Raw genomic sequence first — 72,089 nt, 5'->3', positions numbered from 1 at the left:
AGTAACATTTTAATTCTTACCCTACCCAAGCATACCTTGACAGTTATGAAAAAAATGTTTGTGTAAGTCTCCTTCGGGATTAAACTTTAAATTAACCTTAAATTAAAGGTTACTTTAATACTTGAAGAGATGGTATTTGCCCTGTTATTTGTGGAAAGTCAAATACTAACCACTCAGATCTTCTAGGGAATATTTAAATATTCTTTCTTTATAGCCAGCCTAAGATCTTTAAAAAGTCAGAATGTGTATATATTATTCATAATATACTATTATATATAATTATATGTATATTATATAATTATAAATTATTATATTGTATATATAAGTATTATTATAATTATATACATAATATTCCCTAGTTTTATGTTCATAAGATGTTTTTATGAAAATGGTTTTCATTCATAACTTTAAAGATTCAAAACATTTCATATCCTGGGATCCCCCAAAGTGATATGGAGTCTTTAGTCTTTCTAGCAAACTCAAGAAACATGGATCCTTCCATTACTAATGATGCATTTTTCTGATTTTTATCTGAAAATGATTTCCTTGAGCATACTTGTCACAGACCCCCATATTGGATGCAGTTTTCTTCAGTTTATATTATTAGTTTGTAAAGTTACCTTAAAATGCTATCTTTAGGGGTGCCTGGGTGGCTCAGTGGGTTAAGCACCCAACTCTTGATTTCAGCTCAGGTCATGATCCCAGGATTGTGGGATCGAGCCCCACGTCAGTGTCTGTGCAGAGGAGGGAGCCTGCTTAAGATTCTTTCCCTCTCTCTCTGCCCTTCCCCTGCTGTGCTCTCTTTCTCTCTCTAAAAGTAAAAAATAAAATAAATTTTTTAAAATGCTACATTTATAAAATTATCTTGTCGACAGCATTTGAAGACCCAGAACCAGAAGTAGTGTATGCTTGATTTGTACATTGGATGGAAAAAGTAGATGATAGAATCCCATTACAGGAAAACAAGTAAACTGGATTGTCACTTTAAGAGATTTCTTATGGAGGATTTATTCTTTAGCTTGTTATGATTTCTTTATTATAGAAGCAGCTGTACTTGTTATCGCACTCTGCCACATCATCAGTCATCTAGCTACTGCAGAGAATTCCCCCGGCAGAACAGGACATTCATGGGTTTATATTACTGCCATAAATTCTTTGGCTGTAAGTTTTTATACAAATAATCCCATGTCTCTTGTATATATTGCACCAATTGGTTAATAACATGATCTCTACCCAGGGATTTCTGGAATGTTCTATCTTTTAAAAATAATTGCCGGAGTACATTTTTTACATACACTAAAAAATATTCTAAATGAGATTGGGCATTCTGAGGACATCTATATGATGAGAAAATATGATTTTCCTTAATTTTCCATTTTAACCTGGCGAGCTTTCATTTAGCTGCATGACATGAAAACAACTATTTACAAAAGGGGTATATAATAAGGTTAGTTAGGTTTAAAAAAATAAAAATATGAAGTAGCTTTTCAAATGAGAGTGGTGAGTTCCTGGCTGTGAAACTCTTTTCACAGTTTCTGCATCACTTTTCAGAGCTCAATAATCTCTATAAAGAAGCCCAGCATTTTCATCATGCCAACCATTAAGTACTCGCCAGATTATATGGCTATTAACAAATTATCCTCACAATAGAAGTGAAAAGAGTGCTAAAGCACACCATTTGGTCCATGTACTAAAGCCTAATGGTACTAATCTGATTTTCTTTTACCTCCTTTTTTTCCCTGACAAATATACTAAGGTAAAATATTTCCCACAACTCTGAAAGATGGAAGTATTCTTCACTGGATTTTCTTTTATCAGTGTCTCCTATGTTTTTGTGAGCTACATTTCTTTCTTTTTTTTTAATTTTATTTGTTGAGAGAGAGAGAGAGAGAGAGAGAGAGAGAGTGCAACCAAGTGGGGGAGGGGCAGGGAGAGAGAGAATCCTAAGCAGGCTCTGTGCTATCAGCACAGAGCTTGATACAGGGCTCAATCCCATGAACCATGAGATCATGACCTGAGGCAAAATCAAGGGCTGGAGGCTCAATTGACTGAGCCATCCAGGTGGCCCTGTGAGCTCCATTTCTGATTGTAGTAAACCATTGACTGGGTCTCAGATTTTAGTGATGAAGTTAATATTATCTGAAGAACCACAGGAAATTTTTCAAAAGGGAACACAGTTAAAACATAAAATACATCAATTTATATTTGGGAAAGAGATAGTTTGGGATTAGTGTTTATGATGTAAAGTGATCTTTTTAACCATCATTATTCCAAATCCAGTCAGTTTTCCAAAATGGAAAGTATGGTCAACTAAAGTGAAACTTCTAATTGCTCATATACTAGCCTCAGTACCATGTTCTTCTCATACAAGTATATTCAACAGCTTACATTTAGCTGCAGTTGAATTCAAGTTTAAAGTACACCTGCTGTTGAAATAAAAAAATGAGGTCACTCCAATAAATATGTCCTCAAAGTAGATATAAGTGGATTATCAAGTTATAGATTCATGTATAGTAGGATCCCATTTGTAGGGAAGAGTCATACATGTTTGCTTATGATTACAATATTTAAGTATACCTACAAAAATATTAATTGTGGTTGTTTATAGGCAGGAAATTTGGAAAGTGAGAATAGTGTAAATTGTAATGTTCACTTTATTTACTTTTTGAATTTAAGTGAATCAGGTATGAATGAAAAAAAATTAAAAATAAGAAAAAAAGAGAAAAGGAAAATGATGTAAACTCAAAATTAATCTTTATCAAGAAAGGTATATTTATTGTTTTTAATTCTAAGCTATAAAAATAATATGGTCAATTCTAAAATAGAAATGAATTAAAGAAACATTTTAAGATTTGGTTAAGAAAAGCAAATAAAACCATGATGAACCATAGATCATTTCATTCATGCAATATTTTAATAACATAAATTGTCCAGCTTAATAATTTACCTTAAAATAGAGAATAATATTTTAGCGGTGTTGTAAATTTTAAACTTTAGTCAGGATTTTAAAAGTAAGTATTCTCCATCAAAATAGCATTTTTATTTTTTTTTTTTAGTGGTCGCAAGTATGCCAAATAAACATGATCTTTATGAGTGGAATGATAATTGTTTTTAAAGCTGAAAGAATCTGTCTTTTTAGATTTCAAACTCATGAGGTTTATGCTACATATATAAAACATCTGTTAAAAGAAGTGATAAAAATCAAGAGAAAATACATATGAACTGTAACCAACTACTGCTGTCTAACTATATGCCTGGACCCAGGGATGATAGAATTACTTGCTGTGTTTTGGGAATAAGCGTGATAAAGATAACCGTAAGTGATGCCATTTGAGAATTATAATTAGTAGAATTTTCTGTCCAACAGTTGGAACATTTCAGGGAGATGTTGAGTTTTATAATTTAGAACAAAGTGGGAGGCATAGATGGCACAGGTCAAGAGCATATCACCTCTCAATTACTGAGCATTCTTTTCAAACTCAGTGGGCTTTATCACACTTTTTGTTATCTGACCGCTGTAGAAGATTTTTTTTTTTTCTGGAATATTCCATGTCTGGTTTTCAGACATGAATAATTTAGACCAGAAGTTTAATCAAAACATATTTGCTATGGGACAAATTCAGAAAATGAAGGGGAAAAAAGTTGAACAACAGGTCTAGATTCTAGTTTCACTTCAGCCTCCATGTGAAATTTTGGCTTTAATTACTTAATCATTCTGGGCCTCAAAACATGAGATATATATATTTTTTACCAAATGCGTCCTAGGGCCATTTATGGTTGCCATATTCTCTGTTTCCAAATTCCTTGAAATGTTTCGATCATGATAAATGGGTTCATTTAGATACCATATCCTTTATACAGCAGGCATCATCGACCTTTCCCTGAGAGTCCAGGTGCTTCCTTTTCTTTTTTCTTTATTTTAGCCTGTCCAATGAGTATGCAGAATAATAAACTACTCAATTTTCAAATTAAGGATGGTACTTAACAGTCATCCTTTGATCACAAGGAAGAAGTGATCAATCTAAAACATTACACAATGGGAAATTAATTTATCTCAGCCAGTAAGGGTAACATTTTAGACATATATGTTATTATGTGTGTATTTGATGGGGTAAGAATTCACTTTGAACAGAATAATACAGCCACATTGTGAAGATCTGACACAGGACGAACTGGAAAGGAGCCTGCTTCCACAATCTAATTTCTTTTTTTTTTTTTTTAATGTTTATTTATTTTTGAGACAGAGAGAGACAGAGTGCAAGTGGGGGAGGGGCAGAGAGAGAGGGAGACACAGAATCTGAAACAGGCTCCAGGCTCTGAGCGGTCAGCACAGAGCCCGACGCGGGGCTCGAACCCATGGACTGTGAGATCATGACCTGAGCCGAAGTCCGACGCTCAACTGAGCCACCCACGCGCCCCTACAGTCTAATTTCAAAGTCAATCTTATTCTATGATTGTCTCCAGGAAGAAAATAGAGTACTCCAATAAAGTACCTCTCTTAATTCTTCTCTGACACATACTATTTATCCAGTTGTTTGGGAATCTCTGTATTCAGAGAAGAGAGGAGGTCATATATCAATAAAGCAAATATTTCACTGACATACTTTTGAATTTTCACACAAGCTAACTCCAAGACATATAGATAACCTGTCTATAGATATGTGAGAATTTTCTATTAATCAAAGAAAAATCATTTTTAATCAACTCATGTGTTCATGTATTTGTGAACTCATTCAACAAATATTTACTGATCAGCATTAGTACCACTTTTCCTTAGTGCTAGGGGGTCAATATGATAATGAAGAACACACAGTCACTGCAGTACATGAGCATACAATTGAGAGAAGATAAAATGTCTGTATGTGACAATTTTCCAAGTCATCGTGTGGTAAATTCCAGAAGATGAATTATGTTGAAAAAAAACTTACTTTGGCTGTGATAATCACATAAGTCTTCATTGGGAAAAGTTCCTTTTTGTTATATAAAGGTCCATTTTGGCAATTTAGCCTATGTTTCCCTTAATAACAGTATTTATTGTTACTTATGATCTTCTAGGTTAATTATTATATGGTTATTAAGTAGGAACATGTGTTATTATCTCAGCTTTGTATGTAAGTCTAAGGGTACTGGACAGATGGCATGGTGGTGGAAATGGCAGAAGAGATTTTGTATCTTTCCAGATCACCATGTAAAAACAGACAGAGCAATGACAATGCAAACTCCCCAATCCGTGTACATTCATAACAAAACTGGGTAAGAAGTTTTCCTACAAACTCTAAAGACCCCAATTACAAGCAGGTGGTGATAACCCACCAAAAGCCACAAGACCTTCAGGATATCAGCATCTGTATGGGAGAAAGCAGAAAGAAGAAACAAGACATGAGATAATGCTGAGAAGAGGAGAACCATCTAAGAACCAAACTCGGGGATTTCTTGATGAGTTTGAATCTGAGTGAAAAAAAAAAATTATGAATTGTGCTATCATGGAGAAAAATGTGCTGAAGTTGGGTTAAGAACTAATTGACCGTTTTCTACACTAGGGGAAATCAAGTTATAGCTAAAATGAAAAAAAAAAAAATAACAACATTATGTGGTTTAGAAATATAGAAGTAGGGGCGCCTGGGTGGCGCAGTCGGTTAAGCGTCCGACTTCAGCCAGGTCACGATCTTCCGGTGCGTGAGTTTGAGCCCCGCGTCAGGCTCTGGGCTGATGGCTCGGAGCCTGGAGCCTGTTTCCGATTCTGTGTCTCCCTCTCTCTCTGCCCCTCCCCCGTTCATGCTCTGTCTCTCTCTGTCCCAAAAATAAATAAAAAACGTTGAAAAAAAATTAAAAAAAAAAAAAAAGAAATATAGAAATAAATGCTAGGGGCACCTGAGTGGCTCAGTCAGTGGAACGTCTGACTTCGGCTTAGGTCATGATCTCCCGGTTTGTGGGTTTGAGCCCCACGTCAGGCTCTGTGCTGACAGGTCAGAGCCTGGAGCCTGCGTCAGATTCTGTGTTTCCCTCTCTCTGTCCCTCCCCTGCTCATGCTCTCTGTTTGTCTGTCTCTCTCAAAATAAATAAACATTAAAAAAAAAAAATCTGGTAAGAAATAAATGCTGGCTAAAAGAGTTGAAAGCAGGAACTGGGGTAATGTACAATGAGACAGGAGGCTTCTATTTCCCTCTATAGCCTCTGTAATACTATTTGATTTTTTGAACTATGTATGTATATTGCTTTGAGGGAAAAAATGTCTATATTAAAAGTATTGGCAAGAAAATAAAAAAAAAATTGCACTGGTCTAAATGAAAACTGAATATAAATTTTTGAAAGTAACATTTGACTGCATTTTAATGTTAATATTGAAATATAGCAGGGGTGCCCGGGTGGCTCAGTCAGTTACGCATCCAACTTCAGCTCAGGTCATGATCTCATGGTTCGTGGGTTCAAGCCCCACATTGGGCTCTGTGCTGACAGCTCAGAGCCTGGAGCCTGCTTCAGACTCTGTGTCTCCCTCTCTCCCTCTCTGCCCCTTCCTAGCTTGACTATGTCGCTCTTTCTCTGTCAAAAATAAGTAAAACATTAAAAAAAAAGAAATACAGGAAAACATCAGGGAGAATTTCGGTTAAATCCCAACTCCGTCCAGAGAAAACAACACATGCTGCCTTCACGCTGAGCAATTTTGGCTGTAGTATGTGTTCTGAAAATAGTAGGATTCTCTTCTTTTCTTAACAAACACTGAATTTATTTTGATGAAGATTTCTGCCTGTGGAATATTTCTGAAATATATGGCAATTTTAAAAATTCATTAGAAAAAGTAATCAAGATAATGATGAATATCAGTTCACAAAGATGTCACATTCACCTCTTGTTAGATCATCAAAAAATACTGACAAACCTGTCTTCATATGGCCAGCAAATGATTTGTCATAAAATTTAAAAAGTCAAGCCTTGATTCCAAGTGTTTTGACACAGATTGAGTGATATTAGAGTTTCTCCAAAAGGGAATTCTAAGAATCAACCTAAGTGATAAAACTTACTTAACTAGAACATTGGTTAATTGTTTAACATGGTAACATTAATATCTTCCTTGATATTTTTCCTTAAAATTATTAAAGTTGAAATAGAAAAAAAAATTTATAAACCTTTCCATCTTTCAGCACATCTAATATTTTACTCCTCCTTTCATAACCTAACAAACTGATTTGTCAATACTTCTGACACTTTGATATTACTGTTAGAGATTGATTGATAATTTTGTGAGTAAGTAAGGATAACTTCAAGTATACATAAAGTATAAAGTAAACTCAGTGAAGTGAACCCTGGTGTAGTGAATCCAGCCACTTTACAAGCACTCTGATGAAGAAAGAGAATATTACCATACTTCAGAAGCCCACACAACGCAATAGATTATTTTTATCTGGTTTTGAACTTTATAGAAATGACATAATACAGCTTATACTTTGATGTCTGGCAGGCTTCTTTTGGCTGCCATTGTGTTTGTGGGATGTATAGTTGTCGTATGTGGCAACAAGTTGTTCTTTTTCATTTCCGTATAGAACTCTGTTCAATTAGTATGCCACAATTTACTTAATCATTTGATAGAAATGTAAGTTGTTTGAAGTTTTGAGGTGTTAAAAGTAGTGCTGCTATGAGCTTTCTTTTGCGTGTTCTTTGGTGACAGGTGGGTACATACCTGTTAGATATATACAAAGGGGTAAATGACAGGGTTGTGAAATATGCAGTTTTCCATGCTGTACCAATGAACACTAACAGTGACAGTGTATGAGAGTTTTAATTTCTGCACCAACTTACCAACACTCCTCAATTTCAATATTTAATTTGGCCATTTTTATTTATTTTATTAATTATTATTTTAGATGTTCTATTTATTTATGTTGACAGACAGAGAGAGAGAGAGAAAGAGAGAGAGAGCGCACGCGCAAGTGGAGAAGAGTCAGTGAGAGAGGGAGACAGAGAATCCCAAGCAGGCTCTGTGCTGGCAGTGCATAGCCCAATGCATGAACTGTGAGATCCTGACCTGAGCTGAAATCAAGAGTGGGACGCTTAACCAACTGAACTACCCAGGCTTCCCTTAATTTGGCCATCTTAAAAGATGCATTGGCATCTTTCTCATCACTACTAAGCATGTATACTTTTGCATGTATTTATCAGTTATTTGAATATGATCTTTTGTTGTTGACATATCAATTTAAATTTCAAGACACTTTTGAGTTGCGTTTTTTCATTGATTTGTGTGAATTCTTTGAATATTCTAGGCATGATAAGTAATACATTGTTTTTCTTCAGCCTATTTTAAGTTTACTTTTTTGTTTTTAATTTTTGGAAGTTTTCATGTGTCTGGCAGTGGCTATTATTATTATTATTATCATCATCATTATTTTTCCTCTTTGGGGTTCACTCACCCTCTTGAATTTAGAGTTTTATGTCTTCTGCTAAATTTGATATTAATTGATATTTTGGTATTTTGGTATTTGATATTTTTTTCAGGTCCATACTTCCACCTTTTGGGATTCTGCTGACCTAGAGGTAAGATTGTTGTTTTTTTTTTTTTTTTTCTTAAACACATCCTTGAGATTCTATCCATTTGTTTTAATCTATCTTCTCTCTGTTGTTCAGATTGAATAATTTTTATTGATGTATCTTCAAGTTTACTAATTTTTTCCTTTCCTCTTGATTCCTCCAAGTGAGTTCTAAAAAACTTTGTGGTTATAATGTTTTTAATTCTTAAATTTTTATTTGCTTGCTCTTTATATCTGTTCTTTCTTTTGTGAGAATTTCTATTTTTTCCTATGTTTCAAGAGTGTTCATAAATTTTCATTGAATTATTTTTCTGGTAGCATTTAAAAATCTTTGTCAGATCATCTGTGCCATCTCAATGTTGGTATCTGTTGATTGTCCTTCTTTATTTGAATTGATGTTTGATGTATGATGAACTATTTTCTTTTTATTGTATCCTGGATATTTTCAGTATTTTATGAGACTTAGGTTTCTATTTAAAGCTCATCACTGACAAACCAGGATGGTAATCTGGGCTGTATTCACACAAATAATCTCTGCAGATAACCCCTGGCCAGCAAGATATAGAACCCCAGCTATCCTTAATGCTTATATGTGATTGTAGTCAGGGTCTGCCCTTTACAGCCTCTCTGCATGCCCATTGGTTGAGAAGGAAACTGTCTCCTTACTGCCATCTTGGAATGGTGGTAAGTCTGTTTACACATAAAGCCTCTATACATGCCCATCAACCAGGAGACAAAACTATCTCTTCACTGTACAGGTGAAGTGGAAGTCAGAGTTCTGCTCACTTTGGACAGTGAAGAGCAGGTGTAGTCAAAACTTAGTCCTTCCAGGGCTGAACGTCTACCAGCCTTACAGGTAGAACTTTAAAAAAGCATAGTGTGTGTGTGTGTGTGTGTGTGTGTGTGTGTGTGTGTGTGTGTGTATTTTTGGTTAGTGCCTATGGTATAGCTAGGCTGCAAAAAACCTCTTTATCAACTAAACTGGGATATGTAGGAGGAAAAAAACCAAAGAAATTAACAAACAATAACAAACCAGCACAAAATAGGAAACTCACTCCTGAGTCCTGGGGTCTCAAAAGAGCCCAACCTTCTTTTTCATCATATTTCTAAGTCCTCTAATGTTTGTTTCATATATTTTTCCAAAGTTTATATATATATATATATATATATATATATATATATATATATATATATATATACCTAAGCAGGATAAAATAGGGTAAAATATATCTACTCTGTTCTTCCAGAACTAGAAGCAAAATGGTATCATTTCTAAGTTTCATTTTCAAATTATTGCTAGTAAACAGAACACAGTTGACTTTATGTAGACCCTTTCACTGGGGATTTGCTAAGTTTAGGTATAAATTCTAACACTATTTCCTTTTGCATTTTCTACATTAAAAATATGTTATTGAGGTGCCTGGGTGGCTCAGTTGATTAAGGGTTTGACTCTTGATTTTGGCTCAGGTCATGATCTCACTTGGTGAGTCTGAGTCCTATGTGTCAGATTCTATGCTGACATCACAGAGTCTGCTTGGAATCCTGTCTCTCTCTCTCTCTCTCTCTGTCTCTCTCTCTCTCTGTCTGCTCTCACTCTCTCTCTCTCAGAATAAATAAATAAACATTTAAAAAGGATATTATCCATCAATATTTGATTTTTTTGGAATATTTTAAACTTAATTGCCATAGTATACAGGGTTTAGTAAAAGCTTTATGTTTAGATTTGTCAGGTAACTTTTAATATGTGATTATTAAACATAATATTTGCTATAAACTTTTGCTTAATACTCAACCACAGTAAAAAAAAACTTTTTAAATTTCCTCTTTTGCTATGAATTTTTATCATGAAAGAGTAATTTTATCAAATGTTTATTCTGCAACTAATAAAACAGTTATTTGTTTTTTCCCATTATAGTGAAGCTGGTGAGTTTTACTGATAATTTTTCACATATTAAAGTAATCTTTAATCACCGACCAAACCTAACTTCATCATGATTTCTTACCGTTTTTATATTTTCCTGGGATCTCTTCACTATATTTATGACTTCTCATCTATATTCAGGAACAGCTTAGCCTTTAATATTCATTTCTTTTAAAAAATTAGTTAACATTTATTCATTTTTGAGAGACAGAGACAGAGCATGAGTGAGGGAGGGGCAGAGAGAGAGGGAGACACAGAATCCGAAGCAGGCTCCAGGCTCCGAGTTATCAGCACAAAGCCCCACTTGGGGCTCAAGCTGATAGACCATGAGATCATGACCTGAGCTAAAATAGGACACTTAATTGACTGAACCAGGCACCCCGAATATTCATTTCTTATAGTGTCCTTGTCAACTTTTTTGTATATAGATTTAAGTTGGCCTCATAAACATGTTAGAAAGTGTTTCCTCTGGGGCGCCTGGGTGGCGCAGTCGGTTAAGCGTCCGACTTCAGCCAGGTCACGATCTCGCAGTCCGTGAGTTCGAGCCCCGCGTAAGGCTCTGGGCTGATGGCTCAGAGCCTGGAGCCTGTTTCTGATTCTGTGTCTCTCTCTCTCTCTGCCCCTCCCCCGTTCATGCTCTGTCTCTCTCTGTCCCAAAAATAAGTAAAAAAAAAAAAAAAAAAAAAAAAAAAAAAAAGTTGAAAAAAAGAAAGTGTTTCCTCTATTTCTATCTTTGCATGATTGATTTTATTCTTTTTAAATGTTTGAAAGGATTCACCAAAAGTCATTACTTTGTGGGAAAATTTTAATCACAAATCTAATTATACAAATACATATAGGACTCTTCAGATTTTCTTTTTCTTGTTGTGTTAATTCTGGTGATTGTATTTTCTGTAAATTTATTCATTTTAAGTAAGGGCATCAGCAAGTTTGCAGAGTGGTAGATATCAGCCTTTGTCCTCTCTCCAAAAAATAGCATATATTATATGTCTGCATATATATTATATATATAATAACATATATATATGCAGCCTTTAAAAAGAAGGAAATCCCACCATTTGCAGCAATGTAGATGAACCTGTAGGACATTATGCTAAGTGAAATAAGCCAGCACAGAAAGACAAATACTGCATAATCTCACTTATATATGAATTTAAATGTAAAAACATCAAACTCATAGTAACAGAATAGGATGATAGTTAACAGGGGCTACGAGGTGAAGAAAAGAGGCATGTGTCAGAGTGTACATACTTACATTACAAGATGAATGAGTTCTGGAAACGTAATGTATAGCATGATATATAATTAATAATAATATATTTTATACTTGAAATTTCCCAAGAAAATAGGTCTCAAAAGTTCTCATCACAAAAAAAAAAGTAACTGTGTGAGAGGTGGATATGATAATTAATATGATTGTGGTGAGTATTTCACAATGTATATGTATGTCAAAATACCACATTGTGCAACCTAAATATATGCAATTTTTATTTGGTAATCCTACCACAATAAAGCTGGGGGAAAAATCCTTTAAAAGTAGAAAAGAAAGACGAACACTTTTTATTCAGTAAGTTAAATATTATGAGAAAGCTATGCATAATACCTGCCATAATTTTTTATACTTTTATAATCTATAGTGATGTTGCCTTAATTATCCATTATCATTTTTGATATTGAAGATAATTTCTCTTATTTTCTTTTATTTGTCTTTTTGTTAAAGACTTTATCAGTTTTTTCAATTCATGAAAGAACCAGTGTCTGGCTTTTTTTCTTTATTGTATGTTTTGTTCCATTTCATACATAATATCTCCACTCATTTTTATCAAAGTTTTTCTGCTGCTTTCCCTATTTTATTTTTTATACTTCTTGAGATAGATAGTTTGGATGAAATGAAGATACATCATTGATTTTCTGGAATTGTTTCGCTAATACAAATGTAAGATGTAAACTATTTCTAAGCTTAGTTTTAGTGCATTCCATAAATTTCGATAGGTCATATCTTATTATTTACTTCAAATTTTAATCTAATGTCAACAGCGATTTCACCTTTGACCTTTGAATTACTAAAATGTATGGCACAATGAAGCTTCTGGTAGCATTCTCTTGCTTGATTTAGGTGCTAGTTACATGTGTATTCATGTTTTAAAAAACACTTCTTGATTAAGTTGTATGTTTTGATTTGTATACTTTTCACTAAAGGTATTCTACCTTAATCCAATCTAGATTAGAGCATATTTTTTAAAAGTTTAAAAATTATAAAATATATTTTTTAAAATTCCAAATAGTTTGGCAATAATTAAATTATTGTTAATTTTTTAGTTTGATTTTATTTAAATACCTTGAATTCTTTCAATCCTTTTTTTTTTTTTTAAATACTTGTTGGAAGTATAATGTGATAATGTTATTTATTTAAGAAATAACTTTTTAAAATATTTTGTGAGTGTAGTGTTATATAGGTCAACCAAGATTACCAATCATGTTGTTTTACAGTTATTTAGTAGGATACATTTTTTCCACCTTAATTATAGGTTCGTTAGTCTCTCTTTAGTTTTGTCAATTTTTTTTTTTAATTTTTTAATGTTTATTTTTGGGAGAGAGAGAGAGAGAGAGAGACAGAGCATGAGTAGGGGAGGGGCAGAGAGAGAGGGAGATGCAGAATCTGAAGCCGGTCCATACTCTGAGCTGTCAGCACAGAGCCCAATGTGGGGCTCGAACTCACTAACCACGAGATCATGACCTGAGCTGAAGTTGACGCTTAACCAACGGAGCCACCCAGGTACCCTGTCAAATTTTAACTTATGCATTTTGGAATTCTTTTATTAGGTACATATAAATGTATAATTATTACTTGTTACTAGTGGATTGCATTTTTGATATTTATAAATCTCTTTTTATACCTGTACTAGAACTTCATACTTTACAGTCTACATTTCTGTTGATAGTATAGTTGTATCAGCTTTATTTTAGTTAGTGAATGCATCTATTTTCTTAAAAAATATGTTGTATGTAAGTGATGAATCACTAAACTCAGCCCCTGAAACCAATACTACACTATATGTTAACTAACTTGAATTTAAATAAAATCTTGGAAGAAAAAGAAAAAAAAAAAACAGTGGGGAAAAAATAAAAAGTGTGTTTACCTTTGAACATTGTATATTCTTGTATTCACAGTGAGTCTTTTTAAAATAGCATAGTTTGTTTTCTAATTCAATCTAAGAATTCTTTTAAGAAAAATAATTTAATTGCATTAATATAATTTCAAACATGTTTGGCTTTATATTTACTAAACTTACTATTTGTTTTTATCTTATTAGGTACACATTCTTTTTCCATTCCTTAGTGATTACCATAGAGATTTAACAATGAATCCTTGATTTATTATAGTATAATATAATTGGTACTATTATAGCCCTCTTGACAATTCTAAAGCCATATCCCTTTAATTCAGTTTACCCCCTTCTTGTCTTTTATGTTATCATCGTCATGGATTTACAGACACATATACATATTAACACAACACAAGAAGACTTTGTTATTATTTCACCCACATATTTACTTCAGTTGCTCTTTATTCCCTCCTGTGTTACCTTGTTTCATACTGATTATTTCTTTCTGCCCCAAGAACTCTAATTAGTATTTCTTGCAGTATAGTTCTTCTAATGAGAAAATTCTCTCACTTTTTGTTCTCTGGAAACGTATTCTTCATTTTAGCGGATATTATCGCTGGACATAGTATTCTGGTCTGGAAATTAATTCCTTTTTACATTTTCAAGATGCTTTTCCTTTGCCTTTTAGCTTTTATCACATCTGTCAAAAAGTTTACTATAAATCTGTTTCTTTTCTGCAAATGATGTGTCTTTTTTTTTTTTAAAGACACAGTAATCTCTTGCTATAATCGTGCTGCTAAATCCGTCTATTTGGTACTTAATACCAATATTGTATTTTTCTTCAGTTCTGTAATTCTCATTTGTCTCATTTATTTTATTTTACTTTTTAAGTTCATTTATTTTTAAAAAAATTTAATGTTTTTATTTATTTTTGAGACAGAGAGAGACAGAGCATGAGCAGAGAGAGAGGGAGACACAGAATCCGAAGCAGGCTCCAGGCTGTGAGCTGTCAGCACAGAGCCCGATGCGGTGCTTGAGCTCACGGACTGTGAGATCATGACCCAAGTGGAAGTTGGATGCCCAACCAACTGAGCCACCCAGGTGCCCCCCCCTTTTTTATTTTAGAGAGAGAGAGCGTGGGAGCAAGGGGCAGAGGGAGAGAGAGAAAGAATATTAAGCAGGTTACATGCTCAGTGCAGAGCCCAACATGAGGTGCAATCCGAGGACCCTGGGATCATGACCTGAGCTGAAATCAAGTTGGACACTCAACCAACTGAGTTGCCCAGGCACCCCTCATTTTTTTCATTTTTAAATATTCTAAGTCTCTGGAAAAATTTTCCTTATTATTTTCTGTGTTAGGTCTAAGGGCTAAGTCTGATAACTTCCATAACTGAGTGATTTGTTCTTGTTCTTTGGTGTTCTGGGGATTATTTATTTATCTACTCAGTAGTTATCAATCAAATGCTGCATATTTTGTCTGAAACACTATAGAAGATTAGGATTAGTTTACTTAATTTCAAAGAAAGTTCAGTCTTTTCTCTTATCACCAAGTATAATTGGGTTCATTTGTAGACTTTGTAAGACTTGATCTACCTCTATTCCAGCCCCTACCAGTTAAGCTTCCTAACTAAGTGCCTGGGATGTCTTCTAATGGTCCACCTCCTTAATGGGTACTAAGCTCATTTTTTAAAAATGTTTATTTATGCTTGAGAGAGAAAAAGGGAGGTGCAGAGAGAAAGGGAGACACAGAATCCAAAGCGGGCTCCAGGTTCTGAGCTGTCAGCACAGAGCTTGATGCAGGGCTTGAACCCACAAATGCAAGATCATGACCTGAGCTGAAGTCAGACGCCCAGCCGACTGGGTCACCTAGGCGCCCCACTGAGCTCCTTTTTTTGAATCTCCTCAGCACTGTGAGACTACTGAAAACTCCACTCTGTATTTATTAATTTGTTAGTTCTTTTGAGCCTTTCACCCTGTGCAGCTGAGGCGTTTGCTGTGTTAAAGGGAAGTTCATAGAGTGTTCTCCTTGAATCTTTGACTATTTTCCTCTCTGAGATCTTGGACCCATAAATACTGACTGCCTTTATAGACACAAAATGTACTTTTTTCCTCCCAGCTTTTCAGGATTTCCAAAACCTAATGGATTCTCTTTAATTTACTAATGGTACTTGTGGTGTCTCCCACCACCAATAATAAGCATATACTCCAAGGGCAAAGGTAGGTAGAAAGTCTACTCATCTATCTGAAGTTCCTTCTTTCCAGGATCTTGACCTTTCCAATTCTGTTGCCCTATCACTTCTTCTTATATATTCAAGCTTTGTGTGTGTGCTTCAGAGGGAGGGAGTCTTATCCAGCTTTCCTAAGTTTTCTGAGGGCGTACTGTTTGCTCTTTACCAAAACTGATATGCTTATAGAGAAACTGAAATACACATTTTTATTATTAAATTATTAACATTTAACCCCATTTCTATCAAATTATTTCTGATATTTTTATTTGATAAACTGATATAGAATGCTGGCTAAGAAATTTTACTTCAGACTTCTAATTTTTCACTTAAGCCTTTAATAATTACTTATTTAAAATTACTAACTTCATTAGTATTCTGATAAATCTATGCTTGAATCTTACTTCTGTCACTTCTTTGTTTAGTAGTTATATCACTTTGGGCAATTTAATTATATTCTTCCAACCTTAATTGCTTTTTCTGTTATAAATGGAAAAAGTCTTAGCTCATGGTTTTGTTTTGAGGATTTAATTAAATTGTATACTGAAGAAACAAAAACCTGGTCCATATTCACCATCCAGTAAACTGTTTCCTTTTTTATCATTATTTTGTCCTCTGCTAATTGTATAAAGTAACAATGGATAACCAAATGATGGATAATAGATGATAGTAAAATAAGGAAGCTTCAGATATGTGAATGATTGAGATCTGACAATAAGTGCCAACATAATTATGGAATTCAGTTAAGTTATTTATTCTCACTTACATAAAATTGTGAAAATGGAATGAGGGGGAGCATAGTGGAAAAAGCAAAGTAAAGACAACAATATGTATCTATCATCAAGCATATGGTAGGGCTCTAAATATATACTTCTAAAGGAAGTTGTGAATCTATTTGTTGCTTTCATGAAAAAGAATATGCTGCCCACTGTTTATTAAATTATTAGCTTCATCTAATTAGCAATATTCATTTGATGCGTTTTTTTTTGTCTGATGAAATATTTGTGATAAGCTCCTCTGTTATGTCAGAAAATATCAAGCCAAATCTGAATTTTTCTTCATCAGCCAATCGCACTGCTCCAGCCACTAACCAGTGATATATACGATATGCAGAGGACATGGGGTCTAGCTCCCCTGTCCTCCTTTAACTTAGGAAATTATACATTTTTGAAAGGTGCCAAATATAAGAACTTTTGAACTCCTTTTATTTTAAGCATTGACTCTGATGAATTCAGTTACGTTTTAATATTCATAAAAGGGTCCAAAGGAAAGAAATAAGGGTGGTAAAAGAATAGGAAATTTTGTCCTCAAAGCAAAAATGGAAGATATCAAAGTGGTTTAGCCTAGAAAATAATTGCTTATTGGAAGGTCACTTACAAAATGTTTATTATATATTTTAAAAATTCTGTTGCCTATCCAGATAAATCTGATTGCGAAAAAAAAAGATACGGGATTGAATTAGAGCAAGGAAAAATATTAACGTGTTAAAACTATTTCACCAAAGAGGACTGAAGAGTGTTATTTTACAGTGAAGCTCAACGAAAGCAAACAAATGGCTTAAAAAAGTGGACTTCACTGGCCTGCTCTTGATTGTATGCATATGTCTTGATCTCTGGGAATTGATACTGAGCAAACTCTTTTTTAGATTATTATTATGTTGTTGTTGTTGCTAATCGGCTAGTCTCTGAAAGATTAGGTGAACATACATATGGATAAGAATGCAAATGAGATGAGGAACAAATTCAGGTGAGCTCCATGAAGATACTGAGACTTCTGTAGAAGAAAGGAATAAGAAATGTTGATAGGACGTAATTTCCAAAATCTGCAAAGCTACTACAGGAGCCAACTTTCCATGCTTTGCGTTTTTCCTTTCTTTTTTTTTTTTTAACTACCTGTTCCTATTTATACAAAAATGTTTTCAATCAGTGCAGATTACCAAATCAAGCGTGATTTATATTTACAACTTCAGAGGTGAACCTGACTGTTTCATGGAGTAGGTCAAACCAAACATGTTTTAGAGTCATCCAGCCTACTTAATTTGAAAAGTAGCTGACAATGGCATGTTTTTGTATAAGTTAATGATGTGAGAAATATGCATTGCATCCTGGGCTATTTCAACATTCAGAAAGGTTCCCCACCAGCAGATTTCTAATACGTTTGTTTTACTTCTTTCATAACATATTAATTTAGTTCCCCCAAATAACTAAAGTTCAGTTATGTTCTGGTCAAGTGCCTGGATTCTTCAAATAAGACTTTCTTGAAGATTTTCTTTGCAACCAGGGATGGCTGAACAAATGGAGAAAATCTTGTCAGTGGAAACCTGAATTTTCCCCTTACTTAGTTAAGTACAAAAGGAAAGCAAGGTGGCCTCTGGGCAGTGTTCTAGAAACTGTGAACTGTCAAAGGCCTCAGTGATCAAGTTTATTTTGTCCCTTTCTTTATTACCCCCTCATTTACTTGCTGGGTCAAAATCCCAAAATTCTGATAGAGAAGGCAATCCTGAGAGTCTGCTGCCATGAGTATATTTGTATTTGTTGTGGCTTCTGTTTTGCATAGATAAGAGAAAAAAGAGTGTATAAGAAAGTGATGGAAAAGTGGGAGGAGAATGATATTAATTTCTGTATGCCTCACTGTCTCTCTGAGTAGCATTTATCATGATGAGGCACTGTCTGTCCATATGTTTAGAGATAAAATAAAAAGTCCAATGCTTTGGGAACCCAGAAAACTGGATTCTGATCTCAATGCAACCGCTAATACTGTATCCTTATTCTTGCTACATTGTGGCTTTCCTCATCTGTAAAATGGATACTGTTAGCTTATGTCTAAGATCCTTTCTTATTTTACAAATCTTCGTTGACTGAAGTATGACAAAGCCAGAAGCCTATGAATCCCAAACACTGTTGGGCCAGTATTTTCTAATAAATGCTTACTCTAGATGTCTTCTCAGTGATCTCATTTAGGTCTCAATGAGCCTAAAGCTGCTCCAACTATTGGTCACGGGTTTTGCAACTCTGAGTATTTGTAGATAACACAAGAATTTGGAAAGGAACAGGAGGAAAGTCTGCCTCTGCCTGCTGTGGCTCCCTATTGGCAAGAAGACAAGAGTAGGGGGGCAGCATAGGGAAAGCATGAAAATGAAGTGAGAACAATAAGAATACCTGAAAGGCATCGATGCAATTGTGGCACAAAAAAGTCTTACATGAAAATTATTTAAGATAGGCTAACAGTCTATATCTATGGTTGTATAAAATTAGCTATTGGAGCAAACTTTGTGTGTGTGTGTGAGAGAGAGAGAGAGAGAGAGAGAGAGAGAACAAGAGAGAGAGAGAGAGATCATTTTACTTCAGAAACTTCACATATTTTTCATGCTTTGTTCACTAAGCTATCATTGTGACAGGCATATGGATGAGGACAAGAAGTGAACTGGTGGAGGAGATAATTTACAGTCTGTCAGATACTGTTCAAGCATTATATATTTATAATTTCATTTAATATTCACAGCTATTTTATGATAACTAATATAATTTTTAAATTTTAAATTTTAAATTTAAATTTTTAAATTTTGTTTTTATTTATTTAAAAAATTTTTTTACATTTATTTATTTTTGAGAAATGGAGTGAGACAAAGTGTGAGCAGGGGAGGGGCAGAGAGAGAGGGAGACACAGAATCTGAAGCAGGCTCCAGGCTCTGAGCTGTCAGCACAGAGCCCGACGCAGGGCTTGAACTCACGAACCTGCAAGATGGTGACCTGAGCTGAAGTTGGACGCTCAACCGACTGGGCCACCCAGGCTCCCCTGTTTTTATTTATTTTTGAGAGAGACAGAGAGACAGAGCATGGGCAGGGGAGGGGCAGAGAGAGGGAGACACAGAATCCAAAACAGACTTCAGGCTCTGAGCTGTCAGCACAGAGCCCAACGTGGGGCTTGAACCCATGAACCAGGAGATCATGACCTGAGCCAAAGTCAGATGCTTAACCGAGTGAGCCACCCAGATGCCCCTCTAATGTCAATTTTTTTAAAAGGAGCTCATAAAGATAAATTAAGCAGTGTAAGATTGCATAGCTGTTTAAGTGTTGGAGCCTGGATTGGAGCCCAGGTCTTCTTCCCTCTAATACTCTTCATTGGGCCTCTAGCACCAGAACAGGGGCATTATCACTAACACCTACACATGCTGGATACTGATGAGCCTGAGTTTACTCAACTTGCAAGCTAATAATTTAGCTGGTTACTTTTTCATGCATTCTGGCAGAAGACAGGAGTAACTCCTAGGTCAAACACAAAGGTGTTTATTACTCACAGCATAGCAAGCAACATGAACATCAAATTTGCTTCAGTTCCTGATTAGCTATCTTGTACCAATGTAACACATTGCTACAAAACCAGCAACTTAAAACAACACCCCTCTGTCATCTCATAGTTCTCCAGGGCAAAGTCCAGTAGACCTGGCTGGTAGTCTGCTTAAGGTCTCACAAGGCCACAATCAAGGTGTCAGTGGTCCTGAGATCTTCCTTGGAAGCTCTGGAGAAGAATCTGCTTCCACGCACACTTAGAATTGTATTGGCAGAATTTGTTAAGATCCGTGTGATTATATGACTGTGGCCCTTGTTTCTTTGCTGGCTCTTGGCCAGAGGTTACTCTGTTTCTTGAGGTCACCTGTGTTCATTGGCTTTTGGGGCCTACTGTTTTCAGAGTGAGTCATGAAACATCAGATATTTCTTTTTCCTGTGAATTCCTTTGACCCTCTCTTCACCTGACTGCTTCTTCTGTGTCTGCTAAAAATGACATGAATACATTGGTATGCATACACCGATATCAATACATTGAGCTCATACTGATAATCCAAAGTAATCTCCCCATTTTAAATTAAACTACCTGGTAACCTTGATCACCTCTGCAAATTTCTTTGTGTGTGTTTGTGTAAGACAACATATCCACAAGCAAGGTATCTCATCATAGTCGTAGTCCCAGGGAGAGTCTTCTTAGATCATAATTCCTCCTGAGATAGGTCCAATTGCCTAAGTCCCTTTAAGACAATAAGATATGGTCCAGATGGATACTCACATGCGGTGGGTTTGCGTCCTGCATGAGAAATTCTAAGACTGAGGAATCTGCCATTTTTATAGCAAGCAGTAAGAGAGACTGCTCCTTATTTAGCAGAGAGACATTGTCTCATCTTTCAAAGTTATATCTCTCCATCACATAAATACAACCCTGAGAAATTACTATTGTAAAGAGTGGCCAGGGCACTGCATTCTTGGCAGAGTTGACAAGAATTGTAGGAGACAAAAGACCCATAGAGAACTATTCTAACAGACTCCTAAAATTCTTGAGGAACCCCAAATGACAAATTAACCTTCAATCTCCAGATACACAGGTCATTCCCAATGAAGTGAAACGATCTCTTTCTGATCAGACTTACAGTTACAGTGAAAAAATGTGCTCCTTGAATTTCAATAAAGAGGGAAAGGAGTAGAAATACGGTTGACTGTCAAAATCGATGTAATTTTTGTGGGTAAGGCATAGTGTCTACTATTTATATAAAACACAGACAAGAGACAAATAAAAATCTGTGAAAAAGCACAGGATGGCAGATTCAAAAGAACTATAATGAAAAGATGCACCAGGCTTCCTTTCACAATTAGTTTCAAGTTTAGCATGACTATATATATGATAAATGAATGCAAGATTCCAAATTATATTGATGTTTACACATACCTGTGAATCCCCTAACTCAAAATATTTCACTTCTATATACTTTTATTTTAAGTTTATTTATTTATTTTGAGAGAGAGAGAGAGAGAGAGAGAGAGAGAGAGAGAGAGAATGAGTGTGCATGAGTGGGGAAGGCAGAGAGAGAGGGAGAGAGAATCCCAAGCAGGGATTTGACGTAGGTCTCAGACTCATGAACTGTGAGGTCAGGACCTGAGCTGAAGTGAAGAGTAGGATGCTTAACCAACTGAGCCACCCAGGTGCCCCATCACTTCTCTTTACTTCTAAGTTTAGAGAGCTTTCAAAGATAAATTTTTTTTTTTAATTTTTTTTTTCAACGTTTATTTATTTTTGGGACAGAGAGAGACAGAGCATGAACGGGGGAGGGGCAGAGAGAGAGGGAGACACAGAATCGGAAACAGGCTCCAGGCTCCGAGCCATCAGCCCAGAGCCTGACGCGGGGCTCGAACTCCCGTACCGCGAGATCGTGACCTGGCTGAAGTCGGACGCTTAACCGACTGCGCCACCCAGGCGCCCCAAAGATAAATTTTTTAAAGTTTATTTATTTATTTTGAGAGAGACAAAAATGCAAGTGGGGGAGGGGCAGAGAGAAAGGGAGCGAGAGAATCCTAAGCGGACTCCTCACTGTCAGCACAGAGCTCTATGTGGGGCTTGAATTCACATACCATGAGGTCATGACCCGAGCTGAAACCAAGAGTTGGAGGCTTAACTGACAGAGCCACCCACATGCCCCCAAAATATTTTTTATTTTATTTTATTTTATTTTATTTTAATTTTTTTTTACATTTATTTTTGATAGAGAGAGACAGAGCACAAGTGGGGGAGGGGCAGAGAGAGAAGGAGACACAGAATCTGAAGCAGACTCCAGGCTCTGAGCTGTCAGCAGAGAGCCCAATACTGGGCTCGAACCCACAAACCGCGAGATCATGACCTGAGCCAAAGTAGGATGTTCAACCGACTGAGCCACCTAGCTGCCCCAAAAATATATTTTAAATATCATATGCTCAGAATTTTTAACTCACCGTAAAAGCGTTATTAAGAGTGTAGAAAAACTTGCCCAGTCTGTGGAAGATGTGGTCCTTTCTCTGAGATAAACACTCACCTGCAAGAGGCATCAAGAAAATTATGGTGGTTCCACTGATCTGCAGCGGTTTCCACAGACCACTTAGGCAGGGCATAACGCCCTGTGGACCACCTACCCAAGTCTATTCATTTCTTTGGTATCACAAAGCCCTCAATACCATTTTGTGGTGTTTTTGCTTGGCCCTGTCATCATAATTGTGGTTAGATTTTTGTAAAGTTCATTTTCGTGCTTTGCAGCAGAGGCTTAGATCTGCAGTGGAAAATACATTTATAAAAATGTGTTGTTGCGTGTGTAAGTTGCATTTTGGGCTTGACCCAGACCACCTGGAACACCTTCATGGGTTCCAGTTATCCAAGAGCCACACTGTGCAAACCCGCGGATGCTTCATTAGGTTACTACTGACCATGCTTTGAGATCCCCAAGTCAAAATCAGAAGCTTTTTTTTCTTTTCAATTTATTCTCCTTTTGCTGCAAATAAAATGTAACTTTTGGACGTGTTGGTTAATATTTGAAATGTGCAGCATTAAAAAAAATAATAAAAATATTGGCCTTCAACTTTAGGCAGAGGTAAATTTAAAAAGGACTGTAACGTTCTGAGAAAGCTGCCGCCTGTTTTTCTAACCCGGGCACTGCAGTCTGCAAAGCACAGACCACACCCTCAGAGGCTACCTCGGGTTTATAGAAGGCCTAGTGTGTGGTCAAGACCTCTCGACTCACAGTTAGAAAGTTCATACCAGGGATGGGCTCTATGACACCGATGGCTTTTTATAATTAGGTTGAACCGTCCTCTGGCAAAGGTCCCAAGCAATCAGTCTCAAGCATATACCACCATATGAGCTCCCAATTTTTTTCAGTGCTCAAAGATTCTGATTTTTTTAAATAAATATTAATGCTCCAATTTCTATGCTATGGAAAGAATAAGGAAAAGGCTTAGGAATCCAGCCCACAAATTTCATGGTTAGAGAAAACTAACTACCTGACCGGCAGATAGAGAAGGCCAAAGGCACACCAAACCACACAGCGAAAGCTCTGTTTGCCAGAACTGTGGCTGAGTTGAAGTGGATTTGGCCCCAAATATATTAATTCCAGGCACCCGGTGGTCTGAGACAGAAAAGGCAAAAGTAAGCTAAACTCATTGGTAAGAGGATAAGCTTCCAGCCCCCCTCCTCATCCCATTTTTGTAACAGTTTCTCTCTCCCACGTGCCCCTGACTTTCCTACACAGCAGTGGAAGGAAGACAGGGCATCAGGTGACAGTGTGGTGCTGAGATACTGCTGCTCCTGCCAGAGACAGGATTGTTTGGCAAAAGCATTTTAAAGTTCCAGGTGTTCTCTAACCAGGTGAGGAGAGCGTTTGTCCTTCTAAAATGAGAGGGCTGATCTCCTTCCATTTCCCTCTTTTTAAAACAAAACTATGAACTTTTTAAAAAATGTTTTTATTTTATTTTTAAGATAGAGCGAGCAGGGGAGAGGCAGAAAGAGAGGAGGAGAGAGGATCCGAAGAGGGTGGGTGCTCACAGCACAGAGCCTGATGCAGGGCTCGAACTCAGGAACCCTGACTTGAGCTGACGTCAGATGCTTACCCGACTGGGCCACCCAGGCACTCCACAAAACTATGAACTCTTGATAGCAAGTCTTTGAGCTTGTATAAACTGGCAACTTCTAGACAATAAGTCTGAGGTATGGACTGCATCAGAACTTGTCTGCTTACTCTTTGAAGATGTGGAAATTGACTCCATTTGTCTTTATCTACCTTCTTTATGCAAAGGAGAAACAAAAGAACACACATGTTAAATGAAATTGCAGCCATTCGTTGCACTTACACGTTATGGCCTTTATTTAAAAAAAGAAAAGTTTTGGGGTGCCTTGGGTGGCTCAGTCGGTTGAGCGTCCGACTTCGGCTCAGGTCATGATCTCATGGCTCCTGAGTTCGAGCCCCACGTTGGGCTCTGTGCTGACCGCTCAGAGCCTGGAGCCTCTTCAGATTCTGTGTCTTTCTCTCTCTCTCTGACTCTCCCCCACTGACATTGTGTCTCTCTCTGTCTCTCAAAAATAAATAAGCATTTTTAAAAAATTAAATTAAAAAAAAAGTTTGATGTTTTTTAACCTCAGATTTATTTCTCCTTTACATAATTGTTTCTGAGACAAAAGGGCTCCCTCTAGCCACCAGCTTAAATAATACACAGCCTGTGAACCAGAAAAACGTTTTCCTTAAATGTGGCCTTCTGTTTATATAGCAGTAAAGCCATATTCTGAATATCCGCAACAAGACTTCTGCAGAGCTATTAAACTTCCAATTTATTGGACTGGAATTTTTTTACTGTGTTTTCTGTATTATTGTCAGGAAAATATTTCTGTAGAAGACAAATAATGGAGGATAGCCAGTGGTAGTAGGAATTATCTTTCAAAGCCATAAACTGGAAATGTGTTATAGTATTTAAGGTAATGCTACTCTTTATAAATATCAAGGGGGAAATCCAAGATCCAAAAATAGTTGCATCTTAAGCTCAAATTATGTGAGAATCAACCCATAAAACTTGCTGTAGAATGTGAAGTCCTTTATGTTTGTGTGAATCTGTCTAAAAAGACAGTTAGAAAATGTTTGGACATCACGCTTCTATTTTGAACCTACTTGTGCTGCTATTTACCAAGTAGTATACTTTGCTCATAGAGCTATGCCTGTGTTATTTGTGCCTTTAGTATGCCCAGCTTTAAGTGTTAAAAGAAAAGTGAAGATGCAAACAATGTAAATCTAATTTATTTCAAATTGTTTTAATTGTGCCAAATCAGTAGGTCTAAAAGAATTTCCTGTCAAGCAGTAAGTCAGGTTGGGGGGTTGGGCACCCCCCAGGCAAACCAGCAGCCATGTTCCACACAACGTGTGGTGACGGGCAGGCAGTCTTCTGAGAACTGGGTAGAGAAAGCAGGACTAAAGAAGAAACTTGAGAGGCGTGGTACGTGGAATAAACTAAAACTGTAGTAGAATGTTATATAATGGTAAAGATGAACAATGATGGTAGGGATAAAAGTTAATTTTTAAAGTGTTTAAAATGAGGAAAAGGAGTTATCTTGAGTTAAATTTATTATAACAATGACCAGTATGTGATAGCAATTGGAGTAAGACTTGTTTTGTTCTGTTTTGGGATTGGGGAGAAGGGGAAGATATACACATAGCTCAAACTTTCATTTCTTCGGAAAGAATTCAAACAGCATCCAGAAACCCTAGTTCTCACATCTCCTGCTGGAAGCACCTAAAACTTGGCTCTTCTTCACGCAGAACTCAGTGTTTTACCATTTTTATTTTGCATGCACATACCTTGCATGTGGGAATGATTATGGTATTCCCTGAAGCACAGTGGTTTTGAGATGATATACATTTCCCCCTCCCACCTCCCTGAGCAAAAATTTCTAATCTGTGTCGTGTCTTTGTGAATGGTGGTATACCACTTGTTGGCATAATGTCCAACATTTTGTGGATACTGTAGATTCCAAAGGCCAATTGGGCCTTACCTGTGTGCTTTCGTGAAACTGGTTGTGTTTATTGGAACATTAATGGGCTTTAAGCCATTTGTAAGCCTTTGCTTTGATAATAAATATAGACTATAATCAAGTAGCAGAAAATCCCGAGATTGTTTAAAATCTCATTAACTTTTAAGGTGCTTCCTTTTGGTCCTCTCCTATTGAATCCTATATATTGGATGCTGATTCCAGTATTGCATACGGACCAGTGTGCATCATGCGTCAATATCTATAGATTCTTGTTCTGTTTTCCACTGCTAAGTTTGAAGAATAGGAAAATAGCTAAAACATCAGAAGAAAAAGATTTATTTCTGATATATTGTTAAAGAAAATATTTCTACTTTTTCAAAAGAAAAAAATGCCAAAAAAAATTCTCTGCTGGGGGATAAGTTTGGGTTTCCCACTGAGAAAACCAAAAACAAAATATGTATATGTATATATATATATATATATATATATATATATGTGTGTGTGTGTGTGTGTGTGTGTGTGTGTGTGTGTGTGTGTGTGTATACATACACACACACATTTTTCCAGTTTTTCCCTCCAGATTGCTTACCTACATGTGGCTTTGGTAGCATTCGAGGTCTCTGCTCTTTGTTAGGCTCTTTCATGGAATTATCTGCATCAGTAGTTCCTATGTTAGTGAGCAAACAGGTTTAAGTGCAACAAAGGTGGCTGGTAGCATCTTAGTTTCTGGCAACAACTTGAAAGTCTTAATAGTGTTAAGAGATTGTTAATTTTTACAATATGATTTGACCTATACTCATCGTCTAGCATGACTGCTTGTGGGTTTCTCCGTTGCCTATTGAAAACTTTATTGTTTATTAAACTAATATTATTAAGTACCTACTGTGTGCTAAAAACTGTTTTAAGGACTGCAATACAGCAGTGGCTTACTTGGTGAAATTTTAATTTTAATGTTTGAGATGATTAAATTATAGACATAGTTACTTTTTTTTTTCAAAAGTGACAAATTCCAATAAGTGGGGAGATGCATGGGATTGTTCGAGGGATAAGGAACACAGACAGTTCAATCATGGGGTCTAGAGAAAGGTTTCTGGGGGAAATGACTTTTGTATGGAACATTCTCACCAATTTATGATCAAATGTTCAAGTATTTTATTATACCTGATTTGCCCTTACTCTCTGAGTTCTGTTGGTGGGGAAATTATTTTTATTTTAGTTGGTTGCCAATAGGAGGCACATATAGTTACACAAAATTTTCTGTTCTGTTGTGGAAAAGATAACCTATTTGTGCTTATTTTTCTGCATCTGAAAAAACAGGATAATTCTAACTCCCTTAAATTTACAGTCTCTAGGGACTGAAACTGGCACAGAACCAAACAGTTCTGCTTCTTGTCTAGAGCCAGGACAATTACTCATAAAACATCACAGTGTTTAATTTCTTAATCTGTCAACTTATAACAGATTTTTGGAGAAGAAAAATCATAATTCTTAATCTTTTGAGGTGAACCCTTTGGGATTTGGAGAAACTGCACTTTCCTGACTCAAAACAATAGCAGGCCATATCTAAGCTCAGCTCTCTTTCAGAGGTAAGATTGTGTTTAAATCAGGAAAACACCAGATTTCTTCAGGATCTTCTAGTTATTCTCAAATTGGTGAGAACATCTTTCTTTTTTATTTATAGCAAATTTTGAATTGTCAGCTTTTATAAAAAAAGGTCTTATGTTCTAATTTGGTATTTGTATGTGAAATAACTTTAAAGTAATTATATATTTGATATAGAAGACACTTAATTTGGAATTCTCTTTTACTTTTCATCCAGCCAAGTCTAACATAATAAATATTTGAATATGACAGAGAAAATTTCAAATGGATTGGGGTTTTGACTTCATTAATAATGAGTCAAAAATGCTTAAAAATTTTTTTAAACTAATTGTTTTGAGTGTGGGTGACACACAGTGTTACATTGTTTCCAGTCAAACATACTTTACTTTGAACACACAGTAAAAAAGTAAGCTGAATATGTACTTTTGGAACTTGGAAACAATTAAATACATATTAAAAAGATGGCCTGCAACAAGGAAAACTAGACTTAGAATGTGTGAGAGTTACTTTATCCCTCTTGAATTCATTTTGCAATATATTAATCACTATTTTGTGACAATAGAAAGGTGTTTTTGTTCATTCGATTTAAAGATGATTCTAGTTATGTGTCTAATGGTTACAAAAAATGAACTTAAGCAAATTCTATCATAGCATGGCCAGAAAGCTATCATTAAATTAGGTAAAATTGCATATATTCAGTTATTTTCAAGAAAGTTTGCAAACTCAGTGCAAAAGTAATTTATTTTTGTTAGTATTATTCTCATTATCATTGTTAGAAGCAAGATCTACCTATGTGGAAAATTTGGCCAAGTGTGAAATCTCTTCAACCACTAAAACAGAAACCATACCATACTGGCTAAAGTAGAAAAAATATCAAATGTTTATCCTTTGCTGCATGGAAGAGATAATCTGGGGACAGTGTGGTTTTATAAATGAGTGTGTGGGGGGTTAGTAGTGGGTAGGTAGATGGGGTGCCAGAGTGATGTAGACAAAGCCATGAGGGTAGCACATGCACAAATTTCCTTTCCTGGTTAGAACAAGCAACAAACAGCTAAGATATCTGAATGAATTATCCAAAATGTATGTGTGGTTTTGGGCATAGAGACAGAGCCCTTTGTAAGTGGCTACTTTATCTCTGTTGGGAGACCCTAGAATCAAAGATATGCCAGTTAATCTGAGTACACCTATTGTCCATGAGTACTTGTTTCTAAATACGATTCATCATTAAGAAGAACCAGGGCTATCTGATTCCAGGAGTGGGGAAGGAAGAGAGTAAGATGAACCTGAGAAAATGTTTTGCATCACAAATTAAGTAAATGCACAAAAAATCAAGAGTACATATTAAAAGAACACAAGAGCTAAATAAGGGTAATGGATTGTAACCCACTGAATATAATTTGAATCTATATAAATGCATTCTGATAATAAATGAATACAGGAGAAAGGAAAGTTTGTTCATCCTATAGTATCCTAGCTAATTAATATAGAAGGAATAATAGAGTTAGAAAGTTAAAAATGAATGATAAAAATAGTTAAAATTTGATAATGAATAGGAAATTTAAATATTCTCAAATCTATCACCCAGGTTACTTAATAGTTAAATAATAAGCAGTATCTTTATAATGGGGAGGTGTGGTAAACTTTACCTTAACCAAGCAATCAATGTTAATCTCACCAAAATCAGAAAGAAAGTAATAGCATTGATATACTGAGAAATAATACCATTTTATCAACAGTATTCCCACCAAAAATACATAGCCTGTATCTATTCATCAGGAAATATTAGAACCAATAGATGGGATTTCTCAAGACAATGAAGTGGGACCTCAAATAGATGGTATTTCTACAGAACAATGTCTGTCTTTGTCAAAACTGTCAAGGTCAAGAAAAACAAAGAACTTCAGAATAACTCTTCCTGATTAAGGAAGATTAAAAAGACCTTGACATGACCAAATGGGATTTATCCCAGGAACATGCAAGGATGGTTCAATATTCAAAATCCAATCAATGCAGTTCACCAAATCAATAAACTAAAAAAGAAGACCCATATCATTAACAAATAGGAAATAGTTTTGAAATTTCAATATCCATTCATTATGAAAACTCTCAACTCACTGAAGGGGTTTTATTCAACTTGATAATTTACCAAAAAACAAAACAAAACAAAAGCAAACAACCTTATAGCTGATATGTACTTAATGGTGAAAGATAATGCTTTCCTTCTAAAATCAAGAACAAGAGAAGGTGTCTGATATTGTCATCTAATCATCATTATACTGGGGATTTCAGCCAGCACAATAAGGAAAGAAAAATAAATAAGAAACATACAAATTAGAACGAAAGAAATAAAAATGTCTTTGTTCACCGATGACATGATTCTGTGTAGAAATTCCAAATCATCTACAAAAGAGCTTCCAGAAGTAATAAGTGAATTTTTCAAGGCAAAAAGATACAGTCAGTATAATAAAATCAATTGTGTTTATGTATACTAGAAATGAAAGTTTGGAAGTTTCTATAAAGAGAAACAATACCATTATAATACCATAAAACATTAAATTCTTATGGATAAGTATACCACAATATGTCGAATAGTTTATATGCTATAAACCACAAAAGAACATCTAAGCCAAGAGACACATATCATATTCATAGATTGTCAAATAATCACATGAAAAGATGCTCAAAGTCATTAGTCAACAAGGCAATAAAAATTAAGGCCATGATGAGATACCACTACAAATCTTCTAAAATAGCTATAATGAAAATTTTAGGAATGACAATACAAAACGCAGGCAAAGTTGTGGTGCCACTGTAGTGCTCACATATTACTTGTGGGAATGAAAAAAAAAAAACCAAAACAAACAAACAAAAAAAAACACAACTACTTTGGAGGAATCTTTCACAGTTTCATATGAAGATAAATATATACTGACCACATGATCCACAAGTCTCATGCATAAATATTACAAAAGAGAAATGAAAATACACATCCACCTAAAGCATTACTCATAATAGCCCCAAATTAGAAAGAAACCAAATGTCGTCAGTTTGGTGAATGAGAAAACCAACTGAGGCATATCTATACAATGGAATACTACTCCAAAAAACAAAAATAAAATAAATGAAATATTGATGCTTACAACAATATGGAAGAATCCCAAAAGCCCTTAACTAAGTTAAAGAAATCACATCTGGGCTGCTCAGTCAGTTGAGCATCTAACTCTTGGTTTTGATTCAGGTTATGATCCTAACCCCACATTGGGCTCTGTACTGAGCATGGAGACTACTTAAGGTTTTCTCTCTCTCCCTCTCTCCTGCTCCCCAGATTGTGCTTTCTCTCTTCCTCTCTCTCTAAAAAGAGAAAAAGTCAGGCACAAAGAAATTACATAATGCATGGTTCAATTGATAACAAATTCTAGAAATGACAATACATAGAGACAGGACTCAAATTGGTGATAAATGAGGGGCTGGCGCTGGGAAATAACTTGTATACAAAATGGTGTGAGGAAGCATTTTAGCATGCTGGAAATACATGTCTTGATTCTGGTGGGTGTTAAACACCTGTGTATATTTGTCAAAATTCATAAAGCTGGACATCTGAAATGGGTGAATTTTACGTCAATAAACTTTACTTTAAAAGATACAATAACTAAAGGCAATGGAAATTGTCCAATTTGAATTGTCCAATACATTTTTATTGGATTCTGGACAAAGGAAAAATAAGATATGAAAGACATTACCAGAACAATTGACAAAATTTGAGCACGCTCAGGTGGTTAGATAATATTATCATAATTATATTAAAGCTCCTAATGTTGATTATATCACCGTGGTCATGTAAGAAAATGTCCTTGTTCTCAGGAAATGTGTACTAAAGTATTTGTTGTTAAAGGGACATGGTGTCTCTAACCATATATGTACATATATGTTAGTATATAGATATATATGTATATATCCATAAGTGTATGTCCCTGTACATGTATACATGCACATCTGTGTACGTACACACAGATAAGGTAGAGAATGAAGAGGAGAGGAAAGGAGAAGGAGGAGAGGATATGAATAGTAAAAGCAATTGGGGTAAAATATAAACACTTATTGAATTAGGTCAAGGGCATATTGGACTTTCTTCTGCTGTTCTTGCAAATTTTATATATGTTTCAAATACAAAGATATAATGTTTTGAAAAAATGGATTAAATGCATACTGTTTGGGGGAAAGAACTAAAACTGACATTATTCATAGCCTACTTTATATTTTTTACATCAATTCCAAGTGTGTCTACAGGAAAGGTGTAAGTATTAATAAATTAATTTATCAAGTTAAGATATATGATTATAATACTCCAAAGTCAATGTTAGATGCATATAAAATATTCAAAAATTTAAAATGCTACAGTGTAAAAAGGAATTAAGAAACAATTAAATACCTAGGAATACATCTAAAGAACTATGCGCTAGGTATCTACACCGTAGACTCTAAAATATTGAGACAAATTAAACAATATAAAAATAAATGGAGAGTGTAACATATTCATGGATTAGAAGATTTAGTATTGTGAAGATTTTCACCAATTTGCCCTCAAATCCATCCATAAATTCAAAGGTATCCATACAATTTCAGTAAGATTTTCTTTTGATAGTCAGAGAGGTATATTTTCTGAAATGTATATAGAAATTCAAACACTAAGACATATAAGATAATCATGTACAAGGAAAACAAGTGGAAAGCTTACATTAACATTTATAGTAAGATTTATTGTAAGTCTGCATTAATCATGGCAATATTCAACTGGAAAAGGACACACAAATAGATGTTTGTTCCAGAATACACGTTCCAGACATACATGAATATTTGATTTTGGGAAATGGGTAAATAAATAATTGTACTGTAGTCACACTGTGGACTTCTATATAGCAATGAGAATGAATAATCTAAATAAAGTACATGGAAAATATGTGGAATCTCACAAGATAGGAGAGCAAAAGGAGTGACTGCAAAAGAAGTGACACAAGAGAGACTACATACCAGATGATTCCATTAACAAAAAGTCAAACATCTCTTAAAGCAGCTCTATTCTGTCCCGATAGGACTGTGGAAAGTGGATACCCCGGGGGAGTGGGATTTGAGGGAAAGGGACACAAAAGTGCTTTGGGGTCCTGATGATGTTTATTACCCTAGATGCTGGTTATATTAGTGTGTACAGTTGATTAATAGATGCACTTTTGATACATGCATTTATCTGCATATCTGCTACAGTTCCATAAATTTTTAAGTTAAAAAATAAGCTGAAAAAATATAAGGAGATTAGAGTGAGAATTAGAATTAAATAAGATTTCTTTTCTTCTTTAGGCTAAGGTTGGGAGAGAATGTATACTTGGTAGAGGGAAGAGAGAGAAAGACCTACAGTGTATTAGTCTTTGTGCATTTATCTTTTTTTTTTTACCCCATACAGTGTAAAGGAACCTAAAGTTTAAGAGTGTTTGAGTGCCTTTACTTACATGGAAAGGTGTTCAGAATTCACTGCACAAACGTTTTCAAGGGATGCCTTTGATATGCTCTGTTGTAACGTACAGGATAAACCCTAGTGAAGCACTTTGAAGGCTACTAAAAGTTGGGTTCACTGCTGGAACACTTAACTTCTGTGACCTTTACTGAAGGCGTGCCAGGAACTCTACAGAACACTGTGCTGTTTCCTGAAAGAAACTGTCACATGGGATTAGAAATTCAGTCAGAAATTTGACTTTGCCCATAGGTTCTGGTGTGACTTAACTAAACTAGAGAATTTTCTAAAATAAAAACCCTTACTTTTTGATACTGGTGAACTGTCTGTGTAAAATATTAAAAAGTCTGTTTTCTAATTTTCTTTTCCAAAATAGAGCTTCAGTTATATAAAATTCTAGGTATTGATTGCCCATTTAACTTGTTATTTGCAAGATGTAAACCCCCACCCTACCAAACTATTAATATTTCTAGGCATTTTCTATACCTAATGTATTTTTAAATATTAGATAGATTAATTTTTCAAATGAAAATATTTTAAAAACTGAGTAATATAATTTTAAAGGCCCCATTGCATCAAAATTTAAATCTTTATCCCTCTAAGTTTAATGTACTTTTAAATGCATTTTACAATGCATAATACATCAACTGAGGAGAATTCAAGCTCACATCTCTTCAATTTGCACAGGTCAATTGTGCAGATAACAGTAATAGTAATAATTGCAGCTAATATTTTTTGACCTCTTACATGTCAGACACTAGGTTAAACCCTTAATAGAGTTTAATCTACTCATTACTTAGACAACTCTGGCAATAACTGAGGCTTATAATGAGTATTGCTACTAATAAATTACATATTTATATTCTCTGTTGTAATATAATATATAGTATAATGTAATATAATAAATAACATTATATATGTACATATACATATGTATATGTATTCTATATGATAAATAGGTATATATGTTATATGTTATAAACATCATTTACCTTGTTTTGAATTACAGAAAAATTTTAAAGTTCTGATTATATTTTGGGCCATAGATAGTACACCAAAATATACAGGCTTTACAGACCTCTTTACCTGATAAAGAACATTAAATGAAGTAAACATAAAACTATGAATAACAATAAGTAATGCCCCTCAGTCACCTAAAAATGTTAAAAATAAAACACCTCTCTCTTCCATAATTTTTAGAACAAATTATAAACCAGTAGAGTCACATTTTGGAAATTACAACGTTTCAAGGACATGGGAACTATTGGAAGAGCTCTCATCACAGTTAAAATCTTAAATATAAATCCTTTTTTCTTTAATTAGGAAAAAATGGAAATAAACATTTAACTCAAGTGAATAGAATGGGAACAGCATGACAAACTACAGCAAGTGAGAAGAGGATTAATAAAGATACAGGGAAAAATTAATTAACCAAGTTGCAAAACATTGCAACAGCTAATTATTTAGAAAAACCAGGTTAATGAGGTTAAAAGAAAGAGAGAAAACTGAGAAATAAAGATAGAATTCAAAGAAATTTTTAAAAAATATCTGAAAATGACATGTAATGTGAATGCTAATAATGAATGTAGTAATTACAATGAAATGCATTATTTCTAGAAAATATGAATTATGAACATTACTTTTAAAAGCTATTAAAAGTTAAGGCTATTTAATATCCCCTAATTTTAATAGTATTCTAGAATTTATAAGTAATGCAATAAGCAGTGTAAAAAAAGAGGCATAAATAGTGAAAAAGAACGCACAGAGTGCACAAAATTATTGTATTAATATGTGATTGCCCACCAGAATAATTTAGCAAATAAATTGAAAATATGTAAGAGCCAATAAGAGAGTTATGTAGAAGTCCTTTCAAATAGTAAATATTCAGGTGGGCCAGGAGAGGTAGTGTGGGACTACAAAACCACAAAACCACAAAAAATTCTTCAGTCTTTCACAGCTCCCATGGAGTTAATCCGCTCACCAAATATGGATGATATTCTGTCGATGGGTTAGAATCAAATGGGACGTTGATCAACTTGAGCCATTAAGTTATGTGTCCCCTGTTGTACCATACACCCAGGCCTATAGAATGAAGCATACCCTTTTTATTGTGAATAATAATGAGGATATATTTTTCTTCATATTGTTTCATTTCTTTGCATTGCAAGTGAGGATGATAAAATGGCTTAGCACAAAATAGTAAAATAAGTACGATCCCTTGCAAAACACCAAATCCTCAAGTATCAACAGCCAAAACCTGATTGAAAATATGAAGTTAACAAGACACAATTCAAAACAACAATAACAATATAAAATAACTGGGGATGATTTTTACAATTAATGTGTAGGATCTAAATGAGGACATTCTAGGAAGACTAGAATGTAATTGAAGTCTGCTGATTGACAAATTTACCAAATACAGATCTCAGTCTCCTCTTAAAATTGACCTAAATCTTTAATTCAATCCCAACCAAAGCACCAGGGTGAGGGTGAGATTTTGAAAAAAGTGGTAGGGAATCATATCAGAGGTTAAATTAGATAGCTAGCAAGAGGCTGAGTGCAAACCAAGCGTTGTGAGATGTTCCAAAGAAAGTTGAGTGACATGTAAAGTAACTGTCACCATATACCAGAGGGTGCTTGACATGAACAGAGCATCTCTTACAGGATATACTGTGTCTCTTAATGGTGAAAGGCAGAGAATAGAATGGAGAGAAACAAAGATGAATATGAAGCCATTTCTCCCTTGAGTAGTTCTCCGTAATGTGCTAGAGATAAATGTTTAACAACTAATTCAAATACCTCTTAATGACTATTATAATAACATATTATTATTCTATTATTTAGCACATATTTAATAATAAATATGTGTTTATGGACATAGAAAGGACCACAATAACATTTGAATGGGGTCTTTTTGAAGATACTTTTCAGTGTTACAGAAGAGTGGGGCAAGGTAATCCTGGGAGGTAAACTCATGTATATAAAGAAGCAGAACATGGGAAAACTGGCTCGGAATTAGCTTTCTGTAGCTGGAGTTCATGATGTGAATAGTGAGAGCCAAGGCTGGAAACCAGATGAGGTCTCTTGCATGAAGGACTTTCTCTGATATTCTAAGAAAGTATGTCTTAAATCTATGTATGTATGGGTGTGGGAATTGTGCGTATACACAGCATATGAACAGAAATTTAAGGTGCACAGTTTTGTTTATGCTGCCAGCAACTTATCTTGTACCAACCTTTAATAAAATTGGCACTCCAATATGGATATACATGGATATCATATCACCAAGAAGTTTTGAGGCTGTATTGAAAAATACATGAGATATTTGCTGAGTTTGGATTAAAAATGATGGTTATATTTCTTGGATTTTGTACATGAAATGAGAGGAAAAGTAAATTGCATTCATCTATTAATTTTTAAAGTGAGGGATTAATCTTAAATCATTTTGTCAGTGTCCTCTGTTAAAGCTAGACATATTAAAAATCATAGTAGTTTTAGTACATGTCCTTAAATGAGTACACAGCAATTACTGGATTTTTCTTCAAAAAATATCAGCTAGCAGAAGCAGAGGTGCCTGAAACTTTTGCCCTTCAAATGGCTCTTAATGGACATAAAGGGGAGAAAAATTGCTTTCATGTGAACAGAGATGCCTTTGGCCTCCACTGGAAATAAATCACATGGAATGCAATCTAATTTTCTGAGATAGATTTTATTTATGCTCTTATTATTTATGAGACAGTTAACATTAGGGAATTTCTGAATAATAAAATAATTCTCAAAATGAGTGAGAGAAATTTCTTTCACGTGATTATTAATTATGGAAACTAACCTTGACTCTTTGGACTCACTGCTCAATTGCTCAGATTGAGGAGTACAAAGTAAAGACCCTGCTGTGTGGGTAAACTGATGACTCACATTTAATATCAGGTTGAGCCGGGAACTCAAACTCTGCCAAGTTGACTCCACAGGGAGTCCCACTTCAACCCACTCACATTTCCTAATAACAGCACTCTTTTTCAACGGTGCTGAAATAAACTGAGCTTCTCTTTGGCATTTTGATTCGTAAATGAAGGTAGCATGTAAAATAATGAATTGCCGTGCTTTCTAGGATAAAGTTTTAAAAGCAGCAAGTTAAAAGACACCTATATTGTGGCAATGGCAGGCAATTATGCCCTCATGAAAGTTAGAAAAGTTTCACTTTTAGTATACTTTTTGCTCCCATTTTATTCCACCTGCAGAACCAGAAAAATAATTTTATTGTTATCTGTAATATGAAGATGGTGGTAGGGGGGAGGGGCATTTATTAATTTACGCTTATAAAAATAGGAGTTGCAAAGGGGTTTAATTTATAAACTTGGGGCCAAAGAAGCTTCATGTGATGTAGGCCATGCATTTCTGTGTTTTGACATTGGGATTTAAGCTATCACGCTAGTTAGGATTTTTATGACTCCTTTAGACATGTTTATTTGAAATCTCTCTGGCTTTGCTTGGTGAACTCTAGACATGCAAAAGTACCCTGAGGGCACACACTCACCTCTGGCAGATTTGTTTCCCATTTTTCTCCTTTTAGAACTCTGGCTCTACCACTATTGCCACACAGATCAAAAGCCTCATGTTTATTGTCCTGGCCACATGGTGGAAATAGATCTCTGGGAAAGCCTTGCATAGGCTTCCTGCCTGAAAAGACAAAATACTTTCTGTTCAGACACAAAGATTGTCCTTAAAGAGGCTTGTGTTTGCAAATGAAGCTTCACTGACACACTGATGGCAAATCCAGCAACATTTTGAGATGGTAACAAATCACTGCTTTGGTTTTGTTTCTTTAATGTTCACTCCCCCTCCCCTCTCCACAGCACTGGGGTTCATTGTAAAAGTCATTCTAACTATTTCAGCACACATTGTTCTTCCTCAGACTGAAAGAGGCAGTTGGGTGTGCAGAGGACTGGTAATTTGGAATGCTTTAACTGGGCTTTGAAAGGTGAGCCACATATCAATCACACTTGCTAAGTTATGAGTGTGGTGCCTTCATGATACTGCAGGTGTATGCTCAGGGAATTAAATAAACAATCCTTTAATTGAACAGGTCCAAGATTAGTGCCAACAGCAAGGGACACAATCTTACTCAACAGCAGGATTTCGATTACCAAGGTAGAAGCAGACATATCTGGTGGTCTTTGCAGCCACCTGTAGTTATGCTCTATTAACGCACATAGTGTTGGCTTTTTCTTTCTTTTCTTTTATTATTTTTTAAAGTTTTTATTTCAGTATACTTAACATACAGTGTTATATTAATTTCAGGTGTACAATATGGTGATTCAACAGTTCTATACATTACTCAGTGCTCATTATGATAAGTGTACTCTTTATTTCCCATCACGTACTTCATGCATCCCCCACCCACCTCCCCTCTGGTAACCATCAGTTTGTTCTCTATTGTTAAGAGTCTGTTTCTTGGTTTGTCTCTCTCTCTCTCTTTTATTATCCTCCCTTTGTTCATTTATTTTATTTTTAAGTTCCACATATAAGTGAAATTGTATTTGTCTTTCTTTGACTTATTTTGCTTAGCCTTATACACCCTGGCTCCATCTATGTTGTTGCAAATTGAAAGATGTCATTCCTTTTTAAGGCTGAATAATTTTACATTGTGTATATATACCATATCTTCTTTATCCATTCATCAGTCAATGGACATTTGAGCAGCTTCCAATTCTTGGCTGTTGTAAATAATGCTGCAATAAACATAGGGGTGCGTGTGTCCCTTTGAATTCATGTTTTTGTATTTTGGGGTAAATACCAGTAGTGCAATTACTGGAATATAGGGTAGTTCCACCTTTAACTTTTGAGGAACCTCTATACTATTTTCTACAGTGGCTGCACCAGTTTGCATTCCCACCAGCAGTGTCTAAGGGTCTCTTTTTTCCACATCCTTGGAGTATTGGCCTTTTCTAGTTAGAAATTTTATTTTGTGACTTAAACTCATGAAGAGTCTTCTATTCTGATTTGTGGAGAACAATGTTAGAAAGGAGAGGAAGAAGGGAAGGGGAGCAAAAAGAGAAGAAGACAGAGGATGATGAGTAAGAGGAGTAAGAAAATGAGAAGGAAAAAAGTAAACAAAACAGCCTATACAATGAAAGAATCTATGTATCAAGAAATATACATTCAAATATAGCATATAACGTGACAGTATCAATTATATCAATAAATGCATATGGATTAACACATCTATTAAAAGATTAAGACTCTTGGGGCTCCTGGGTAGCTCAGTCGGTTAAGTGTCCAACTTCAGCTCAGGTCATGATCTTGCGGTCGGTGGGTTCGAGCCCCGCGTCGGTCTCTGTGCTGACAGCTCAGAGCCTGGAGCCTGTTTCAGATTCTGTGTCTCCCTCTCTCTCTGACCCTCCCCGTTCATGCTCTGTCTCTCTCTGTCTCAAAAATAAATAAACGTTAAAAAAATATTAAGACTCTTGGTTGTCCAAAAATCAGCATTTAATACTATGCTTATATGAAAGACACACATAAAGCAGAGATTAGATAGACTTAAAATAGAGAACAGTAATGTATTAGGCATATGTATGTGAATTGAGGTAGAGCTCACTAAATTGATTAACTGTATAGAATTCAATACAAAGAAATGAAAAGGCACAAAGAAGGACATTAAAAAAATTTTTTAATGTTTATTTTTGAGACAGAGAGACAGAGCACGAGTGGGGGAGGGAGAGAGAAAGAGGGAGACACAGAATCCAAAGCAGGCTTCAGGCTCTGAGCTGTCAGCACAGAGAGCCCCATGTGGGGCTTAAACCCATGAACTGTGAGATAATGACCTGAGCTAAAGTCGGACGCTTAACCAACTAAGCCACCCAGGAGCACCCAAAGAAGAACATTTTTAATGCCTAGGCTTCAGTTCAAAATGAAGAGAAAATAGAAATATTTATCTAACAATATCCTAGCAAATCTCGTTAAGCAGAAACAAAAGAAGATATACTGAAAAACAGACAAATACACTAATAAAGGAAGATTTTTAACATAAATCACTCTTTCAAAGGCAGATTTTTTTTAATGTTTTTTTTTTTTTGACAGAAAGAGAAAGAGATAGAGTGTGAGTGGGGGAGGGGAAGAGAAAGAGGGAGACACAGAATCTGAAGCAGGCTCCAGGCTCCAAGCTGTCAGCACACAGCTCAATATGGGGTTCAGACCCATGAACTGTGAGATCATGACCTGAGCCGAAGTCAGACACTTAATCGACTGAGCCACCCAGGCGCCCCTCAAAGGCAGATAAAGTGGACCAAAAAAAGGTATTGAAGACCTAAGCAACAAAATCAGTAAGACGATTCTATAGATAAAAATAAATACTGAACCTGTTAATAGAGAACATATCTTATTCTCACTAAAACCTCAACAAATTTGAAAATAATAGAAATAACACAAATGTGTTCTGACTATAAAACAATAAATCTACAAATTATTAATAGAAGATTTTAACTTGCTTCACCTGGATATGGAAAGAAAAACATGTTGTCAATTCTTAAAGGATTTCTAAGTCAATATTTGAAAAACAAGTGATGAAAATATGACATTAGAATTCGGGAAATATAGCTAAAATAATTATCAGTGAAAAATTATTATTTGAGATAATTATGTCAATAAAAATGATGAAAGAAAATGAATAATTAAACTCCTACTTCAATATCTAGAAAAATAATAACTGAACTAAAAGAAAGTGCAAATATGTAATAAAGGTAAAAACAGAAGTTAGCAAGTTAGAAAATGAATAAAAAACAGAAAAACAACAAAATATAAAAACCATTCACTAAACTAAGAGGGAAAAAACCCCAAATACAAAAAATTAGCAATCACAAAAGAGACATAATTATCAAAAGAGAGTTAATTCATACCATATCTTCCTTATCCATTGGTCTATTGAAGGACACTTAGGTTGCTTCCATATTTTGGCTTTTGTAAATAAACCTGCAATAAACATAGGTGTACATCTATCTATTCAGATTAGTGTTTTAGTTTTTTTTTTGGGGGGGGGCGGTGGTTAACATCCAGTAATGGAATTATTGGATTATACAATATTTCTGTTTTTAATTTTTGAAGAACCTCCATACTGTTTTCCATAGTGACTATGCCAATTTACATTTCCACCAACAGTACACAAAGGTTCCTTTTCCTGCACATTATTTCGAACAATTGTTATTTCTTGTCTTATTGATTTTAGCCATTCTGACAGGTATAAGGTAATATCTCACACATACATGCAAACAATGAAATATTATGCAGCCATTAAAAAGCTTGAGATCTTGCCACTTGTGATTCTATGGGTGGATCTACAGGGTATTATGCCAAGTGAAATGATTCAAACTGAGAAAGGCAAATACTATATGACTTCACTCTTGGGTAATCTAAACAGCAAAACAGATGAATAAACAAAAAGCAGAATGAGACCTATAAATACAGAGAATAAACTGATGATTGCTGGAGGGAAGGGGGTTGGGGAATGGACAAAATGGGTGAAGGGGAGAGGAAGATTCAGGCTTCCATTTATGGAATGAATAAATCATGGGTATAAAAGGCACGACATAAAGAATATAGTAAATGATACTGTAACAGCATTACATGGTGATAAATGGTAGCTACACTTGTGGTGAACATAGGGTAATATATAGAGAAATGGAATCACATGTTGTTTACCTGAAACTAATATAACATTGTGTGTCAACTCCACTGAAATATTTTTTAAAAGGGAGTTAAATAAATATTAAGAGACCTCTTTGTGTAACTCTATTTGAAAATCCAGATAATTTGACATTTTTCAGATATATCAAAATCAACCCCTGTAGAGTTAGCCATTCTAAAATACATCAATGAAATGGAAGAAATAGAGAACATATTTAAACAGTCCACACAATGAAAATATCAGACCCATGTGGTTTCCCTGGAGAATTATACAAAACTTTAAACCTTCAGATACTCTCAATGCTACTAAACAATTTCAGAGCACAGGAAACACAGGGAGAAATGCTTTCAAATTAATTTCATGAACCAAATATCATATCAATCAAACCTGATAATGAAAAAAATGAAAACAATATGCCAATGTTGCTTATGCATATCAATGCAAAGAGTCTTAAATGGTAATAAAGTTTAACAGCATTTCAAAAAGTAGTATGTCATGACCAAATAGAATTTATTTTAGAAGTTAACAGGTGGCTCAGTATTAGGAAATCCATCAATATAATCAATTATATGATCATCTCCAAATATGAAGAAAAGGCATGTAAATAATTTACCCATTCACATCTTCATGAACACATGGTTGTTTTCAGCACTTGGGTGAATAATGATGTAATGAATATGGGACTACAGATATCTCTGCAGGTCAGTGATTTAATTTCCTTTGGGTATATACCCCCAAGTGGGATTCCTGCTTCATAGGGTGATTCTATTTGTTGTTTTTTTTGGCAGCTGCCATACTGTTTTCCATAGTGCCTGCACATTCCCACCAGTAGTGTTCCCAACAAGGGATTCCTTTTATCCCCACTCTCACCAACACTTGTAATCTCTTGCCTTTTGATAATAATCATCCTAAGAGGTGAAGAGCTAACTTATTGTGGTTTTGGTTTCCATTCCCCTGACGATTAGTGAACTTGAGCACTTTTTCATATATCTGTTGGCCATTTGTATGTCTTCTTTGGAAAAATGTCTATTCAGCTTCTTTACCATTTTTAAATCAGGTTATCTGATTTGTTTGTTTGTTTGCTATTGCATCATATGAGTTCCTTAGATATTTTGGAGATTAACCCTTTATTAGATATATGGTTTGCAAATAATCCGTAGGTTGTCTTTTCACTTTGATGATTAACTCCTTTGCTGTATAGAAGCTTTTTAGTTTGATGTGGTCCAGTGTATTTATTTATGTTTTTGTTGCCTTTACTTTTGGTGTCATATCTCAAAGATCATTGCCAATACCAAATGTGGATGAGTTTTCTCCCTATGTTTCCTCGTTAAGAGTTTTTAATCCATATTGAGTCCATTTGACTTTATGATATAAGGTTCATTCTTTCACATGTATGTCCAGTTTTCTCAACACCATTTGTTGAAGAGGCTGTCCTTTCCCCATTGTGTATTATTGGTGCCTTTGTCAGAAATTAGTTGATTGCATATGCATGGGTTTAATTTTGGGCTCCCTATTGTGTTGTAGTGATGTAGTTGTCTTTTTTTTTTTAATGACAGTATCATACTCTTTTGAATACCAAAGCTTTGAAATGTATTTGAAATCAGGAAACATGATCCCTCCAGCTTTTTTGTTCTTTCTCAAGACTGCTTTGACTATTTGAGGTCTTTTGCAGTTGTTTACACATGAATTTTAGCTTTTTTTTTCTTTCTGTGAAAATCACCATTGGAATTTGGGGAATTGCACTAGATCTGTACATTGCTTTGGGTAGTATGCACATTTTAATATTAACTCTTCTCATTCATGTGCAAGAGATATTTTTCTGTTTGTTTGCATCTCCTTCAGTCTTTCATCTGTGTCTTGGTTTTACATATGTAAATTTAGAATATGCTATAGGTAGCAACACAAATCCTAAGGGAGAAAAGTAAACTTGTTAATAAGTGCTGCTAGAATAAATGAACAGCCTTGTAGAGAAAGACAAAATTGGATTTATTCTTTATTTCATATGTCAAGGTCAATATGATATGGATTAGAAATATAAATTTAAGGAACAGACCCATACAAGCAATAGAAAATTAAATCATGGGAAAATTCCCCTATATTCCAGGTATGCAGAAAACTTTCCCAACTATCACTAGAATTCATTGATATAAAGGGAAAATGTGATATATTGGAATACATAAAAATTTTTTTCATTGAGAAAAACAGGAAGTATAGTAAAATACAAATGTCAAACTGTTGAAAATATTTTCTTTTTTTTTTTTTTAATTTTTTTTTTTCAACGTTTATTTATTTTTGGGACAGAGAGAGACAGAGCATGAACGGGGGAGGGGCAGAGAGAGAGGGAGACACAGAATCGGAAACAGGCTCCAGGCTCCGAGCCATCAGCCCAGAGCCTGACGCGGGGCTCGAACTCACGGACCGCGAGATCTTGACCTGGCTGAAGTCGGACGCTTAGCCGACTGCGCCACCCAGGCGCCCCGAAAATATTTTCAAATAAACTTACAGGCTCTATTAGTTTCTTATTATTGATGTAACAAATCATTGCAAAATTAATGGCATAAAACAATATAAATGTATTATAGTTCTGGAGGTCAGAATTCTAAAATGGTCTTCACTGGATGGCTTTATTTCTTTGGGATACCATAGGAGAGAATCCATCCTCTTGTCTTTTCCAGATTCTAGAGGCCATCAGCATTCCTTGGTTTATGACCCTTTCCTTTTCTTCATCTTCAAAAAGCAGCAGCATAGCTGCTTTCGTTATGCATTTTCAATTTTTAAGACTATGTCTGTTACAACAGCTCCTGGTCATCTTTATAAAAAATAAATACAATGACCTATTTTTCTAAATCAACAAAACTTTGAAAGCTCTTAAAGCTTTGTCTACAAATGAAGCATGATGTTTAGAAATATAGCATGGGCTTTTTTGTGGCACATTCTGCTTAACTACTTTACTTTGTGTCTACACAGGCTAGACCAGGGCTAGAAATTAGGGGTAAAGAAGGCCCTACATTCAGTTACAGAAAACTTATCTGACCATTTATTTCAGTTGCAACTGCTATTTTGAATTCTTGAAAGGAAATGTACTAGCCAAATTTTCTTGTCTTGGTCTCTTGATGGGTAGGAGTTCTGAATATTTTGAATGATGTTACAATTTTCATAGCTGTAAGTCTGTACTATGGAATGAACCATATAAAGTTTATTACTATAAATGTAAATATAATTTTATAAAAAGCACAGGCTATTCCATTCTCTAACTGCCATAATTAATCCCTTAGTTTGGTTTGGCCAAGGGAAAGTTTTCTACCTTGGTCCCTTAGATCTTTTTTTTTTTTCATCATCCTCATTTTGAACAATTCAATGATTGTGTTCTACACCTCAGTCTTTGTTGGAATCATAATTTTAATTTTTTTATTAATCACAGAACAGCCAATTACTTTTTGTACAGTAGGTCAGGGTAAGACATATGTCAACTAAAATATTTATAATTATATTGCTTTCACCATTGGTATTGTTCTAAAACTGCCCTTGCAGATGCCCACGCATGCAAGAACTATGGGTCTCTCGAGCGCATGCTACGCAAAAGCCTTTCCTCTCTGAACTCTCTTTGCACTGAGTAGTGATGCTGAGACTAATAATATGGACTGTTTCATTTTTATTTTTTGTAAAAAAAGGTGATAAAATATATTGAGTACTTTTTAAAAAGATTCCTCCATTGTTCAGAAGTTTTTGATTCTATATGACTTTCAAATGCCTCTGTTAGTCAAATGCTTAGAGTTTTATGTATTAGATTCTGCAATACCAACTTGTATGGGTGCCAAAGAACTGACTAAAATATGCTTATGTATGTACATATTCAAAATTCCTTTTGCTAGTGAAGTATTCTTCCAAACCTTAGTGGGAATAAGTATTTATGAGAGTTCAGATTTAAGATCAACACATAACTCATCAGAGTATAATATGCAAAATCAAATTAGAAATAGAGTAAAATTTGGCCTTCAAGGCTTTGCTTTTGCATAATTTAGTGGATAAAATTATCTGAAGAAGAGTTTCATTGAAGGAGGGTACATCAGGTGAGGGTTTTGTTTTGTTCTGTTTTGTTTTTTTGGCTATGAATAAAAAGGGGTAGTCAGACAGACAAATGTCAGATCTTCAAGCCAGAAAGTCCAGGGGAGAAAAGAGTCTTTGCAAATGGACTTTATACTTTCTGTACTCATTCACAAAGCCAACGTGTGGTGCAAAATGAAGGAAACTGTAGACAGTGAACTTTGGTATTCTACCCTGTTGAGATGAGTGCAACACCCTATCTTCTCAGTAAAATTAACTCATTAACATCAGATTTTTGGTAGTTATATTTCTCATTTCAAATTTAAAATTTCTCTTTGGGTATTATCTTGACAGCAATAAAATATATCCGGATGTTGTAGACTTGATTACTCTTGTTCATGTGACAATTTTTTCTCTTCCAAATTAATAAGTGACCATTTTACTTTGATATAGGTCTCTCTTGAATTGCTGAAATTGAGTATACCCCCAAAGAGGCAGATATAGTATATATGTGCTGATAAAATCAAGACGTAGGACTTTGTTAAATTCAGTCAACAAAAATTTATTGAGTGCATACCACATATCACATTGTTCTAAGTGCTTAGGACATATCAGAAAACAAAGCAGACAAAATTCCTACCCTCAGATTCTAGCTCAGACTCTAGCAGTAATCTGTGGACATCTGTGAGGTGTCCTACTGACAGTTTGCTATTCTTTCTTCTGCTGGGCTTGCTCAAACGTAATTACAATATCTGCCTTTCAAGTGAGTAACATTTATACTAGATAACTCCGGGAGGAAGTGTGTCATCTCTCTCTCATTTTAAGAAGTACTTTATTATAAGACACTTAAAACATTCTTTTTCTCACAAAGTTTGCAGTTTTCTCATTTCCAGGAAACAATTTTTCTTGGAAATTCAAATTCCCTACCCATACATTCTGAATCCTTATCTCTTTCTAATCAGAACCATCATCTCTCTGTGGGATTAAATGTTCAGCTGTGAAAGCATTGTTGAATTCTTCCTCTCTATCTATTTAAGTGATAAATTGGCTCTTAATGCAACAATATTCCTCTGAAAATTCACTTTGGATTTTTAAAGCATAGCTTTCAATGGAAAAAAATAATTATTTCCTAGATTTTATACACATAGGGAACTCTCTTTATGGCCAAGAAGTATTAGATGAATGCATCCATGGCTGTGATATGTGATGTATCAGTCTCTTGAAAGGCATCAGCAAGTATTTCCATCAAAAGCGTCTCCAGTGCAGATCTCCATTTAGCACAAAATCCTTCCACAAAGTCAGCAACTTACTAATTATATTACATGATATTTTAGAACTGAGACACACTGATTAAACATCTTTTTTAAAAAAGCCGAGAGTTGGACAATTGACCTCATGTATATCTGTGTATTTATGAAAAAGTTCCAGAAAAGTAGCAATATGGTTGTGCTTTTATATTTAGTCTCAGCCTTTTCTTTTTCCATGTCCTGCCCATTTTTTCCTTTAAGTCTTTCTGTGGTCTTCTCTGTCTTCCACATCTTTAATATACTACTTCAGACCTTTCTCATCATGGGACTAGTGCACTGCAACAGTTTGCCTAACTCACTGTTATTCAAATGGCTGATAGAATGTAATAAGTAAGTATAGAAATTGAGCTTAAGCATTTAGAAGCTATTATAGCATTTGGATGTTTTTGAGAATTCTAAGCATGCAATGATTGGATATGTCTCATTGAATAGGTTGTGGACAATTTAGGTGTTGTTGAACTCTTTATGGTGAGCGGCATGTGACACAACTTGAATACTAGTGATGTGTAGTATGACCACATATTGGTCTGCAGCCTACTGGAAATTAAAAACAAAACAAAAAACTCATGCAGCAAAAATGGTTGGAAAAGGACTCACCTAATTGCTTGCTCTGTCTTCCTCTTCTGCTCAAGAACTTACGAATGGCTCTCAATAAAGCCCTTGTCGTGTCACTCAGGATCTTCCATTATCTTTTCCTTTCTCCAGTCTATCCATTCATCACTCTCTCTCTCTCTCTCTTTCACACACACACACACACACACACACACACACACACACACGCACACACACACTGTAAGCAACAGAAATGCCAAGTTGCTTGTGTGCCATGGGAGGCCATATGTTGTTTACACTTTTATGTCTTTGCTTAAACATGTGTCTCCTCTGGTATGAAACCTTCCCTGAACACACAGAGTGGTTTTATTGTACTCTTCTCTCCTTGTGTAATTCTCAGAATATACACTTATGATCAAGCATACCCCACTGAAGCAGCACTGTTTGTCTCCCTCTCAAGAAGGTGAGCTTTTTCAGAAGGTGCTGTGTCCTATTCCTTAATATTAAACCCCTGTCTGTCAGAATAGACATTCAGTGCAAGAGTGTTAGGTTGATGAGTGATTAATTGGTATTAGGCAAGAGTCAAGATTCCTGGGTTTGAGCTCTCCATCTGTAGTAGGCATAAATTCTTCGTTGGGTAGACTTGCAAGTTTATTTTTCTTTTCAGGAACATTTCACAGACAAAAAATTGGACACAGTGATTTTTAGTATCATGTCAATAAAATTTGAGTCTCTGTTTTTTGAGAATTCTGTACTGTATACACTTTCAAACCATAAAAATATTTTATTCTTTATTCTTTCTTCAGACCTCCCCTAATCCCTCAGACCTGCAGAACCATTTAGCAAGTGGAGAAATCTTCAGTTATTGTTATAGAAGCCTTTCAATCATATTAACTCTACTTTTCAGCATCGTTGTTTTCCCCTGAAGAGTTCATCTTATCCATACACTCAATTCAAAGTAAAAATGAATTATTAATGAAATTCCTTTCCAAATGAACATTGCAGGAATTTGGATAAGCTCGAAAAATATTGGAAATTTTACAATCCTTTTTGTTTTAAAAGCCACACAGGTAGTAAACCTATATTAGACTTTTAATAGAAATTCTAGCAGTTTGAGGGGCAGTGAAATATATACATATAAAATAAAAAGGCTTCCACATAGATATATAAAGTTATGTAAGTGATAGACCAATTAAAATTATAAATGTGTTGGGAGTAATGCAGCAGACCACCCCCCTTTTTAACCTCATCTCCCTTCACCGCACACACACACACACTCAGAGACACCCTTCCCTACCAATGACCACCCAGACACAGTAATGGTTACCTAAGGGTAATTCAGTAACATGACACATTCAAGTACTTTGGGTCACACACAGTGTGAGATCATTATTCAATACCCTTATACATTAAATCTTTAAAACACTCCTTGGATTTGATCCAAGAATTATCTCATCAACACCTAACACCCCAGCCACAGATAAAGAAGCAGGGGGGTGGAATATCACACCGAAACATGAAGGAGACTTCCTAACTATTCAGTGACCACAGTTAGCCCCTAGTCCACACACTTGGTGAGTCCTCACATACCTCAGGAGCCCAGCCACTGCACATGTGCACACATCTCCACGAAGGACTTTCAGCCCGTGATAGGTGGTGGTAACGGAACGTGGGATGGGTGAGTATGAAAGGAGAATGAGATGAGATTGAGAGAACGCCCAGAGCCACTTGTGAGCAAAAGGGCCAGGATGAAGAAGGCAGAGCAGGCCTGCTTGTTAATACAGGTAGCTGGGTTTTTTTGAGAAGGAAAATAGAAAGGATTCTTGTTAAGCCTTTCAAGATCTAGAGGTCCACAAAAGCAGATTTACCTTAGAAGATATTTAGCCATAAGAATGTTACCAATAGGAGAGAAGCAAAATTTTTGGCAGGCTCAAAGCGTGTGTGTTGCTCTTTCTTTAAAGAAATACTCTTCTTCTTCAAAGGATATAGACTTAACTTTTTACTTAAATAACTCTAGACTAGTGAGGAAAAAATCACTTATAAACTATAAAGAGTTTTGAAAGATGATCTATTGTTATGACTGGTATTCTTTTAATTCTTTTATGACTTTCAATGATGTACTTACATTTTTATGGCTTTTAGGAATATTTGTTAACTGTTGGTGACTGAGAACCGGGGCTAAAATGACAGACAAGATGACTCACCTTGATATCTTTTATAGTTTGCTGAGAAATATGGGCAAAAAAGCAATCACAGTAAACTGTTACAAGTGTTATGATAGCAAGGTAGTAAGTGTTGTGAAAGGTGTAGCAGGAACTCCTGACTCAGTCTAAGGGTGACAGGAAAATTAAAATAAGTGACATTTTTTCTGTAATAATGGAGGATGAATAGGAGTCCACCCTGTGATAAATGAGAACAAATGTTTTCTTTTATTTTCTTTTTTCTTTTTTTTAAGTTTATTTATTTATTTTGAGAGAGAGAGAGAGAGAGAGCGGCAGGGATGGGTAGAGGGAGAGAGAGGATCCCAAGCAGGCTCTGCGCTACCAGCTTACAGCCCGATGTGGAGCTCAAATTCACCAACTGTGAGATCATGACCCAAGCTGAAACCAATAGTAGACCCTTAACTGACTGAGCCACCCAGTGCCCCATTTTTTTTTTTATTTTTAAAAGGTAACTGACTAAAGGCAAGAAGAGAGAAAGGATGCATGGGAGAGAAAACACACACACATGTGAAAGACGTTTATTTATCATTGCTAGTATATAGATGGCAAGATGGGGAGTTGTGTAAGGTGAGCCTTGAGAGGAAGGCAAAGAAGCTGATCAAGTCAAAGAAGCCATTAACCATATAATTTATCATGTTAACTGGGATACTTTTGAGAATGAGAGAGGACACTATTAGTAATTATGCCAGGATATAGACATGACTGTACACGTATGATCTTTTAATAGAAAAGATGTAGAAAAGGGGCACCTGGGTGGCTCAGTCAGTTCAGCGTCTGACTTCAGCTCAGGTCATGATCTCACAATTCATGCGTGCAAGCCCCGTGTTGGGTCCTGTGCTGACAGCTCTGGGTCTGGAGCCTACTTCAGATCTGTCTCCCTCTCTCTCCCTGCTCCTCCCCCACTTGTGTGTGCACACGCACGTGCACGCTCTCTCTCTTTCAAAAAATAAATAAGTAAACATTGAAATTTTTTAAAGAAAAAAAAAAGCTGTAGAAAGAATTTTAAGAAGGATGGCATGCTGACATTGCATTTTTAAATATTCGATATTAATGTAGAATGGTTTGGGGAGTAATAAGAATGGGCATAGGGAGACCAACTCAGAAGTTGTCAGATTAACTAGGATGATTGATGATCATGACCTGAACCAGGATAATTTTGGTCACTAGGAATGGAGTAGATACACCTTGATTTAGGGGAAGTATAATCAACAAAATTTACTGGAATCAAAATGGTGAAGGGAGTGGGCTGAAGAAGAAGTAGAGATCCAGAATTATTTCCAAATTATGACTTCAGCTACTGAGTCCATGATGATGACTTTTATCAAGATCAGGAACATTATAGGTGTACCCTAATTTGAGGAGATGGCATTAGAAGGTGTTTAGTTTGTATCCTATTGAGTTTGAGGGGCCTGGGAAATTTTTAGTTCTAAACTATCCAGTAGACAGATTTGTACATCAGGAGATATAAAAGCAGGGTTCACTGACAGATGTAGTTCTTTTAAAGAAGAGAATGTAAAGGAGATAAAAAGACCATGGGCCAAGTTGTGTTCTTCAACATTTAATAGTCGAGTATAAAAAAGAATGATTGGCCAAAGAGGCTGAGAAAGAGAAACCAAAGAGATAGAGGACTGCAAACTTCTGAATGAGATGTCAAGGAAAATAAGAATTGCAAGTAAAATAAGTATACAATGAATTCAATCACAAATAGATCATAGGCTTGCCATGTGTTTTATCTCTTTCTTTTTTTATCTTTTGCTATATTTTGCCATATAGACTGTTTATTTGATTTCTTTTGCATTGACTTGTCCGAAATCTGTTGTGATTTTAATTCTATGAATGATAACCTAAGCATTATATGAAGATGTACATAACCTCTAATTATGTAATTTAAAAAGATGTAATAATTTTAACCCTATTTTGTAAACAAACATTACAACTCTTTTGCTCACATTTCTTCTTTCTTCCTGATTTTTCCCCTTGATTTAACCTAGAATTGCAGATCCTATATATCTGCTTTCTAAATTATCTACTATTAATATTTCTCCTTTCTCTTTGCATTCTATTTTGATGGTATGATGACAGTTACTCAGACATCAGATCAAATTCTCTTTCACAAATAATTATTTCACTTCCGTTTGCCTTCTGGAATCTGACAGATCTGGATATAAATACCAGCTCGAGCTTATATTAATAGTATGAGCTTAAGCTGGTGTTTTTTGAAAATGGAAAATTTCTGGCACAAGTTAGTGTTCAGAATGTGTTTATTTTCTCCCTTTCACTTTATTTCTGATCTTTAGCTTTCTGTAATATTCACTGTCCATTTCTACTGTGACTCCCCAATTTTGGGTTTCTGTTCCCGATTGAGTCATTTGACCACATAGAAGACTTTGGCAGGATAAAAGTACTATATTAGTGCATTTTCCAAAACCTTGTAAATCTGAGGATGTCTTTATAACATAATAAAATCATTGGGTCATAATCCTCTCCACTGTCAAATCTTTAAAGATATTTTTTCATTGCTGTATGGAATTTTATTGTCACAAAACAGAAATATGAGACTGGTTTGATTTTGCTTCTTTGAAAGTAACCTCTTTTCTTCTTTCTGGACGCTAGCAGACTTCTTTAATCTTGAAATTTAATGTCTTTACAGTTTGTGTGTGTGTGTGTGTGTGTGTGTGTGTGTGTGTGTGTGTGCATGCACTATTAAACTTCATACCCTGGTTTTGCTTGAACAGTTTTGCCATCTCTAGGGCTTCAAGTCAGATATTTTTGTGATCTGGATATTTTTCTTTACCCATGCAGTAGATTGTTGTTTCTAACCTATTGGTGTTGTTTTTCAGAATCATCTATAACTTCGTGTAGCCACACCCTATCTATTTTGTGTAGCCACACTCTAAGCCTAGCATGGGTGATGGTCCAGTGAGGCTGAAGAAACGACTCAGAGACAGTGATCCAGAAATATGTTTATTGGGGGAACTTACATTCAGGGAGTCCAGGAGCGCTGATTGGACATAGCATTCACTGCTGGAATCTACATGCAGCAAGCTCTTAGAGTGCCTTAGCCTACAGCTATGGGTAGCCCTGCCCCTCCTTACAAGGCCAGCGTTCCAAGGAGATCAAGGCCTGCCATTGGAATACTCTTGTTACAAGGAGGAAGTTCTGGGTTGGCCACCCCCAGAGCTGCTGACTTTGAATGCGGAACAGTGTGTTCTTCTACACATTCTCCTCGATCGGAATATAGAAGGAGGATGGGATCTCTACATTCTCAAAATAGTGATTAACAGGGACATTCAGGGTGTGTGTGCACAACTAGCTATCCAGCAGGTACCATACAGTTTTATAACCTGGATTTTTATGTTTTGCTTTCTATTAGTTTACTTTCCATTATATTCTATTTCTTTATGTAATTTGTTCTCATTTTGGTAGTCTTCCCAGATTTTGCCTTCTTTATTGATGCTTATTTGGAAATATTGTGCCATTATTATTATTTCCAAATGTCATTTAATTTTATCTTCTAAAATTTTATCTTTTTAAAATTTCATTGATCTTTTTAGTGATGAAGAGGAGAAAGAATAGTTTCTAAGTTTTCTATGAAGTATGAGACAAGATATCTGCTGAGAATGAAGGTAGTCAAGCATAAACAGAGGATTTGAGATTAGAGAAGCAGTGATATAGTTCTAGAGGAGAATGGAAAGGAAATTAACCAAGACAAGAAAAAGAAGATCCGGGAAAAACAGTACATTTGGCTAAAATTGAGAACAGTAAATTTGTGGTTTCTGCCCTCAGGGAACATAAAATCCATTTGTGGAAAATGAGAAGTATCAGACCATCACAACCCAAACAATGTACCCTGATACATAACTATGAATAAGCAATACAGATAAATTTATGGCTCTTTTTTCCCTTTTATGTTAATTAGACATTCCCAAATATACAAGAGAAACATTTTCTTCCTCTTCTATCAAAAAATGTCAAAAGAATAACAAGCATGATCACTGGATCTTCCACTTTTGGGCAAATGTTTTTGTTTTTTTTTAATAAATTTACTGTTCATGTGGGGCTGAGAAATACCTAAGTTTATTTAATTTCTTACATATTTTGTTTTAGTATTTAAAAAAAAAAAAACATCTATTTATTTTAGACACAGATGGGAGAGAGGGAGAATCTTAAACAGGCTCTCCCCTTAGTGTGGAGCTTGACACAGGGCTAGATCCCATGACCCTGGGATCATGACCTGAGCCAAAATCAACAGTTGGATGCTCAACTGACTGAGCCACCCAGACTCAGTATGTATATATATATATATATATACACACAGTTGACCTTTGAATAATGTGAGTTTGAATTGTGTGGGTCCACTTATATGTGAATTTTTTTAAATGTGGTATAATACTGTAAATATGTTTTCTCTTCCTCATGATTTTCTGAATAACACTTTTTTCTCTAGCTTACTTTATTGTAAGAATACAGTATATAATACATATAACAAACAAAATATGTGTTAATCAACTGTTTATGTTACAGGTAAGGTGTCTGGTCAACAGTGGGATATTAGTAGTTAAGTTTTAGGGGAGTAAGAAGTTAAATGTGAATTTTTAATTGTTTAAGGGGTTATTACTCCTGACCCCATGTAGTTCCAGGGTCAACTGTGTGTGTGTGTGTGTGTGTGTGTGTGTGTGTGTGTGTGTGTGTGTAAGGAAAAGAAATCTACTCTCTTTTCTTATAAGGACATTAATGCTGTCAGGTCAGGGGTTCACCTAATGACCTCGTTTAAGTTTAATTACTTCCTTAGAGTCTCCATCTCCAGACACAACCATCTTCCTGGATGTTAGGTCTTCGACATATGAATTTTAGGGAGGCACAAACATTCAGTACGTAACACCATCCATGGGATGGAATTACTGTAAAAACATTTTAGCTTTATTTAAAAGTAGTCCTCCAAATGCACCATTTTGGAGCTATTTAAATAACTTCTAAATATTTTAAGAGTCACAGTTTCAAGCAGTGTTAGCCTTTCCTGGTGCTCAGGACCTCTTTGAAACTGACTTGAGTCTCAACTTTATCCTACCCCCTTCCCATGATTGGCCAGGGAGGTGGTAGAGGGGGAGGTACAGGGTGAAAATCCAAGATTACATGGTACAAGTGGCTCCCTCTAATCCTTTTAAATGACCAAAAACTATCCTCTGGGTAGGCCAAAAACTAGTTTACAAGATCTGAATCCTTTTCCCAAAAATATCCATTATGATTTCAGTTAGAATAAAGGTATTTCATCTGAAGCACTCTCATCTTTGAATAAGTATTCAATCTTGTTAGGTTCCTTGGAGAATGCAACCACCTTTTTCCTAAGGATGATCTTTACTAGATTTTACATGCTTGAAATATTTAACCTTGCTACTTGCCTTATGCCTTTGCTTTCTGAGTGTTATATCAAATAGTCATCCTGATGTGTAAGTAAATGCATACTTCTGTTTCACCTGAAATAATTTTAGCAAAACTGCCATGAGTCTTGACAGTTTTTATAACTCAATTGTTACCGATGTTGCTACTAAAAAATTATCCTAATATTCCAATTGTCACCAAAACCCAATTAATTGAATAGCACTTTTTTTTCACTTTCCCAGTTATATATCTGAGAGAGTTTTCTATTCATGCAGTTTTTTGAGGTGAGGAAGTAATTTACTGGACAGTTTTGTATTTTCATTTGTTTAATTCAATTTAAGACAAAACATATTTTTGGAATGGATTATTGCAAAGCAATTGTGTCAAAAACAAAGTATCTAATAACCTCTTCACCGCCTATGCAACAGCTCACTATTAAAACATTTGTCCAGGGTATTAATATGACATACAGATTGATGTTTATTGCTCCAGAGTAAAAAGCCCTGCCTGTTGTTTTTCCAGAAACTCTGTTTCGTCTCAGTCCATGCTTGGATTTGCTCTCCAATATGATTTCCATTCCTTGGGTCCAGGCCTCCTAGATACACCATCCATGATCCGCCCACTTCTTGTCTTATACACATCAAACAATGCAGGAATCGTTGGAGTATATTATTTTTAAAAACAGGTCTGGTACTTTCTTGGCTCTTTTGTAACTGTTATTGTTGGAATTTTTACAATTTTATGGAATTCAATGGGACCCTACAATTTCCATGAGTGTAGGATTTCTTCTTTCCTGTGTTTTTATGCCACAAAACTGAGTTTCAAAGAGAAACACGAGAAACACTCTTCTTTCTGCAAGGACTAAAAGGGCCTCAGCAAATTCCTAATCTAATTAACATCTTTAACAACTCGGACAATAAATTGAGTGCAACTGTTCTTGAAGCTCTGTGCCACCTTGTTAAGCTCCTTTCTGAGACTGCTATAAATCAAAGGAGAAATGCTAGGGTCATTGCACATGTTTGTTGCTTGTTCCAATGTGAAAGGCTGATTGCTTTACCAACTGCTCATTTAGACTGGATATTTTTTTAGACGTGTTTAGCATTTCAGGTTTGGAAAAGAGGCCCCTCTGAATGCACAGGATTATATGTTGGCTCCAGTTCCTTAGACCAAAACCGAATAACTTCATTACTTAATATAGATTATGCACATTTTTCAAAGAGAATAATGGACAAATTAAAACATGGAAAAAGGGACACACAACCACCCTTCACTACTTGATCAGAAATGATGGCATGCCATTGAACTTCTATAATTCCTTTTTTATCATAAGTTTCTGTGAAGATTTTGTTGGAAACTGAGTTCACTCTGTGGTTGCGATAATGGCATCTCTCTAAAAGCACTGGGTTATCATTAATATTAAGTCAATGTTTTATTTCAAACTGAACCTTTATACAACTGAGATGCGGATAGAAAGGCAAGTATTATTTTATCATTTGAATGTAAATTTAGTCTATTTGAGCACATCCCATCTGTCAGATATCTGAGTATCGTTGTGGACTTTTCTCAGTGAGTTTTTGCTCCTGTCCAGTTCACTCATAGAGTACCTGTATAGATCACAATATATACATGACCAACACCCTGGGATTTTAACAATGTCTTTGTTTTTTAAAGCAAGTTTTTTTAGGAACCTCAAATTAAAGAATCCCTCAAGGACAGATCTTGACTGGGTATAAAACGAAAGAAGACTAATTATTTTAATGTTTAATTCAAAAAGAGTTTTAATTATTGTCACACAATATTCAACTGTCAAGTCATGTTAAAATTAAAAAGACTAGAGAATTGTACTGCACTGTGTCAATAAAATAACAAGGAAAGCCTTCTGGTCTATTCACAGAAGGGGAAATAATATAATAAAGAAAAAATTTAAAAAAAATCTTAGCTCATTAGTTATTAATAAAAGATGAATAATAATACCCATGAACAATCATTTAATACCTATTTATTATAAAAAAATATATAGTAATACACACTGCCAATAAAGTTGGTGCTTTCATATACTGTTCATGGTATTAACAAGGGACATAATTTTTTGGAAACTGATTTCACAATATATAAAATTAATACTAATATGCATAAATCCCATAAATGATTATCTGTCAAAATAGAGATATTTGGAAACATTATTTATAATTACCAAAAATTGATAATGTGACAGGGTCCAATGGTAACCAAACTGTTAATTAAATTATGACACATCAACTACATGCATTTCATTCAACAAATTAGGTGATGGTTATAATGTCATACACCTGTATGGAAAAAAAGCTTATTGAACTAATATAAGTGGAGAAGAAAGCAGGATGAAATTTTGTGCACACTATAATTACAGATATTTATAAATATACATATAAAAAGGGGAAATAATACTCATTTAAGAGTATTATTTCCCCTCTTTTTATATGTATATTTATAAATGGTAGCTGCTGTTTGTGGGTAGTGTTTTATGGATATTTTTCCTTTCTCCTTTCCAAACTTTTTAGTAATATGGTTATAGAATATTATTTTATGATATTTTTTTAAAAGCATGGTAAATTTTTTTAGCCATTATTTGTAGATAGTAAACAAAGCCTCAGTGCAAACAACTATTTGGGAAATGGCCTCTGCCCAGCTTCCCAATATTCAGTAAGGAGGCATTTATTGCTGAACTACAGTGAGGGAGAGAAAAATATCAAAGATAAAAGAGGCCAAGAGTACCTGCACTTCGGAAGTTGGTAATGTGTCAGGGAAGTAAATTGTGAATAATTTCAGGGATTTGACAGATTGACCCAATTGTCTGTTTCCACATCTTCCACAAGGAGGTTAGAAAAGATTTTGTAAAAATTTATTTTCACGAAGTGTCTTGTAGTATATGGATTGAAATTTGTGGAAAGTCTGATTCTTAAAATGATGGGAAAGTCATCCAAGAGGCGGGCTGACAAAGACCACAGCTGAGTTTTTGTTTTTGTTTTTTGTTTATTTCAGGGTAATATCACGGACCTTCCAAATTAGCATTTTGCCTTCGGGGTTAGACTTGAGACATGGCACCATCAACATCTGTGTTGTCCAGATGAGTTTCTTGTTTATTGATCAGTTTTGATGCAGGGTTATTTCTGTATTTAAGGATAGCAGTTATCTGCAGTTTCAGGAGAAAGCCTGGGATTTGGTCTCCCAGATGCATCATATCTCTAGGTTATAGGAACAACTTGGAGAATTTAGCCACTCAAGGGGGAATAAAGGATTAAGCTTGACTTTCTTTATGGAATCAACATTTGGTTGAATGTTTGTTGTTTGCAGTCATACATGACTACCTAAATGAACAGAGTGAATGCATAATTGAATCACATTTTTATTCTCCTTATGGGCTAATTTTTTAAAAAACAATTTTTCTAGGTGTTAGTGGGGAGGCTTGAAGTACTGTTTTCATCACACTTTTAAGGGCAAGATAGATGGTCTGACCAATGTGAAGATCCGGCTCTTGGAAGTGTGAGGTACTTTATACCCAACGAGAGATCAACTGATGATCTGTTTCAAGGAGATCCTTCCTTTCCCAAACTGGAGGGCTAATGCTTCTGTGGAAGTATTTTTTACTTACACACAGTATCTCTGACCTTCTAAATCAGAACAACAGGTAAACCAGAATGATTCTTTAGTTTCTCAGCTAGATAAATACTACTTAAAGCTGAGAGTTTGGAGGCAAAAGCTACGAGGATCCTTAAGAACTGGAGAGGTAAGGTGGTCGGCCTCACTGGAGACTGAATTTACCAGTGTCCAGGGGCAACTGGTGAGACAGAAGGCTTCTCACACTGGGAGGACCTAGGGAATCTTCATCTGAATGACAAGTTATATGCAAGAACTGGGTTAGGCCTAAAGGGTTGTTTAGTTTTTGAAGAGAAAGACTGAGAAATTTAGTCTTTACAAAACTACCTCTGTGGAGCACTAAGAGTTTTTACCTATATTTGTCTATAGTTTTTGTCATGAACTACTCTTCTGTGTCACGTGGACACAATCAAATGACACTGTGATTTCCTTTTCCTCATGGTTCCTTTCACAGCTACAGACAGATATCATGAGAGTCATGAATTTGTGCGACTCCTTAATTTGATGGTCTCCTTACCACCTCAAAGCAGTAGTTGTCCTGAAAGAAACTTCTCTCCCCTCTTCTCAAGAGTGTGAAGTGCTTGGTTTTTTTTTCTAACTTACAGTTTTTCAATTTCGAATTCTTATTTTAATGGCCCTTAATTCCTTATTTATGCTGGGTTTCCCTGTACAGCATTTTACATTGTTAAAAAAAAAAGTCAGCTAGTTGTGTTAGTCTCACTTGCTTTCCTTCAGGCTATCTTTATTATACTTTGCTGGACCTGTTTAAAACCTTTTATGCCTTTATTAATCAGGCCACTTTCCACCTTGGATTTGTGATTTCTAACTTGTCTATTTAGGTGAGAGGATTCAATATCCCTGATATCATTTTACCAATAAAAACCTCAATTGGGGCTTTGATTGCTTTTGTGCAAGAAAAATTATAGGAGCAAACAATTTTGTTTCTTCTTGCTCTCATTAGTATGTTTAATGGTTAACCTCAAAGAAATAGCAAAATAAAGGTAGTAGTTTAAAAAAAACAGATGCAATTGAATCTTTTTACCTATCCACCTTTATTTATTTATTTATTTATTTATTTATTTTCTGCAGCCCCCTTTTTCATCTATCTCTTTAGCACAAACTGTTGTGCTTAACACGTGATAGGTTCTCAATAAATGTAGTGGATTGGAATGAAATAAATCTATCTGTGTATTATTGATATGTAAAAACATGTACTAATTTTCAGAAGATAAATCAAGATTTTCAGATTTTCCTTCTCAAATTATACTCAAACATGTGATCTAATGAGATCTGGGACTGCAGTCAACAATGAATTTGGTTGTAAAATATATAATACATTGGTCACCACTAAGCAAATTGCTCAGACGCTAAATCATTTATAAATATACACAGCAACAACTGTGTTTATCTCTTGTTTTCATGAATTGGTCATGCAAACAAAAGATCTGCCTGCACTGTTTTGTTTCTTAACATACAAACTTGAAGTCTTGAGTCTTCCAATTATGCCTAATGGGAGTTCTTAAGACTTATAAGGTCCATGAGTAAATTGTCAAAAAATCTAATCTAGTAAAGACCTAAAATAGCTATGTTTTAAAAGATTGGATTGTCCAGACACACACACACACACACACACACACACACACGCTCATATTCTACTATTCCATTTATACAAAATGTCTACAGAAGTTAGAGACACAGAAAGTAGACTAGTGGTTGCCTGGGGCTGTGGGTAGGGACAGGAATTAACTATAAACGGGCACAGGGATCTTATTAGGGCAGTGGAAATGTTTTACAACAGTATCATGATGATGGTTACATAACTTGGCAAATTTACGAAAGTTTTTCACATACACATTTGCAAAGAATGGCTTGATTAAAATGTTTTCAAATATGTTATTTCAGTGATTGTGTGATAAAATATACTCTGTTTAAGCTTCTTATATAATTTATAATTTTCTTTTTATCCATACAGTATGATAGAAACAAGTTCTGGACATATGCTATGGCTTCCTACATACATTTGGGGATACACAACTTATCCTCCAATTTTAACCACTTTACCAGAATACTCAGAAAATGACAGTGACCCAGATATTCTCTGGAAGGAGATGTAAAATATGCAGGCACACCATTCATGTTTATCTTTATCACAGCTCTATATCCCCAGAACCTACTGTAGTGTAGTGTGATGGTATATGTTTGTAAATATCTTTTGAATGAATAAATGGAGAACTGCATGAATGTATAGTTCCACAACAAAGTTGCTGATTCTATAGCAGAATATCCTATAAATGTGGGAGGCTGTTTTAAGTAATTCACAACCTGCTATTTGTTTTGGTACTTTACAGTTGCTTAAGGTTAACACAAATATTTTCAACCAAACATCGCTTTATCGGTATGCTACTATTATGAAATATTATTTTCTTTACCTCTCAACTATTGGCTTTTCCCCCCATGGTAGAGGGTTAAAAATAAGCACAATGTTCCATAAACTTGCTAGAGTACAATGAAAAACCATTTTACAATCATAGAAATCACAGGTAATTGCATGTTCTGGTTTATTCATAAAACTATGTTGGAAAGACCTACTTACAATTCAACTTCTGGCAGTGGATCTTTTCAAGTAACAAAATCAATAAAAGTCAGGGTGCATTAAGGAATTTATGGATCAAACAGAAGCCTTTTGGCATAAAAAATAAATTAATTCTTTATAACCTGAGTTTGACTTATGATAGTCAATGCTATTGAATTAAAATGATATATTTAACTCAGTCACAGAGTGATAATTTCATAGTTCCTTTCTTTCCGCCAGCTCTTCCTGCATAGGTGTTAGAGGTAATTAACTGCCATTTTCCCCAGTAACCCAGAAACTGCAATGAATCAAAAACCTCTTCAAGAGTGATTGTAGAAATGGCAACACTTCGTTTACTATGTAGCTCATCCTTATGCCAATTGTTTACTATTGGGAGCAGTTACCCCAGAGTTTATTGCACATAACTATTAGACAGTTGGTCTCTCTCACTAGATACCAACTTTAAATCCACTGATGCACATACACATACATACATCTGTGCCCCTACATATACCCACATACAAACATGAATCTACATTGACACACCAAGAGGCTACATAGTATTTATGGCAATTGTAGTTGTAAGTATGATTGATTAAAATTTCAGTGTTATGTTCAAACTACGAGCCACTGCTTTCGAACACAAAAAAGGTTTTTCCTTGCTCCATCCTTTAAAAATGGATATCCTGTGGGAAAATTATGGTTCAGATTCATACATGGCCATAGGTCAATAATAACAAAGAATTCATCTCTCATTTTATGTATGGTACTGTGGAGAAAACTTAGGGATAATCATAATTAGTAGTTAGTGGCTCAGAGATACTCAAACTTGTACCTGTCTCTCAGCTGAGATCTCTAGTAAGTACACCTATCACAATGAATCCATTTGAAAGTTTACTTCTGGAACTATTTCCATAATTGGAAGCTCCGTGCTCAGCTCATTAGCATACAGTCTGGGCAGGCTTCTAGGAAACAGTTGGTAGTTGCTTTCTGTACCTTTGATCCTGTGGCAGAGGTAAAGAGTCTCTGAAACCAAGATCCAGCCTCCTATTTGCAATCAAAGCCTGCCCTGGAGGCCAAATGTGTGTAGTTCAGCCGCCAGAACCACAGAGGACTTGCCATGTGTTTTTCACCTTGGCAATTGCTATCAGCAGAGTTTCCACTGGGTGCTGTGCTTTCATTTAAGAGGTTGATGATAAGGGACTGTACTACCACCGTGACCAAAGTCACCACATCCCTAAGCAGGGCTTTCTTATGGCAGAGGAACCCCGGCAGGATAGAATGTGTTCCTCCTTCTGCCCCTGATGGACTGAAGTATACCTGGGAGAGCATGCCAAGCCCAGAAGACAACTTTTCAACACATTGCATTTTTAGGACCTGGAGGAATCATTAGTTAAATTGCTGCATTGAGATATTGTCTGTCTTCCCCAGTACACTGGATGTTCCAGGAGGATAAGGGCCATTTTTTTTTTTCTTTTTGTTTGCTAGAGTATACAAAAGAGCCTTTAGCATGGTGCTTAGTACATGTAGGAAGTTGATACTTACTGAAATTTTTAAAAAAATTTTGTAAGATACATTCGTGTGAATAGTCACATAACTGACATTGTTGTTACAAACTCTTTCCCTGTTATTATTCTTGAATCCCACTCACGTGAAAAGAGCCTGATGACTGCTATGTAGATTTGGTGGTATTTTTATTCTCAACAATTACCAACCCGTTTCTGGAACTTTTAAAATAGTGTCTCTAATGAAGGCCTATTTCCCAAGTGGTTTATCTGTTGCACTCAGTGTGAAAGCATTTCTTCTTTCTGAGATCATTGGGGGCAGTTAAGACCTAACTTTTGTTCAGCATACCTGTGAGTCCTCGGCTTTAGTTCTATGCATTTTCAGTTACCTAACCACTTGAGACTGATGTCAGCCATATCTCAGTTTATACTTTAGAGTAAGCACCCCATGCCTGCAGTTTGCAGGACCCGGAACTCTCTGAAGCACCACGTTCACATAGAGTAGTGGTCCTTATTTGCCTCTCTGAGTGGTCCCTGGCTAAAATGGAAAAAAATTATCACAATGTGAGCATCAGGTCTAGGATGTGCATTCCCTCATGGGAACAGATTTCTACTTGTCTTGACTTCTGCCCAGGTGAACATTGGCCCTCAAATCTGAAGATTGTTATTCTGAGGATTTATTTGGCACTTGTGAAATACTGACAGGGTCCCCTGCACTGAATAAAACATAGGAGGCAACATGCTTTACTTTCCCACTGGCTTAGTGTTGAGGTAATTATGGTTCTGGGTTTTGTGCATGTTTGGAATTTAAAACTGTTGCTTTGTCAGTGTGTTGATTTTATGGTCAGTCTCAAGAGTAAGTAGATTTCAAAAACATAGCCAGTTAAGAGGAGAGTTGGCTGACTGTTGGATAGAAGTATCTGGATAATAGTAGTATGTGTCCCACAAGATGGTTCTGAAAGGAGAGCTATAATTGACTTAAGCCAGTTTTTGCTGCCTGTTCTTTTAAACATGTGGTTGGAAAGCCTCTTCTGGTCTCTTAGCTCAAATGCTCAAACATATTCTGTAACAGTCATGCAGCCCTAGTCCAACACAAAGAAAGTATTGTACTTCATCACTTGCCTGGGTTTTTCTACAAGATCAAAAGTGAAAGCTATTTCCATTTGAATTGGAAATATGCGGTAAACGTTTTCTTGATATAACTTTAAAGATTTCTCTGTGCATTGTGAGGAAGGAAAAAAGCAGAATTGGATTGTATCCCCTTAAGGCAGAAAAAAATGGAACAAGAATTTTTTTTTCTGGAAATGTCACAGGCTAATATCAAAAAGACTATCAAACTGTTCAACTGCATAAGGGACAGTACTTATAGATGGGAAATAGGATTTAGGAATATAGTTAAATCTTATAGACTGAGAGTTTGTGGTACTTTCAACAAGGGTTTGGGTTAAGTTTAACTTAGAGTGATTTATAAAAGAAAGAGTTAAAAAATCACCTCATTAGGTAAAGACATTTTCAGAGGGTGTTTATGTGATGTAAGAAGAAGTGACTCTAACGTCTCTTAAATGTGTTAGAAGTGCGTTTTCATAACAGCAATTCATATGAAAAAGCCAAATATTCCTAATAAGGAATTAAAGTTTTGTTGTACAATTAGAATTTGTGACTAAACAAAAGTAACAGAAACCATTGTTTTACCTCAAAGTGTTGTGTAAATGATTATTAGCACCAGCACTTTGCATCTTCCGTATTGCACACCTTTGCTTCCCCTGTTGATTTACAGCTCCCAGAAACAACCCCAGGCATAAGATGAGGGCCATCGCCCTGGTGTGGTCATTTCTTTTTTATTATAGTGGGCTCAGAGTATGCCGATCGGCCATTAGGAAAGGAGAGCAGAGAAGGAGTCATGAGGATTTACAACTGCATTATTCTGCCATCTCCCTCATAGATTTAGGGCCAGCTGGATGGTCAGATCTGCATCTGGGAGAGTCCCGGGAGGTTGATCACGGTTGCTAGAGGTAGGGATCCAGTGAGAGAGAAAAAGGACACGACTACGGAGATGAATATGGAGGGCTCAGATCCAAGGAAGCCATCTAGATACCTGGGAATCCTCAGTGTGTATCCCTGACATGGGCAGCAGAGTAAAGGAGGCAGAGAAGTTGCTGAGAGAAAATAAGAAAGGGCTGGATCTGGTGCTTGGAAAGAGGTAGGCTCACAGCATTTGCGGAGGGAAGAACAGAGTGAGCCAGACACATTCAGAGCTGGGAGAGGCCACCATAGGGCCTATGCCTGGACCTAAACCTTTTATTCATCTTGGCCTAGGATCCATGTCCATTTTGAAGGAGGCCAGGGGTAAAGTCCTGCAGGGTCATGTGCCTGGGCACATTTGGTTGGGCCCAAATAGGGTAGAAAGTCAGGGGAAGCTGCCCCCTCTACTAGAACAAAGCAGCTCAAAGCAGTACATTTTTTTTTGCTCCTGATGTGCAGAGGAGAACCTGTAGGCAGGAGCTGGTCCATAATTCTCTGTTCTACTGAGGACATAGTATTAGGGGCTAGGCTTTCTGAAGTTCCTCACTTGAAGATCATGCAGTGGAACGTAGGACAGATGTACCTGGGAAAATATTGTACTGTTGTTTATGGCTGAGGACCTAGCAAAGGGCTTTTCAGTGAAGACAGGCAAAGCATTGCTCTTTGGGCTCTGATTGGCCTCATGAATAGTCTTCTGTAAGTGCTATAAACTCATCAGCATCTGTAGATATTGGCACCTGCTCTTCCTTATACCCCTGTGCATGAAATTCTTGAAAATTGCTTTGACAGTGTGGAATTTATCTTCTTCACATCAAGAAGAACCTCTTGAATATTTTCAAAAAAGTCCCATTTTTTTTAGATGTGGATTTCTTCGTTAATCCAAGGATGAAGGAGTTGGCCTGCAAGGGACAGGACAATGTGAAGGCACCTTGAAAGACTTCAAGCTGCTTCCTTGAGTGATTCTCAGGGACCTGCTTTCCATCGACAGGGCCCAGGCCAGGCAATATCACAGGGATGTGAGATGATGAAATCTCAACCTGAGCAGAGCAGAGATTCAGCCTCCTCCTAGGTTTTAATGTTATCATTAGTTGTGTTGACAGGTCAGGAAGCTCCACCAGGCCTAAATGTTGTTGAGGCTCCATATATGGGAAGCTACTGAGAATACACAGGAGCAGGCTTTAATGGTGTAAGTAATGTTCTGTAAGACTTTCTCTGATGACTCAGGGACATAAAATGCACTGATTGTACCCTGAGGTAAGTACTGGTGTAGGTACCCTGATACCCTGATGTAGGTACTTGGTGTCCATGAGGTCACCATGAACACCTTTGCAGAGACAGAGAGCTCCCAGGAATAATGGGACAGGCTCCACCATTCCCGGAGGCTGATCTAGATTGGAGCTGGGGAGGATGACTGAGGTTGGGACCGTGTGTTTGGAGAACTCAGTAAAACGACTTGGAGGGTACGGTTAACTGAGGGTCCTCTTTTCCCCCTAGTATTTTCAGCCTGAATTGTCACTTCCACTGTTATTTAAAACCAAGGGGTCTTTTAATAGGGGGTTCTCTCTCAACCATTTGCCTGTGACAGGGTGAACAATTTAGCTCATCTCTGTGTTGAAAATCAAAATCTGAGATTCTCAACCTTAGGGACAGAACTGGAGGAATATATATGCAATGAGACATAATCGAGTATTCCAGTGTCAGACCAACGCCCAGGGCTTGTTTGAAATCTAAATCAGAAGCACATTCCAAGAATCAGAAATTTGTTAAGAAATTTAAAGTGGAAAGGCAAAATAGCACAGGGATTAAGGGCAGGGGCTCTGAAAGTGAAGTACCGGGATTTTAATCCCAGATCCAAAATTTAAAATTGTGGTGTCTTCAAATTAGATAGCCATGCTGTGCCTCAGTTGCTTTTTCTGTAAAAATGAGGACAATAGTAACATATCCATATCCACATATCCACAAAGTTGAACACATTATTTGACTTTTTCACTCTGAGTTCAAGTCTGAATCTAAGAACCTTGGGCTCTAGATGTAACACTAGACTCCTGTGTACATCTACAAGTCTATGTAAAGGCAGAGGGAATAAAGGGAGATACCAACCTAAGTGACACCAGTGTGTATCCTCTTATACCAGTTATTTATGAAATGAAGTGGTTCTGCATTTGGGGAGGGCTCTTTGGACTCAACAGGAAGGGTCCAGTGTTTAGTCTTCATGGAATTCTATATTGTCTGGGTTTTCCACCTCTCTTTTGGAATGTTATGCTGTTGTCTATTACTTAACCAAAATGGTTTTGCCAAACCCAGGTCATTTGGAAAATAAAAGCAAAGCTCCAGACAGATATTAAGACAGGAGTTTTCCAACTGGTTTTGAAAGGAAGAACTACTTTTCACTTTTCATTTCTCAGAGGGCTCAAATAATGCATTTGTGGGGTGGGGAGGTGGGGATAGAGGGTTATTTGGTGGGAGAGGAACCGATGAGGAAAGTTGATAGTAGTGTAGTCCCCAAGATGGTGGGAAGGTGGATGTAGGAGGAGATTTAAAGGGAGAGTTTCAGGGGCACCTGGGTGCCCCAGTCACTTAAGAGTCCAACTCTTGATTTTGTTCAAGTCATGACCTTGAGATTCATGAGTTTGAGCCCATCGTTGGGCTCCATGCTGACAGTGCAGAGCTGGTTGGGATTTTTTCTCTCTCTGTCTCTCTCTCTGCCCCTCCCCTAATTGAGCTCTCTCTCTGTGTCTCTCAAAATAAATAAATAAGCTTTTAAAAAATACTAAAAAAGCAAAAAAGGAGAGATTCAGAAGAGGTCCCATTCCATCAACACTGGAAATCTTGGTAGCTCTTTCAGGAATTGAATGGGAAATGAAAGGTGGGGAGTGGTAGTATCACTTAGCCTGGAAAATTTCTATTCAATTTCTGTCCATTGGAAGGGCAGACATTCTTTGTCAAAGGTGTGCCCTACATTCCTAAGTCAGAGCACACAAGATGAAATTAATTATTTGAGTCAGTGAGAGTTGAGACCTTTGGGTAGTGGGTAGAATGTCATATGGATTTACCAATCTGAGGTTTATTCACTTACCTTTGATTTATTGTTTAGTGTTGTATAATTAAATTCTAAGAGCCTCTGAGTGTAGAGAAATGGAGGCACGCAAAGTCTGGAGCCTAGAAGTATTGTGCATTATTGTTGTATTTCTATAGGTATAGTTTTATTTTAAATGTGGCAGAAAAGCTTGCTAGTCCGTTCATTTTCCTAAGGTGAGTCTTTGTAAAGTGAAGACCCCTTTCTAATGCCAGTGAAGCTAGATTCCAATATCATGGCTTTTTACATGAGAAGTTCTTAAAATGGGTTTCTAAGCTAGTGATTCTAAATAATTCTGTGGTCTAAATTGTCTAAATAAAATATTCATAACCCAAGCCAATGGATCAATAATGATAAAAAAAACAAGCAAACAACAACAGAGGTCCCAAACTGGTGACCCTGTGGACCTATCCAATTTTATAAAGTTTTTAAATAGTTGTGACTTTTAAAGAAATAGGATTTCCCTGAAAATCCAGTTCTCAGCTCCTTTTGAAGGATCTCTAAAAGCTAAAGTTGAACACATTCCTCAGTGGCAGCAAGGATTCTTAGCCTTCACTGCAGTGTCCCTGACCCACTTCACTTTTCTCATCCACCTTGCCTAGACCCTGATGGCACTTGAATCCGAGACATCTGACTTGGGCTTATCTTCATGATACTTACCAAAAGGATATTTTTAAGACATAAACTGAAGAGTCAAAAGTAAGTGAAGTACTGATGCGTGCTACAAAATGGATGAGCCTTGAAAACATTATGCTAAGTAAAAGAAGCGATAAAAGACAAAAAATGAAACCGAACGAAACAAAAATAAATAGAGTAAAACATGTGAAACAAGACACTTTTCAGAAGCAGGAATCTTCAGGAAATTCTCTCTTCCCTTTAAGCTTTTCTTTCACTGTTCACGTCACTTAATGTGAGATTTTGAGAAAGGGATTTTGCCTTTGGCGTCAGACCCCAAACTTAATAAGACAGACAAGCAGATGAGATAGCACTGACTGAAAGTATGTGTGTAGATATTTCTTATGATGTTCAGCCTTCCTAACTGTTGCTTTTGTCTTGTTGCAGCAGTGACTGTTTGCCAGCTGGCAGGGCCATACCACATATGAACAACCACATATGAACTACAAGAGGTAGTTCTTGTGGTGGCTGTGTGGGGAAAGCTTATGCACAGCAACTCCAGAGAAACAATCATGTCTGTGCTTTAAGTAATCAACTACTTTGTTACGCTGTACTCGCTTCCAGAATGTTTAACCCGAAGTAGTGGAATCCAATTCTTTTATATAAGACAGATAAGACGACCAAGACCGCAGAATGGTTAAGTGTTCAGGGTAATACAACTAGAAATAAAAATTGAATGGTCAATTCAGATGAATGAGTGGTTTGAATAATATGGATTTTTGCTTTTGTTTCTCTCCTGCCATTCCCCCTACCCGCCCTCCTCCTTCTTCTTAGTCTTCCTCTCTCCCTCTCTCTCTCTCTCTCTCTCCCTCTCCCTCTCTCTCTCCCTCTCTCTCTCTCCCTCTCCCTCTCCCTCTCCCTCTCTCTCTCTCTCTCTGGCATTTAATGGTTATTGTTAATCAACTTGTGTCCATACTCTTCCATGAACTGGGGGAGAATGGTTAAACTAGCCTAATGATTATCTGGAAATTAATCTTTGATTAGAAGATTTAGAAAAATTATGTAGCCTTTCTTACAGTCTTAAAAGACTATGTCTTTAAAATAAAAGCTTCTGATTAAGTACATTGCCCTACTATTTCTAAGTAACAATCATTTAGAAACAATTCATGGGCTAGAGGATTATATAAAATTTTGGGAAACATATATTGTATATATTGATGATGATAAAAATTAAGTGTAGAAATAGTTATGGAAAAATTGAATAGTTTAGTGGAAAAACAGAAACCTATATCATGCAAATTATTCACAAATTAAATACATAAAAGATACTTTAACAAAGAATATGCGGGGCGCCTGGGTGGCGCAGTCGGTTAAGCGTCCGACTTCAGCCAGGTCACGATCTCGCGGTCCGTGAGTTCGAGCCCCGCGTCGGGCTCTGGGCTGATGGCTCAGAGCCTGGAGCCTGTTTCTGATTCTGTGTCTCCCTCTCTCTCTGCCCCTCCCCCGTTCATGCTCTGTCTCTCTCTGTCCCAAAAATAAATAAACGTTGAAAAAAAATTTAAAAAAAAGAAAGAATATGCAGTTTCTTCCTTTTACAAATATGCTATTTTTCTGAGTTCTCATTTTTTCAAACTTGACTATAGTGCTTTAGAATTCTTAAGACATAGGCACATACATTTTGTCATTTTATTCTTACAACCTTCTGTAAAAAGGCCAAGAAATTATTGTTCCCATTTTAGAGGTGCAGAAACTGAATCTGAATGAGATGTTTGAATCCCTTTCTGGAGGTCACACAACCAATTAGCAGTGGAGCCAGCTGTGGAACTCTTCATTCTGACTTTCAGTCCAGAACTCTTTCCACTGCATTACCCAGGCCTTCAATTTGCAGTAGAATCTTTTCCAAAGTAACACAGAAATTAAATGTCTAGTCCCAAAGGTGCTACAATGCTAAAATATGAGATGTGATTTAAATTAATTGTCACGTTCTGTGGTAAAGAAAAGAAAATATTATTCAAGTCTAACCTTCGAGACGAATTCATATGAATTCAGCCAAATACTTGGAGAAAATTCCACAAAACTATTCCATGGAAGGTGAATCAAATTTAGCCAAAACCATCAGCAATGTCCTACTACTGTTTAAAGTAGAAGCCATTCCCTTGTGGTACTGCTTTGTATGCCGTTTCTCAGAATATATTTTTGTATCATCCTGACATGTGGAGAAATTGCTAAGCTCTTTCTAGATACTTCCACTTTTTAATTGCTTGAGCAAATGGATAAAAACAAGTTTTGCAGCAGTCAGACTAACAGTCTCCTTGGATTTCCTGGTTCTCATGTCTTTTATGGATTGACTGGTAAAAAATGAGCAGTGAATATAAAAAGTATTGCAACTATTCTATTTTTTAAGATCTGAAGACCTATGTTGTCTAGTAGAACGGGTAGAAGTTTGTCCTCAAGATCAGATGGTTTCCAATTTTCCATTGTTCAGCCCTGTGGATAAATTGCTTCATCTCCTTAAGCCTCATTCATTCATTTATTCATTTCAAAATATTTGTCGATTCCATAACAAATGCTGTGAAACATGTTACAGGCCAAAGATATGTCAGTAAACAATGAAGACAAAGATTCCTGTCCTCATGGGGCTTTTATTTTAGAGACTCAGTATCATTGACTGTAAAATGGGGATAATTCTATTTTCTCCATTCGATAATTCCTGGGGTATTATAAAATTAGCCCTGGCCTAGAAGTGTACCTGTGCACATTAGGTGATCTAGTCTTTGCCTTAAACAGGTTGGAGAACGGATTTAATGAATAACAGTTTCATTTCAAATATACCCTCCTATGTAATTAAGCTGTGATCATTAGTGGAAGTGAAAATAAATGACAAAAAACCAAATAGGACCGAGCAAAGGGAAACATATCAAAAATGAAAAATGCTAATTTATTATACACCTCTCTCTAATTTCTTTAACTTTTTATTTTGAAATAATTTCCAACTTGAGAAAACTTTCAAAAATAGTACAGAGGGTTTTAGTATACCCTTCACCTTCTGTGATTTACTATACCCTTCACCTTCACAAGATTCCAGTAATGTTAATACCTTGAATAACTATGATACAACTGGAAAAACCAAGCAATTAACACTGGTAAAGTGCATTAATTTAACCACAGAGTGTAGAGTACAGCCCAGTTTTTGATGTTTGTTTTTTATGGGGGTTTGTGTTTGTTTGTTTGGTTGGTTGGTTGTTTTTGTTGTTTTGCAAATATTCTTTTGTTCCAGGCTCGCATCCAGGATATTGCGCT

The sequence above is a fragment of the Puma concolor genome, chromosome A2, assembly GCF_028749965.1.
Source record: "Puma concolor isolate L17-30 chromosome A2, mPumCon1.1.hap2, whole genome shotgun sequence".
NCBI classification, from domain to species: Eukaryota; Metazoa; Chordata; class Mammalia; order Carnivora; family Felidae; genus Puma; species Puma concolor.
This window is presented reverse-complemented; position numbering follows the sequence as displayed.